This window comes from Melospiza georgiana, chromosome 8, assembly GCF_028018845.1.
Source record: "Melospiza georgiana isolate bMelGeo1 chromosome 8, bMelGeo1.pri, whole genome shotgun sequence".
NCBI lineage: Eukaryota > Metazoa > Chordata > Aves > Passeriformes > Passerellidae > Melospiza > Melospiza georgiana.
The window spans coordinates 62,780-134,868 of NC_080437.1; the positions used below are offsets into that span (position 1 = coordinate 62,780).

Consider the following 72,089-nt stretch of genomic DNA (forward strand, 5'->3'; position numbering starts at 1 on the left):
TCTGATGGATGACATGGCAACACAGAATTAAAAACTCCTCGACAGGATTACATCGACTTCTAGGCAAAGACAAAAGCTTAGGACCCTTCTGAAATCTACTTTTAATCCAAAGCACGGGGATTGTCAGCATGCTGCACCTTCCAGCTTTTCAAAGCAGCTTACCTCTCAAGACCAGGAAACATTGATTTCTACAGAAACAATGGGCAACCCCCAGGCTAATCTCAGCACTACTGTTTAATAGGGGACCTGCCAGCGTGCCAGTCCAGCTTCAAGTGTGCTTTACTTCAGTCTAACATCCCCACACAATTCTTCTCACATCTCCCAACCCTAAAATCTTATTTTCCCCTAAAGCTTCTCTTCATTAGCCATTTCCAAGTAACATGGTATTTTTACAACATTCAAAAATGTCATGCTGGACTGTGCTAGAGAGTAATCTGCAAATATAAGCTTAGCAAAGTTTGAATTGACTTGTCCAGAGAAAAAACCTACAAGTGAACACCTACACCTGCCTACAAAGAGCTAACAAGCCCCCGGCAGCTGCCAGCATCAAAGCACAGCGGATGTTTCTAATACAGCGTAAGGATAACAACATCACCTTCTGTTCTCTCCAGCTTCTTTTCCCTGCAGTCATATTTTCCTTCTTATGATTTTTTTAGTCTCTGTATCTTCTTGGACAGCACCGAGACCGACGACAAGGATACGAGAGTCTTTCCCTGCCATAGGGAGAGAACCAGGAAAACAGTTAAAATAAGAACAGGGCAGTTTGAAATTCATACTTGCAACGAGAAGCAGCGCCTAACTAACAGAACAAAAGTAAACAAAGCACGACACCTCCCTGGGGACAGAAGACTTATAAACACTCCAGGATTTACAATTCTAGCGACCATCCCCTTCAGGACAGCAGCCAAGTGTCCCATGGGGTGGTGCTGCACCAAAGAACCATCTGAGAGTGCCCAAAGAGTGAAATGCACAATATTTTGCAAAGACAAAAAATCTTGCAAAATAACAAACATACAATAGATGTAAACTACAGGGCAAGAGTACAAGTGTTACCTTTGGGAGCTGGAACCATCCAGGTGAGCACCTGATAACTGGATCCTCACCAGAGTTTGAACCCTTCAGGACACAGAAGGGTTTTCCCCAGGAATTTCACAGACGGAGTTTTGATAGAAGCACGCTCGCCGGATCCTCAGAAACGTCGCCCATTCTCCAGGTGTCTGGAGAGAACTGCAAATGGCTCTCACGTAGTTGGAGCTGGTTCTGTAAGGTCTCAGGGTGAATTTCACCAGATGCAACCAAATTGGGCCACTCCCAGTGGGACAGAAGGAACCCAAAGCTTGGGTAAGCAGAGCTGCAGCAAATACTGAGGAAACAAACATAACAGCGTAAAAAATAATAAACCATCCTTTTTTTTTTCTCTTGCTTTTGTTTTTTCTTTTCTTAGTCAGATCAGCATAGCAATTAAAGAGAAGGTGAAAAACTCACCATTACTGAACATTTCATCATCGGTAAGCTGAGCATCCTTAGCACAGAGGACTCCAAAGTTAAAATTCACCGATCCCTGGGAAATAAAACCAAATATTGTATAGTAAACAATCAAACAGCAGACATAAAAATTTGTTTCCTCTCAGGACTTTCAGGTATGTATGTATCTTTGCATTACACATTAGAACATACACTTTATACCATCACCTAATACATAATAATTTACCTTTAAATTTTGATAGTATAGCATGAATTTTTAACTTAAACTGGTGATCTATCATTATTAAGTTGGTGCATAAAGTTATTTCTGCTGTCACGTTCAAAAAAACATTAATTTTTTTTAACTGTAATCAGCAATTGATTTCGAAGTCATCACAAGGTTCACCGGACGGGTCTGTGAGCTAGAAGAAGTTAGGCTTGTACTTCCCTCTTGTTCTTCCAGAACCAATAAATCCTGTCAACAAAACCAGGATCTTTAGCCCGCTGCTGTGAAAGATTCTACAAGGATGATGGTTTGATTTGTGTTTAGAAGTTTTGATTTGAAATGGCCAGTCCAATGGATAAAGACAGTTTAAGTAGTATTACATTACTATTATTATTATTTCTATTATTATTTTTGCTAGTACTACTACTATTATTATCACCTGCTACTGGAAGAAACAAACCAGTAGCACCTATACTTAATTACTTTTATTTCCAGGAAATAATAAAGAAAAAGAACCAAACCAAAAAAAGTCACTTCCTACCTTTTATATCAAGGGATGAAAAATTTCTCTTGGGCTCTTCTCCAATTTATCAAGACTCATAGCACTGAAAGGCAAACAAAACAGTGCTTTATAGAAGGTCAAGTGCACGTTTCAAGGCTGAACCACCAACTGATTGCAGTGACAGCAGTTACAAAATGAATCCTTCCAAGGGCCTCTCTTAAATGGAATGTTCTGTGGAACTGCCGTTTCTTTCCCAAAACACTAACTTCCAACACTTCCTAAACTTATTTTGCATTTTAAAAATAGAAATTAGTAAGACTCTGTGTGGAGGTCAGGTTTATTTCCTTCTAATGCACAGAGCTCTGTTCCATCATCCTTCACTTTGGCTCTACACAGAATCATGGTGAGCTTTTTAGGTGGGCTCAATAATCAATTCTATTTCTCTCTTTTCCTAGTTCTCTCTCTTCTTCAATAATTCAAGGCAAGTCAAATGAAAAATGACAAGTTCAGCATCAGAGTCACACTTTTTCCCTTTGTCTGGTCAAGAACAGGCTCTAAATCCACTTATTGCTGCCTTCAACGATTCAGACTTGCAAAACCATTCTTACATGTTTTACAGGTTTATCATAAAACCCACAGAACGCAAGCTCTGAATTACAGGAAAAGGTACACAGGCAAATATCTAAAGGGATCACTTAATTTTAAATACATACCTTGATAGAGAGCGCACTGAGAACCTTTCCGTGGGACTCTAAGGGACGCATGCTTTCTGAGCACCCTGTAAACAAGAAAAGCTACGATCTATTACAGGACATCCCCACTTTTTCTACATATTCAAATAGGATTTTTAATAAAAACAGTTCAGTTACAAAAGAAGGAAGAAAGCCAAGCTAATTTTACTCAGCTGTATTTACTGCCGATTTAGAGAAAAATGCCGGGCCGCGTCGCCCGTTGCGTCACACGCCGCGCCAGCAGCAGGGCCTGCCGGGAGTTGGAGTCTCGGGCTGGCAGCCACTCATGTGCCGCGTCAGCCGTTGCGTCACACGCCGCGCCGGCAGCACGGCCTGCCGGGAGCTGGAGTCTCGGGCTGACAGCCACGGCTCCGTCCCCCGCCACCGGGAGTTGCAGTCCTTCCCGGGCATCAAATGGATCCTTCGCCCCCGGGCAGGGAAGGACCTGAGGCAGCACCGCTCCTCCCGAATGCCCTCTCTTTTTCCCTCCAACTCTTTTTCTTTTTTTAACTCTGTTTTTCACCCCTTTCCCTTCCCTTCCCTTCTGCTCTCCTGCTTTCTTTCCTTTCCTTTCCTTTTTTTTTCCCCCCCTTTTTTTTCCCTTTCCCTTTCCCTTTCTTTTTCTTGTATTTCTAATCTTGGTTTTCCTTTCTAGCTTTAGAATAAAAAAGCAGCAGTAGTAACTTTCAGGCTACCTGGGAGTAAAAAAAATCCCAAAACTATAATGACTGAAAGAAAACTATTTATTCCCTGGGAGCCTGAAATTTTCTACTGCTGCACATGACACAGAGCTTTTTATTCCTTCTTATATATAGTTGATATTTTATACTCACTTTATACACCGGCCCCTGCCGTCTGCACCGGCGCTGTGCAGGCAGAGCGCTGCGGCGTCGTTCGGTTCTGTTTAAATAAACTCGGCTAAATTAGGCTTGGTTCGGCTTAGGTCTAAAATCGTTTCGGTTCGGCTTTTCGTCTAAATTCGGCTTTTCCGGCTCTTCGGCAGAACTTCGGCCCGGTTGGGCTAAAGTCGGTCATATTCGGCTCTTTGCCTAAATGCGGCCAATGTCGGCTACACTCGGTACCGGTTACACTCGGCTACACTCGGCTCTTCGTCTCAAGTCGGCCGTGTTCGGCTACAGTCGGTTCTTCGTCTCAAGTCGGCTGTGTTCGGCTACACTCGGCTCTTCGTCTCAAGTCGGCTATTTTCGGCTGCACTGGGCTCTTCGGGGAAACTCGGCTGTGTCCGGCCACACTCGGTCTTCGGGGAAACTCGGCTGTGTCCGGCCACGCTCGGCTCTTCGGCTCTTCGGAACAATTCGGCCCGGCTCGGCTCCCTCGGGGCGGGAAGGCGGCCGTGAGAGGACCCCGGCACAGCGAGGCGTTTACCCAGATGCCTCTCACAAACCCGCCGAAACACGCCCGCCTGCGGCGCCGCTGAGACCACAGCATGTGTCGGGTACACATGAAACGCCATAGAAAATACCACCGGGGCCGCGCCGGGGTCGGTATTCCATGCAGGCAGTCCAGTTACACCCACCCCGGTCCTCCACTTCCCCGCCCTTTTCGCCGCCCTGCTGAGAAGGTCAATTAAAAGTCCGCGACATCCGCGACGCGCCACTCCCAAGGTGGCGGCCTCTCGGTGCAGGGCTGCAGTACCGCGCTCTGCCCACGAGATGGCAGCACTGCCGCCCGCCCCAGCCGGGGGCGCAGCGCGCCTCGGGGCTGCGGCAGCGAAGGCGGCAAAAGAGAACAGGGGCGACCCCCGCCGAAAACTGCTCTGAAATAAACGCCCCAAAACAACCGGGAAGAGGAAAAATAAACTTCTGCCTCTAATCTAATAGGATAAAACAAAACAAAACCCCAACCATTTCTTTAAAAAACAAAATTAAATATTTTATAAATTTTTTTTTTCATATTCATATTCACATTTCTATTTAATAATGTATATTGATCTACACTGTCCATTTATACATTTGTTTTTATGAATACATTTCTATTCCATATTGCATATATCCCTAAAACTTAAATTTATTTTTATATTTTTATACATATTTTTACATAGTAAGTATATATTTCTGTTAGGATTTTTACTTCTCTAACACTCACAGTACTCAAAATAAAACCCCTGCCTCTACCCCATACATGGCAAATAAAACCCCCTTTCATTTCAACTGTATTTAAATTTTTTTAAAAAATATTTTTCAAATTTATATTTAAAATGTTTTACTGATGTATGATCGATTTTGCATTTATATTTAGCGATTTATTTATAAATTTATATTCTATGTTACATGTGTTCCTATTACTTATATTTTTATATACTTTTACTCATATCTTTATATATTTATTATATCTTTCTGTGTTAGGATTTTTACATCTGTAACACATTATTTAAAATAAAACCCCTGCCTCTACCCACATTAAATCCAAAAAGAACCTCAGTCTTCCAACTGTATTTAAATATTTTTTAAAATTCTATTTTCCAGGTTCATATTCACTTTTACATTTAAAATGTATACTAATGTATACTCTTATTTGTATTCTCCATTCCATCTCTTCCTATTATTTATATTTACTTATATTTTGTGTTTATATATATATTTATATCTTGATTTTATATCTCAATATTTAGAAATATATAACAATATCTACATTCATATTATTTAAAATAAAAACCCTGCCTCTAACCCAATAATAAAAAAGACCCAAACCCTTTCTTTTAAAAAATATTTAAATAGCTTTTATCCTTATGTCTGATTTTTATATTCCTATTTGTATTTATAATAATGTATGTTAATGTCTATTGCTTACTTATACATTTATCTTTAGCAATGTCAAGTTATGAATAAATTTACATTCTATATTACATCTGATGCGAGTAGTTATTTATATATTTTCATACATATTTTTATACATTGAATAAATATTTCTGCGTCAAGATTTTTACTTCTCTAACACTTATAATATTCAAAATAAAACCCCTGCCTCTACTTAAATAAAAGCCAAAACATTCCCTTTCTTTTAAACTATATTTACATATTTTTATATTTATATTCTCGTATAATGTTATTTATATGCTATACTACAACTCTTCATATTACTTACATATATTTATATATAAATTTATATTCATGCTTTAGCAATTTCTCTTTATATATTTATTATATATTCCTATCTTAAGATCCACATTTCTATATTCCTTATATTATTTAAAATAAAACTCCTGCCTCTAACCAAATAAAAACCAAGGACACCCCTTTATTTGAACCAGATTTAAAATGCAGGAAGTAAATTTATTTTTCAAAATTATAGTGATATTTATATGGATATTTTTATTTATTCTATTCATAGATATATATATATATTAGAGAGAACCTTCTAATATAATAATAGATATATATTTTCTGTATTGTATATTTCTTTTACTCATATTTATTTAAATTAAATATTTATAGAGATTTGTATTTGTATATATATTTGTATATCTGAATTGATATTTTATTTCTGTCATTTATTTAAAAACCCCACCCTATAACCTAATAACACCCCCAATTTATTTTAACTCTATTTAAATATTTTTATATTTACAATCTATATTTATTTATCTTTGTGTGTATATATATAAATATAATAGACTATCATTTATCTATGTGATAATATGTTACAATTATATACCATGTATTATAGTTTTATGTATGTATCTGTTATCTATATTTATGTTTACCGCTCTAATTTTAGATTTATTTTTAAATGTATATTTATTTCTATTTTCATCTCTATATTAAACCATAGAAGTTCATTAACCCGACACACCAGAGCCACAACAATACTGTACCTTTGTCAGCACCGGCACGCAGCACACGCCCATCCCATCGCAGCACAGCAAAACAAAACCTATTTCTGTTACTAATGGAACAAACATCCCACAACGTCATTGAACCCTAATAAAAACTCAAATAAACCTAACTGTAAATAAATTTTAAATCCCACTATAAAGTAGCCCAAAACCTCCGCACATTGTCATCATAAACTTCCTCCTAAACCAATATCTCAAAAAACTCAAAAACAACTCAAAAACAACTCAAAAATGACACAACTGCTAATAAAAACAAACACCCATTAACAATTAAATCAAACCAACTCACTAGACTCAAAACTGCACAGCTGACCCTAAACATTACTAAAAAAAGTCCCCAAAGCTCTACCTTTATGTTAATGCATAAATAATAACCTATCATCTATAAAAGTTATTTGAAAAAATTTAAAAAAATAATTAAAACCATGAAAATAAAAAACCTAAACCATTAAAATACTAAAAAATATCACTACCCAAATTAAAAAACGTATTGCCTATAAAAACCCACCATATAAACGCCCCTGTCCCAAAAAATAAAAAAAACTATCGAACCAGAAAGAAATCAGAACTTAGGAACCCTAAAACCATAGCGTTCAAAAAGTCACACTGCATCCCTTATCATACAGCAACTACAAACAACAGAAAACAATACAAGGAATTCTTAAAAACCACCTTAAAACCACTACATTGAAAAACATTTCAAAAATGAAAAACTGCATTTAACAAAAGCCATCTAATAAATTCACACCCAAAACTCCAGCAGCCCAGCTGGCCCTACCAAAGCTGTATGTTTATACATACAACAAACAAAACCAAAATCCCAGTAATACCCATCAGAAATCTATGAAAGAATCCTACTGAAATTAATCCTGCCTCAAATACAAACCAACCCATCCAGAAAGTCAGCTTCACTCAAAAAACAATTTACACAGAGTTAATAATACCAAGAAATAAAACAACACACCATATACCACCAATGAATATCATAGTGAAGGAAAAAAAAAAACACTACATTTTTTCCTTTTTGTTTTTTAAACTAACTTCTTTTATTAGCTAGAACAAAAGCTTTTGCCAGGACTGTAACAACAACAACAACTTCTTTTTCTTCTTCTCCTTCTAAAATGTCCCTTCTCACTCCAAAATTCCTTTCAACTCCTGAGTTTATATCCAAGCAAAAAGCAAAATTCCTGCACTCGTGCGTTCGCTGCTCCTGTCAGATTCTCTGTTTCCCTCCACATCTTCTTACACTTTCAGTCCTCACGCTGTCCCGCCGTGATGAGTCTGACAGAAGAATTGGCACATGTTAACAGAGCATTTCCCTCCCTCCCTCCCTCCCTCTGCTTTCCTCAGCGCATTTCAATCCATCCCAGGCCTGCAGTGATGCACGCTCACCCCAAAGCTCACAGCAAGCATGCAGCTGCTCAGGCTCACTCGGCTCCAGGGCTCTATGCCTTGGATAGCCGAGGAAACTTCTGATGAGCCTCTGTTCCAATACACTGGAATGCAAACTCACCTCCATCTCAGAGCCTCGGCCAGTGACCTCGGCCAGCCCTTCCCTCACTTCCCTGGGGCACAATGACTTGCAGGCACAAGGATGCAAAGCAGGTTTTTGTCTTTTCTCTTGAGTGCCAACAGGTCAAATATGTAGGCTTTGACATATCTAATTACCCTCTCTTTGAACTCTCCCAAGGACACTTTCAAAGAAAAGACAGAAGACTGCTGGTACATCCATATGGGATCAGGAGCAAAGCAGCAAGGATCCGAGGCCAGCGGCGCGGCCGGGCAGTGTCGCATCCCTGCCACCCTGTGACAAGGCACACGGCTGCAGAGCCCCAGAGCCTGCAGGCCCTGCAGCTGCCACACGGATGGACCTGGTTCCCTCCCCGGGTGCCCAGAGGGAAACCTGAGGGCAGGCGTCCACCCCGAGGGGGCACCCGGAGCCCCGGGCAGGGATGGAGTCGCCGGCTGCTCTCTGGGGACGACACCCTCCCTGCAGGCCACACTGCCTCGTCCTCTCCCTCCCTGGGGGACAGGCACCTCCAGGGTCTGTGACCAGCCCCCTTCCGTCAGCATCCAGGGGCTCTGTCAGAGCCACAGGGCTCAATTCGTGGTGAGTACCGATGGCACACAAATGGCAGCCCGAGGAAATCGTGTTCTGGCCTCTAAGTGCTTGGGACAGGGTCTGATTTTTTGTTTTGTACTTGTATGAAGATTAGTACAACAGGGCTCTGATGGATGACATGGCAACACAGAACTAAAAACTCCTCGATAGGATTACATCGACTTCTAGGCAAAGACAAAAGCTTAGGACCCTTCTGAAATCTACTTTTAATCCAAAGCACGGGGATTGTCAGCATGCTGCACCTTCCAGCTTTTCAAAGCAGCTTACCTCTCAAGACCAGGAAACATTGATTTCTACAGAAACAATGGGCAACCCCCAGGCTAATCTCAGCACTACTGTTTAATAGGGGACCTGCCAGCGTGCCAGTCCAGCTTCAAGTGTGCTTTACTTCAGTCTAACATCCCCACACAATTCTTCTCACATCTTCCAACCCTGAAATCTTATTTTCCCCTAAAGCTTCTCTTCATTAGCCATTTCCAAGTAACATGGTATTTTTACAACATTCAAAAATGTCATGCTGGACTGTGCTAGAGAGTAATCTGCAAATATCAGCTGAGCAAAGTTTGAATTGCCTTGTCCAGAGAAAAAACCTACAAGTGAACACCTACACCTGCCTACAAAGAGCTAACAAGCCCCCGGCAGCTGCCAGCATCAAAGCACAGCGGATGTCTCTAATACAGGGTAAGGATAACAACATCACCTTCTGTTCTCTCCAGCTTCTTTTCCCTGCAGTCATATTTTGCTTCTTATGATTTTTTTAGTCTCTGTATCTTCTTGGACAGCACTGAGCCCGACGACAAGGATACGAGAGTCTTTCCCTGCCGGACGGAGAGAACCAGGAAAACAGTTAAAATAAGAACAGGGCAGTTTGAAATTCATACTTGCAACGAGAAGCAGCGCCTAACCAACAGAACAAAAGTAAACCAAGCATGATACCTCCCTGGGGACAGAAGACTTACAAACTCTCCAGGATTTACAATTCTAGCGACCATCCCCTTCAGGACAGCAGCCAAGTGTCCCACGGGGTGGTGCTGCACCAAAGAACCATCTGAGAGTGCCCAAAGAGTGAAATGCACAATATTTTGCAAAGACAAAAAATCTTGCAAAATAACAAAAATACAATAGATGTACACTACAGGGCAAGAGTACAAGTGTTACCTTTGGGAGCTGGAACCATCCAGGTGAGCACCTGATAACTGGATCCTCACCAGAGTTTGAACCCTTCAGGACACAGAAGGGTTTTCCCCAGAAATTTCACAGACTGAGTTTTGATAGAAGCACGCTCGCCGGATCCTCAGAAACGTCGCCCATTCTCCAGTCGTCTGGAGAGAACTGCAAATGGCTCTCACGCAGTTGGAGCTGGTTCTGTAAGGTCTCAGGGTGAATTTCACCAGATGCAACCAAATTGGGCAACTCCCAGTGGGACAGAAGGAACCCAAAGCTTGGGTAAGCAGAGCTGCAGCAAATACTGAGGAAACAAACATAACAGCGTAAAAAATAATAAACCATCCTTTTTTTTTTCTCTTGCTTTTGTTTTTTCTTTTCTTAGTCAGATCAGCATAGCAATTAAAGAGAAGGTGAAAAACTCACCATTACTGAACATTTCATCATCGGTAAGCTGAGCATCCTTAGCACAGAGGACTCCAAAGTTAAAATTCACCGATCCCTGGGAAATAAAACCAAATATTGTATAGTAAACAATCAAACAGCAGACATAAAAATTTGTTTCCTCTCAGGACTTTCAGGTATGTATGTATCTTTGCATTACACATTAGAACATACACTTTATACCATCACCTAATACATAATAATTTACCTTTAAATTTTGATAGTATAGCATGAATTTTTAACTTAAACTGGTGATCTATCATTATTAAGTTGGTGCATAAAGTTATTTCTGCTGTCACGTTCAAAAAAACATTAATTTTTTTTAACTGTAATCAGCAATTGATTTCGAAGTCATCACAAGCCCACCAAAACACAAAGCTGGGTTCACCGGACGGGTCTGTGAGCTAGAAGAAGTTAGGCTTGTACTTCCCTCTTGTTCTTCCAGAACCAATAAATCCTGTCAACAAAACCAGGATCTTTAGCCCGCTGCTGTGAAAGATTCTACAAGGATGATGGTTTGATTTGTGTTTAGAAGTTTTGATTTGAAATGGCCAGTCCAATGGATAAAGACAGTTTACGCAGTATTACATTGCTATTATTATTATTTCTATTATGATTTTTGCTAGTACTACTACTATTATTATCACCTGCTACTGGAAGAAACAAACCAGTAGCACCTATACTTAATTACTTTTATTTCCAGGAAATAATAAAGAAAAAGAACCAAACCAAAAAAAGTCACTTCCTACCTTTTATATCAAGGGATGAAAAATTTCTCTTGGGCTCTTCTCCAATTTATCAAGACTCATAGCACTGAAAGGCAAACAAAACAGTGCTTTATAGAAGGCCAACTGCACGTTTCAAGGCTGAACCACCAACTGATTGCAGTGACAGCAGTTACAAAATGAATCGTTCCCAGAGCCTCTGTGAAATGGAATGTTCTGTGGAACTGCCGTTTCTTTCCCAAAACACTAACTTCCAACACTTCCTAATCGTATTTTGTATTTTAAAACAAAAGAAGTTAGTGAGACTCTGTGAGGAGGTCAGGTTTAAATTTATCTCCTTCCAAAGCACAGAGCTCTCTTCCATCACCCTTCCCTTTGGCTCTACACTGAATCATGGTGAGCATTTGAGGAGTGCTCAATAATCAATTCTATTTCTCTCTTTTTCTAGTTCTCTCTATTCCTAAATCATTCAAGACAAGTCAAATGAAAAATGACAAGTTCAGCATCAAAGTCACACTTTTTCCCTTTGTCTGGTCAAGAACAGGCTCTAAATCCACTTATTGCTGCCTTCAAGGTTTAAGACTTGCAAAACCATTTTTACATGTTTTACAGGTTTATCATAAAACCCACAGAACGCAAGCTCTGAATTACAGGAAAAGGTACACAGGCAAATATCTAAAGGGATCACTTAATTTTAAATACATACCTTGATAGAGAGCGCACTGAGAACCTTTCCGTGGGACTCTAAGGGACGCATGCTTTCTGAGCACCCTGTAAACAAGAAAAGCTACGATATGCTACAGGACATCCCCACTTTTTCCACATATTCAAATAGGATTTTTAATAAAAACAGTTCAGTTACAAAAGAAGGAAGAAAACCAAGCTAATTTTACTCGGCTGTATTTACCGCCGATTTAGAGAAAAATGCCGGGCCGCGTCGCCCGTTGCGTCACATGCCGCGCCAGCAGCAGGGCCTGGCGGGAGCTGGAGTCTCGGGCTGACAGCCACTCATGTGCCGCGTCAGCCGTTGCGTCACACGCCGCGCCAGCAGCAGGGCCTGCCGGGAGCTGGAGTCTCGGGCTGGCAGCCACTCATGTGCCGCGATAGCCGTTGCGTCACACGCCGCGCCAGCAGCACGGCCTGCCGGGAGTTGGAGTCTCGGGCTGACAGCCACCGCTCCGTCCCCCGGGAGCCACCGGCAGCTGCAGTCCCTCCAGGGCATCAAACGGGTCCTTCGCCCCAGGGCGGGGAAGGACCTGAGGCAGCACCGCTCCTCCCCAATGCCCTCTCTTTTTCCCTCCAACTCTTTTTACTTTTTTCACCCTGTTTTTCACCACTTCCCTTCCCTTTTCCTTTTCCCTTTCCCTTTCCTTTCCTTTCCCTTCCCCTTTCTTGTATTTCTAATCTTGGTTTTCCTTTCTAGCTTTAGAATAAAAAAGCAGCAGTAGAAACTTTCAGGCTACCCGAGAGTAAAAAAAAAATCTGCAAAACGAAAATGATTTAAAGAAAACTATTTATTCCCTGGGAGCCTGAAATTTTCTACTGCTGCACGTGACACAGAGCTTTTATTCCTTCTTATAGATAGTTATATTTTACATATATTTATAGCTTATATTGATGCATTATATTAATAACTATATTTAATATGCACCTTATTCAAAAATATACGGGAATTTTTTTTTTATTATTTACCATATCTACTGCTACAACTTATTTTTCCTTATATTTCTAATTTTTATATAAATCTTTAATGTGTTTATGATATATTTCTATACTTATATTTCTACCTTTATATTATTTGTATTTGTAATTTTTACACTAAAACCCCTGCTTTGGCAAACAAAAAACAAAACCATCCATTATTTTAAACTACCTAAATTTTTTATATTTATATTTATCATAATATACAACAAATGATAGATATGTATAGATAGATAGATATATCACATCCATATTTATATCTATTTTATATCCATTTCCTATAATATTTTTAATAAAATATATACAGTATTACTTATATATTGTACCAATTTATGTTATTTTACATTTACAATTTATTATTAATTTTTTATATAGCTGCATATAGTTGCAATACATTTATATATTTGTATTTTTGTTTGGGTTGTATTTACATTTATATTCTCTATTCATATATCTATAAACATACCAATACTCTATTAAAATTAGAATGCCTTATTGTAACATATAATGACTTATGTTACATGTTAAATTTTAAAAATTGACCGAATATATAAAAATAAAATTGGCTCATTCCCATTGCTACACATCTATTTGTTTTGTTTCAATATAATTAGTCATAATTGTACATTTAAAATCCAATTCCTAAATGAAATGACAGAACAAACAGCATCAAATTCCCACCAATATCTTCCAAAAACATCAAGATACCTCCAACAGCCAAACAAGTGTCAGCGAAAAAACAAAGAACACTCTTTTCAATAACAATTCTCATCACGACAGAAAAATGGAACCAAAATAAAAGAAAATCCTATAGAAACACACACAGCAAATTACAAAAAGTACTAAAAAAAAGTCAAACCAATCTACTAAACTCAAGACAGTGCCACTGACCCTGAACGTTACTAAAAAAGAAAAAACCAACGCAATTCTACCTCTACACTAACTCAAAGAATAAGCAATCCTCTGTAAAAATAACTTTAAAACCTGAACTAATTAACAAAATGGAAAAACATCTCAACCACTAAAAACTAAGAAATTAACTACTCAAATAAATAAATACTTTAAAAACCCACCATATAAATACCCACGTTCCCAAAATAAACCCTGATAAACAATACTCAAATACATTAAAAGACAACAACAACAACCAAAAAAAGAAAATAAAGAAACCAACAACAAGAATAATACCAAAAAAACCAGATAAACCGAAATCTGCAACAAAAAAATTATTCCCAACTGAATAAACCCATAGTGCCTCAAGCTATCAAAATAAAAATACCAACTAGAAACAAACACAAAGACTAAAGACAAACGTAACCATAAACAATGTCCCCCAAATTACCCGTAACCATAAAACATACACTACAATCAAACAAACCAAACAAATAAAAGCCCTGGAAGACGATAAACACACATGCAATTATCGAGATTAAAAACCCGCTGCTATGAACGACAGGACGCTACCTCAAGCCCCCCAAAACAAACACTACACACTCACGCTAATAAAAGCCACCGCAACAGAATTAAAATGCGAACCGCTGCTTCGCGCTAGGACCCGTAAAAACCACTGCGCGCCCTTCTAAACATAATACCCGGAAAAAAAATATATATCCGACTACAAAACCCAATCCGAAACGAACCTTTATCATCCCTACCGGCACCGAGAACCGTGCCGCTCAGGAAGAACACCGTGTCCCTTAGCGGACACCCGCTGCAAACCGAACCCAGCGATGCCATCAACGCCTCCAAAGCGCCTCCGAGCCACGGCACCGCCGAACTTGGAGCGGCCGAACCCCGCGCTCGCTGCCGGCCCCGGACGGAGCGCGGCTCCCGGCAGGAAAGCGGCTCCTGCGGCGGCTGCTCCGGCACGCGGGGCCGGCGCCGTCCCGGGGAGCCCCGCCCGCTGCCCCTGCCCGGCGGGGCCGGCACCGGGCCCGGGGCTACCGGCGGCGCCCGAGCCCCGCGCCCGGAGCGGACGGAGCGGCCGGCACCGCCCGGGCCGGCGCAGCAGCGCCCGCGCCACCTCTGCCGCCCTTGGCCGGCCCGGCCCGGCTCCGCTCGGCTCCGCACGGCTCGCACCGGCGCGGCTCCGCCACTGCCGCTCTCGGCCGGCCCGGCCGCGCCGAATCCCCCGTGCGCCCCGGCAGCTGCCCGGGCCGTGCCAGCAGCGCTCCCGAGCGGGAACGTTCCGCGCCGGGCCGCGGGCACGGGCAGCGCCCTCCAATGCAGCGGCACAGCCCCATTGCAGCCCTGCAAACGCTGCCGGAGCTGCGGCTTCCCGCAAGCCAGCCCCGAAACCGCAGACGGGGCGCACCTCACTTCAACAAGGGCAAAGAAATGTGTTCTCCCCTCCAATTTCACCCCCTAGGAGAGCAGAAAAGAAGGGCCGCTCCCCAAATGAAAGCCTTCGACTGATGGGAAAGGGCGATTTCGACCTCCATTCAAACCCTTGAAAAGGAGGGACACCAGGGCTGCCCCCTCCATTTAAACCCGAGGGTGGTGCAAATGGGGTGGCTGCCTTCAAATCAAACCCATAATACCACAAGAATACTTTTCCCATTCCCCTTAGAATAGAACGCAGGGATTCCCTGTCACCCCCGGGATACCCCTAACAGCCTGGAAAAGGCAGCTTTTCCTGCAATCAACACCCTTAAGACCACAAGTCAAGAGGGATCCCCTCAGGTCAAACGCAGACAATAAAAGAAGAGCAGCTGCTTCCTTCTCCTTAATTCCTTTTGTCCTCACAAGCTCCACTTTTGTTCCTGGGGACCCGGGGAGGGACTGTCAAGATGAAATTGCAAAGGGGAAGGAGAAAATTCCCCGCTCCGAACCCACACGGGCTCACCTGTTCGGCTGCTGCTCCCCGGCACAAAGATTCGTCCCTCGGCACCTCCTTTAAGCGATGCTCCACGTACCCAAGCGCGAATCCAGGTGTTGCCCCCGACCCTGTGGGAAGCTCTTGCAGTCCTTCCATGAGACAGCGCCGGGAGCGGCCCATAAACCCCTCCACTCAGCAGCTCCATGCAAAAGGGAGCTGAGGCAAAGCCTCCCCCTAAAACAGCCTCGCCCCGGCAGGAGCCGGCCCCTCATCATCCTCACACTCACACCTGGGCTGCTCCGAGCCCTCATCATCCTCACACTCACACCTGGGCTGCTCGGAACCCCCTTCATCCTCACAGCTCACACCTGGGCTGCTCCGAGCCCCCCATCACCCTCACACTCACACCTGGGCTGCTCCGAGCCCCCATCACCCTCACACTCACACCTGGGCTGCTCCGAGCCCCCATCATCCTCACACTCACACCTGGGCTGCTCCGAGCCCCCATCATGCTCACACTCACACCTGGGCTGCTCCGAGCCCCCATCATCCTCACACTCACACCTGGGCTGCTCTGAGGCGCCATCATCCTCACACTCACACCTGGGCTGCTCCGAGCCCCCATCATATATTTTTCACAATTATATTCGCATTTATATTTAGAATTTAAATTACTGTATAATAAAAATTGTATTATATATTGCATCTCTTCATGTTACTTACATAGATTTGTATTTCTATTCATAGTTTGGTATTATATCTTTATATCTCTGTATATTTATTATATATTTCTGTCTGTCAATTTACATTTCTAAAGTACTTATATTATTTAAAATAAAACCCCTGCCTCTAACGAAATAAAAAGCAAAGACACCCCTTTATTTAAAACACATTTAAAAGTTTAAAAATAATTTTGTTTGTCATAATTCTATTCACATCTATATTTGTAATTTTCATTTGTTATATTTATAGATATTATATATATTGCAGAGAATACCTTTTTATATAATAATAGATATATTCTTTTGACACAATAGATTTCTTTTACTTATATTTATATGTATTAAATATTTATTGATATCGACATATACATGATATATTTGGATTTCTAGTTTTATATTTTTTATGAAAACTCCAGCCCATACCCCAATAAAAGCCAAACAATCCCCAATTTATTTAAACTATATTTAAACATAAATCCTGTCACAGCTGCATTGCACAGCAGTGCTCCAAACTAATCTGACACTTGTTCATCTCCTGGACCTGAAACTGAACCCGCTCACCTTGATCGCACCTGGCAGAACCATTTTCGTACCTTTTTCTGGCATGTCTTGGGTTTTTTCTTGAATTTTTGGTGGCCTTTATTGCCTCTCTTTCTTGCCTTGTTTCTTGGGTCTTTTACTCCCTTTTTCCTTGATTTTTTTCTGGCACTTCTTGGGGTTTTTTCTTCGTTTCTTCTTGCCCATCTTGGTGTTTTTCCTGGTTTTTCCTTGCCCCCCTTGGGGGTATTTTTTCAGTTTGTTTTTTTTTTTTCTGGGTTTTTCTTTTCTGGATTTTTTCTTCCCCATCTTGGTTTTTTGTTGCGATTTTTTTTCTTGCCCATCTTGGGGTTTTTCTCTGGTCTGTTTTCAGGGATTTTTCTTGCCCATCTTCGTTTTTTTTTTTTTGGTTTTTTTTTTTTTTTTTTTTTTTTTTTTTATTTGTTGTTGTTTTTTTTTTTCTTTTTCTTTTTTTTTTTTTTTCCCCTAGGTTTCTCCTTGCCCTCCTGGTTTTTGGGTTTTTTTGTCTGTCTTCCTTCCTTCGTTCCTCCCTTCCTTCCTGTCCTTCCTTCTTTTTTCCTTTCATTTCCTTTCCTTATTTTTTTTTCTTTTTCTTTCTTTCTTTCCCTGCATTTCTAATCTTGGTTTTCCTTTTTAGCTTTAGAATAAAAAAGCAGCAGTAGTAACTTTCAGGCAACCTGGGAGTAAAAAATACTCCAAACGAAAATGATTTAAAGAAAACTATTTATTCCCTGGGAGCCTGAAATTTTCTACAGCTGCACTTGACAGAGAGTTTTTATTCCTTCTTATAGATAGTTGATATTTTATACTTTATACAGCGCCCCCTGCCGTGTGCACCGGCGCACTGCAGGCACAGCGATCCCTGCCGTGTGCACCGGCGCACTGCATGCAGAGCGCTGCGGCGTCGTTCGGTTCTGTTTAATGAAACTCGGCTGAATTCGGCTTGCTTCGGCTCTTGGTCTAAACTCGTTTCAGTTCGGCTAAACTCGGTCGTATTCGGCACATTGTCTAAATGCGGCTCTAGTCGGCTACACTCGGCTATCGGTTGCAGTCGGCTATCATCGGCTCTTGGTGTAAACTCGGCTGTTTTCGGCCGCACTGGGCTCTTCGGTTAAAGTCGGCTCTTTCCGGCCACACTCGGCTCTTCGGGGAAACTCGGCTCTTTCCGGCCACACTCGACTCTTCGGCTCTTCGGAACTATTCGGTCCGGCTCGGCTCCCTCGGGGAGGGAAAGCGGACGTGAGAGGACCCCGGCACAGCGAGGCGTTTACCCAGATGCCTCTCACAAACCCGCCAAAATACGCCCGCCCGCGGCGCCGCTGAGCCCACAGCATGTCTCGGGTACACATGAAACGCCACAGAAAAATCCCTCGGGGCCGCCATGACGTCGGTATTCCGTGCAGGCAGTGCAGTTAAACACCCACCCGGTCCTCCACTTCCCCGCCCTTTTCGCCGCCATGCTGAGAAGGTCAAACAAAACTCCGCGACATCGCCCACGCGCCACTCCCAAGCTGGCCGCCTCTCGCTGCACGGCTGCAGTACCGCGCTCTGCCCACAAGGCGGCAGCACTGCCGCCCGCCCCAGCCGGGGGCGCAGCGCGCCTCGGGGCTGCGGCAGCGAAGGCGGCAAAAGAGAACAGGGGCGACCCCCGCCGAAAACTGCTCTGAAATAAATGCCCCAAAACAACCGGGAAGAGGCAAAAAAAACTTCTGCCTCTAATCTAATAGGATAAAAGACAAAACAAAACCAAATAAAACACAACACAAAAAAAAAAAATTAAAAAAATATTTAAATATTTTTTAAATATTTTTTCATATTAATATTCACATTTCTATTTACAATGTATATTGATGTACACTGTCCATTTATATATTTCCTTTTATAAATACATTTCTATTCCATATTGCATATATCCCTAAAACTTAAATTTATTTTTATATTTTTATAAATATTTTTACATAGTAAGTATATATTTCTGTTACGATTTTTACTTCTGTAACACTTGGATTATTTAAAATAAAACCTTTGCCTCCATCCACATTAAAGCCAGAAAGAACCCCTGTCTTCAAAACTGTAAGTAAATATTTTTTTTAATTCTATTTTTCAGGTTCATATTCACATTTACATTTAAAATGTATACTTATGTATACTGTTATTTGTATTCTTCATTACATCTCTTCCTATTATTTGTATTTATTTATATTTTGTGTTTATATATATATTTATATCTTGATTGTATATCTCAATATTTAGAAATATATAACAATAATATCTACATTCATACTATTTAAAATAAAAACCCTGCCTCTAACACAACAATAAAAAAACCCCCAACCCTTTGTTTTAAAAAATATTTAAATAGATTTTATCCTAATGTTCAATTTTTATATTCATATTTGTATTTATAATGTATATTAATGTATATTGCTTACTTATACATTTATCTTTACCAATGTCAATTTATAAATAAATTTATATTCTATATTACATCCGATGCGAGTAGGTATTTATATTTTTTATATTTTTTTATTCATATTTTTTATGTTAATTAAATATTTCTGCGTCAAGATTTTTACTTCTGGAACACTTATAATATTCAAAATAAAAACCCTGCCTCTACTTAAATAAAAGCCAAAACATTCCATTTCTTTTAAACGATATTTACATATTTTTATATTTATATTTCCATTTATAATTTATATTGCCATATAATGTTATTTATATTCCATGCCACAACTCTTCATATTACTTACATATATTTATATTTAAATTTATATTAATAGTTTAGCAATTTCTCTTTATATATTTATTATATATTTCTATCTTAAGATCCACATTTCTATATTGCTTATATTATTTAAAATAAAACTCCTGCCTCTAACCAAATAAAAACCAAGGACAACCCTTTATTTGAACCAGATTTAAAATTTAGGAAGTTAATTTATTTTTCAAATTATAATGATATTTATATGGATATTTTTATTTATTTTATTCATAGATATAATATTTATTAGAGAGAATACCTTCTAATATAATCATAGATATATATTTTCTGTATTATATATATTTTCTTACTTATATTTGTTTAAATTAAATATGTATAGATATTTGTATTTCTATATATATTTGTATATCTGAATTTATATTTTATTTCTATCATTTAAAAACCCCAGCCTATAACCTAATAAACCCCCCCAATTTACTTTAACTCTATTTAAATATTTTTATATTTACAATCTATATTTATATATCTTTGTGTATATATATATATAAAATAGACTATCATTTACCTATATGATAATATGTTACAATTATATACCATATATTACAGTTTTATGTATGTATCTGTTATCTATATTTATGTTTACAACTCTAATGTTATATTTATTTTTAAATGTATATTTATTTCTATTTTCATCTCTATATTAAACCATAGAAGTTCATTAACCCGACACACCAGAGCCACAACAATACTGTACCTTTGTCAGCGCCGGCACGCAGCACACGCCCATCCCATCGCAGCACAGCAAAACAAAACCTATTTCTGTTACTAACGGAACAAACATCCCACAACGTCATTGAACCCTAATAAAAACTCAAATAAACCTAACTGTAAATAAATTTTAAATCCCACTATAAAGTAGCCCAAAACCTCCGCACATTGTCATCATAAACTTCCTCCTAAACCAATATCTCAAAAAACTCAAAAACAACTCAAAAACAACTCAAAAATGACACAACTGCTAATAAAAACAAACACCCATTAACAATTAAATCAAACCAACTCACTAGACTCAAAACTGCACAGCTGACCCTAAACATTACTAAAAAAAGTCCCCAAAGCTCTACCTTTATGTTAATGCACAAATAACCTATCATCTATAAAAGTTATTTGAAAAAATTAAAAAAAATAATTAAAACCATGAAAATAAAAAACCTAAACCATTAAAATACTAAAAAATATCACTACCCAAATTAAAAAACGTATTGCCTATAAAAACCCACCATATAAACGCCCCTGTCCCAAAAAATAAAAAAAAACTATCGAACCAGAAAGAAATCAGAACTTAGGAACCCTAAAACCATAGCGTTCAAAAAGTCACACCGCATCCCTTATCATACAGCAACTACAAACAACAGAAAACAATACAAGGAATTCTTAAAAACCACCTTAAAACCACTACATTGAAAAACATTTCAAAAATGAAAAACTGCATTTAACAAAAGCCATCTAATAAATTCACACCCAAAACTCCAGCAGCCCAGCTGGCCCTACCAAAGCTGTATGTTTATACATACAACAAACAAAACCAAAATCCCAGTAATACCCATCAGAAATCTATGAAAGAATCCTACTGAAATTAATCCTGCCTCAAATACAAACCAACCCATCCAGAAAGTCAGCTTCACTCAAAAAACAATTTACACAGAGTTAATAATACCAAGAAATAAAACAACACACCATATACCACCAATGAATATCATAGTGAAGGAAAAAAAAAAACACTACATTTTTTTCTTTTTGTTTTTTAAGCTAACTTCTTTTATTAGCTAGAACAAAAGCTTTTGCCAGGACTGTAACAACAACAACAACTTCTTTTTCTTCTTCTCCTTCTAAAATGTCCCTTCTCACTCCCAAATTCCTCTCAACTCCTGAGTTTACATCCAAGCAAAAAGCAAAATTCGTGCACTCGTGCGTTCGCTGCTCCTGTCAGATTCTCTGTTTCCCTCCACATCTTCTTACACTTTCAGTCCTCACGCTGTCCCGCCGTGATGAGTCTGACAGAAGAATTGGCACATGTTAACAGAGCATTTCCCTCCCTCCCTCCCTCTGCTTTCCTCAGCGCATTTCAATCCATCCCAGGCCTGCAGTGATGCACGCTCACCCCAAAGCTCACAGCAAGCATGCAGCAGCTCAGGCTCACTCGGCTCCAGGGCCCAGAGCCTGCAGGCCCTGCAGCTGCCACACGGATGGACCTGCTTCCCTCCCCGGGTGCCCAGAGGGAAACCTGAGGGCAGGCGTCCACCCCGAGGGGGCACCCGCAGCCCCGGGCAGGCATGGAGTCGCCGGCTGCTCTCTGGGGACGAGACCCTCCCTGCAGGCCACACTGCCTCGTCCTCTCCCTCCCTGGGGGACAGGCACCTCCAGGGTCTGTGACCAGCCCCCTTCCGTCAGCATCCAGGGGCTCTGTCAGAGCCAGAGGGGTCGAGGCTTTCCAGAACCATAGCATCCTTTAGGCTGGAAAAGCCTTCTAAGGCCATCGAGCCCAGCTGCTGCCCCAGCACTGCCAAGCCCCCACCCAAATCAGGTCCCTGAACACCACATCTTGCCATGCTTTAAATGTCTCCAGCAATGGGGACTGCCCTGGGCAGCCCGCTCCTACGCCTGGCCACCCTTTCAGTGAACAAACTGGTCCTCAAAGCCAATCTAAGCCTTCCCTGCTGCAACTTGAGGCCATTTCCTTTTGTCACGTCACCTCTTACCGGGGAGATCTCGGCACTGAAACCTTACCTGCCCCTTCCCTAGGAGCTCTCTGGCTTGCCTGGATGAGAGGAGAAACACTCCCACCACAGGAACGGCAGCTCAGCAGGTCCCACACCGAGGCAGGGGAGCAGCTGTCCTCACCAGAGCTCCCGTGTCAGCTCTCAGAGATCGCCTCTGCTCTCCTCCCAGGCAGATCTCTGCTCAGCGCTTCAGAATTGGCTGTTTGGAGGAGGGGGAAAAAACAGGTTAGCCAAGATTTTTATCCAGACTTATCTGATGTCTTTGCCTGCTTTGCCTCTTCCTGACTTCCTCCTGCTAAGAAAACAGCTGCCTTTGCACTTCTAGGGGGAACTGCCACGTAATGCTTGAAAAGGAACTACAGAGAAGTGCCTCATTTTTAAAGACTCGGCCAAGAAGACAGATAACTGCAGCTTCTCCATCCCCACTGCCTGCAGAGCTGCCAGGCACCAGGCCAGCTCTGCTCCGCTTCTCCCAAAAAAGACCTTTCAGTGCTGTTCTCCCTCCACGGGAAGGGCCTTTCTGTCTCACACACTCGGTGACACGAGGCTGCGCAAAGCTGCAGCAACCTCTGCTCCGGGTGGGAAGGGCTTTCTTCCTCCTCTGGCACCTGGCTGGCACAGGTTGCTCACAGATGCTGGGGCTGCCCCATCCCTGGAAGTGTTCGAGGCCCATTGGTGCTCTGGGATCAGGCTCAGAGCAACCTGGTCCATGGAACCACGTCCCTGCCCACGGCAGCAGGCTTGGAACGAGGTGATCTCTAGAGCCCCTTCCAATCTGAATTATTCCATGATTCTACGAACTCAAAAAACTCGGGGAAGAAATCTCTAAAGGTCACTAAATACATAAAAGCATATCCCCCTCAGCATAATTTTGAATGAAAAGTATATCTACAAACAGGGAGAAATATTCTATGTATTTGCTCTTGCTGCCTTTCAGGCAACAGAAGTTAGTGAGACTCTGTGCGAAGGTCAGCTTTAAATTTATTCCCTTCCAAAGCTCAGAGCTCTGTTCCATCACCCTTCCCTTTGGCTCTACACTGAACCATGGTGAGCATTTGAGGAGTGCTCAATAACCAATTCAATTTCTCCCTTTTTCTAGTTCTCTCTATTCCTAAATCATTCAAGACAAGTCAAATGAAAAATGACAAGTTCAGCATCAGAGTCACACCTTTTCCCTTTGTCTGGTCAAGAACAGGCTCTAAATCCACTTATTGCTGCCTTCAACGATTCAGACTTGCAAAACCATTCTTACATGTTTTACAGGTTTATCATACAACCCACAGAACGCAAGCTCTGAATTACAGGAAAAGGTACACAGGCAAATATCTAAAGGGATCACTTAATTTTAAATACATACCTTGATAGAGAGCGCATTGAGAACCTTTTCGTGGGACTCTAAGGGACGCATGCATTCTGAGCACCCTGTAAACAAGAAAAGCGACGATATATTACAGGACATCCCCACTTTTTCCACATATTCAAATAGGATTTTTAATAAAAACAGTTCAGTTACAAAAGAAGGAAGAAAACCAAGCTAATTTTACTCAGCTGTATTTACTGCCGATTTAGAGAAAAATGCCGGGCCGCGTCGCCCGTTGCGTCACACGCCGCGCCAGCAGCAGGGCCTGCCGGGAGTTGGAGTCTCGGGCTGGCAGCCACTCATGTGCCGCGATAGCCGTTGCGTCACACGCCGCGCCAGCAGCACGGCCTGCCGGGAGTTGGAGTCTCGGGCTGACAGCCACCGCTCCGTCCCCCGGGAGCCACCGGCAGCTGCAGTCCCTCCAGGGCATCAAACGGGTCCTTCGCCCCCGGGCGGGGAAGGACCTGAGGCAGCACCGCTCCTCCCCAATGCCCTCTCTTTTTCCCTCCAACTCTTTTTACTTTTTTCACTCTGTTTTTCACCACTTCCCTTTTCCTTTTCCCTTTCCCTTTCCTTTCCCTTCCCTTCCCCTTTCTTGTATTTCTAATCTTGGTTTACCTTTCCACCTTTAGAATAAAAAAGCAGCAGTAGAAACTTTCAGGCTACCCGAGAGTAAAAAAAAATCTGCAAAACGAAAATGATTTAAAGAAAACTATTTATTCCCTGGGAGCCTGAAATTTTCTACTGCTGCACGTGACACAGAGCTTTTATTCCTTCTTATAGATAGTTATATTTTACATATATTTATAGCTTATATTGATGCATTATATTAATAACTATATTTAATATGCACCTTATTCAAAAATATACGGGAATTTTTTTTTTATTATTTACCATATCTACTGCTACAACTTATTTTTCCTTATATTTCTAATTTTTATATAAATCTTTAATGTGTTTATGATATATTTCTATACTTATATTTCTACCTTTATATTATTTGTATTTGTAATTTTTACACTAAAACCCCTGCTTTGGCAAACAAAAAACAAAACCATCCATTATTTTAAACTACCTAAATTTTTTATATTTATATTTATCATAATATACAACAAATGATAGATATGTATAGATAGATAGATATATCACATCCATATTTATATCTATTTTATATCCATTTCCTATAATATTTTTAATAAAATATATACAGTATTACTTATATATTGTATCAATTTATGTTATTTTACATTTACAATTTATTAATAATTTTTATATAGCTGCATATAGTTGCAATACATTTATATATTTGTATTTTTTTTGGGTTGTATTTACATTTATATTCTCTATTCATATATCTATAAACATACCAATACTCTATTAAAATTAGAATGCCTTGTTGTAACACATAATGACTTATGTTAAGTGTTAAATTTTAAAAATTGACCGAATATATAAAAATACAATTGGCTCATTCCCATTGCTACACATCTATTTGTTTTGTTTCAATATAATTAGTCATAATTGTACATTTAAAATCCAATTCCTAAATGAAATGACAGAACAAACAGCATCAAATTCCCACCAATATCTTCCAAAAACATCAAGATACCTCCAACAGCCAAACAAGAGTCAGCGAAAAAACAAAGAACACTCTTTTCAATAACAATTCTCATCACGACAGAAAAATGGAACCAAAATAAAAGAAAATCCTCTAGAAACACACACAGCAAATTACAAAAAGTACTAAAAAAAAGTCAAACCAATCTACTCAACTCAAGACAGTGCCACTCACCCTGAACGACGTTACTAAAAAAAACCCAACAAAATTCTACCTCTACACTAACTCAAAGAATAAACAATCCTCTGTAAAAATAACTTTAAACCTGAACTAATTAACAAAATGGAAAAACATCTCAACCACTAAAAACTAAGAAATTACCTACCCAAATAAATAAATACTTTAAAAACCCACCATATAAATACCCACGTTCCCAAAATAAACCCTGATAAACAATACTCAAATACATTAAAAGACAACAACAACAACAACCAAAAAAAGAAAATAAAGAACGCAACAACAAGAATAATACCAAAAACCAGATAAACTGAAATCTGCAACAAAAAAATTATTCCCAACTGAATAAACCCATAGTGCCTCAAGCTATCAAAATAAAAATACCACCTAGAAACAAACACAAAGACTAAAGACAAACGTAACCATAAACAATGTCCCCCAAATTACCCGTAACCATAAAACATACACTACAATCAAACAAACCAAACAAATAAAAGCCCTGGAAGACGATAAACACACATGCAATTATCGAGATTAAAAACCCGCTGCTATGAAGGACAGGACGCTTCCCCAAGCCCCCCAAAACAAACACTACACACTCACGCTAATAAAAGCCACCGCAACAGAATTAAAATGCGAACCGCTGCTTCACGCTACGACCCGTAAAAAACATTGCGCGCCCTTCTAAACATAATACCCCGGCAAAAAAATAAAATCCGACTACAAAACCCAATCCAAAACAAACCATTATCATCCCTACCGGCACCGAGAACCGTGCCGCTCAGGAAGAACACCGTGTCCCTTAGCGGACACCCGCTGCAAACCGAACCCAGCGATGCCATCAACGCCTCCAAAGCGCCTCCGAGCCACGGCACCGCCGAACTTGGAGCGGCCGAACCCCGCGCTCGCTGCCGGCCCCGGACGGAGCGCGGCTCCCGGCAGGAAAGCGGCTCCTGCGGCGGCTGCTCCGGCACGCGGGGCCGGCGCCGTCCCGGGGAGCCCCGCCCGCTGCCCCTGCCCGGCGGGGCCGGCACCGGGCCCGGGGCTACCGGCGGCGCCCGAGCCCCGCGCCCGGAGCGGACGGAGCGGCCGGCACCGCCCGGGCCGGCGCAGCAGCGCCCGCGCCGCCTCTGCCGCCCTTGGCCGGCCCGGCCCGGCTCCGCTCGGCTCCGCACGGCTCGCACCGGCGCGGCTCCGCCACTGCCGCCCTCGGCCGGCCCGGCCGCGCCGAATCCCCCGTGCGCCCCGGCAGCTGCCCGGGCCGTGCCAGCAGCGCTCCCGAGCGGGAACGTTCCGCGCCGGGCCGCGGGCACGGGCAGCGCCCTCCAATGCAGCGGCACAGCCCCACTGCAGCCCTGCAAACGCTGCCGGAGCTGCGGCTTCCCGCAAGCCAACCCCGAAACCGCAGACGGGGCGCACCTCACTTCAACAAGGGCAAAGAAATGCGTTCTCCCCTCCAATTTCACCCCCTAGGAGAGCAGAAAAGAAGGGGCGCTCCCCAAATGAAAGCCTTCGACTGATGGGAAAGGGCGATTTCGACCTCCATTCAAACCCTTCAAAAGGAGGGACACCAGGGCTGCCCCCTCCATTTAAACCCGAGGGTGGTGCAAATGGGGTGGCTGCCTTCAAATCAAACCCAGAATACCACAAGAATACTTTTCCCATTCCCCTTAGAATAGAACGCAGGGATTCCCTGTCACCCCCGGGATACCCCTAACAGCCTGGAAAAGGCAGCTTTTCCTGCAATCAACACCCTTAAAACCACAAGTCAAGAGGGATCCCCTCAGTTCAAACACAGACAATAAGAGAAGAGGAGCTGCTTCCTTCTCCTTAATCCCTTTTGTCCTCACAAGCTCCATTTTTGTTCCTGGGGAACCGGGGAGGGACTGGCAAGATGAAATTGCAAAGGGGAAGGAGAAAATTCCCCGCTCCGAACCCACACGGGCTCACCTGTTCGGCCGCTGCTCCCCGGCACAAAGATTCGTCCCTCGGCGCCTCCTTTAAGCGATGCTCCACGTACCCAAGCGCGGATCCAGGTGTCCCCCCGACCCTGTGGGAAGCTCTCGCAGTCCTTCCATGAGACAGCGCCGGGAGCGGCCCATAAACCCCTCCACTCAGCAGCTCCATGCAAAAGGGAGCTGAGGCAAAGCCTCCCCCTAAAACAGCCTCGCCCCGGCAGGAGCCGGCCCCTCATAATCCTCACACTCACACCTGGGCTGCTCCGAGCCCCCATCATCCTCACACTCACACCTGGGCTGCTCCGAGCCCCCATCATCCTCACAGCTCACACCTGGGCTGCTCCGAGCCCCCATCATATATTTTTCATATTTATATTCGCATTTATATTTAGAATTTATATTACTGTATAATAAAAATTATATTATATATTGCATCTCTTCATGTTACTTGCATAGATTTCTATTTCTATTCATAGTTTGGTATTATATCTTTATATCTCTATATATTTATTATATATTTCTGTCTGTCAATTTACATTTCTAAAGTACTTATATTATTTAAAATAAAACCCCTGCCTCTAACGAAATAAAAAGCAAAGACACCCCTTTATTTAAAACACATTTAAAAGTTTAAAAATAATTTTGTTTGTCATAATTCTATTCACATCTATATTTGTAATTTTCATTTGTTATATTTATAGATATTATATATATTGGAGAGAATACCTTTTTATATAATAATATATAGATTCTTTTGACACAATAGATTTCTTTTACTTATATTTATATGTATTAAATATTTATTTCTATCGACATATAGATGATATATTTGGATTTCTAGTTTTATATTTTTTATGAAAACTCCAGCCTATACCCCAATAAAAGCCAAACAATCCCCAATTTATTTAAACTATATTTAAACATAAATCCTGTCACAGCTGCATTGCACAGCAGTGCCCCAAACTAATCTGACACTTGTTCATCTCCTGGGCCTGAAACTGAACCCGCTCACCTTGATCGCACCTGGCAGAACCATTTTCGTACCTTTTTCTGGCATGTCTTGGGTTTTTTCTTGAATTTTTGGTGGCCTTTATTGCCTCTCTTTCTTGCCTTGTTTCTTGGGTCTTTTACTCCCTTTTTCCTTGATTTTTTTCTGGCACTTCTTGGGGTTTTTTCTTCGTTTCTTCTTGCCCAACTTGGTGTTTTTCCTGGTTTTTCCTTGCCCCCCTTGGGGTTTTTTTTCAGTTTTTTTTTTTTTTTTTTTTTCCCTGGGTTTTTCTTTTCTGGATTTTTTCTTCCCCATCTTGGTTTTTTGTTGCGATTTTTTTTCTTGCCCATCTTGGGGTTTTTCTCTGGTCTGTTTTCAGGGATTTTTCTTGCCCATCTTCGTTTTTTTTTGTTGTTGTTGGTTTTTTTTTTTTTCTTTTTCTTTTTTTTTTTTTTCCCTAGGTTTCTCCTTGCCCTCCTGGTTTTTGGGGTTTTTTTGTCTGTCTTCCTTCCTTCCTGTCCTTCTTTCTTTTTTCCTTTCATTTCCTTTCCTTATTTTTTTTTCTTTTTCTTTCTTTCTTTCCCTGCATTTCTAATCTTGGCTTTCCTTTCTAGCTTTAGAATAAAAAAGCAGCAGTAATAACTTTCAGGCTACCTGGGAGTAAAAAAAACTCCAAAACGAAAATGATTTAAAGAAAACGATTTATTCCCTGGGAGCCTGAAATTTTCTACAGCTGCACGTGACAGAGAGCTTTTATCCCTTCTTATCGATAGTTGATATTTTATACTTTATACAGCGCCCCCTGCCGTGTGCACCGGCGCACTGCAGGCACAGCGCCCCCTGCCGTCTGCACAGGCGCACTGCATGCAGAGCGCTGCGGCGTCGTTCGGTTCTGTTGAATGAAACTCGGCTGAATTCGGCTTGCTTCGGCTCTTGGTCTAAACTCGTTTCAGTTCGTCTCTTCGGCTAAACTCGGTCGTATTCGGCACATTGTCTAAATGCGGCTCTAGTCGGCTACACTCGGCTATCGGTTGCAGTCGGCTATCATCGGCTCTTGGTGTAAACTCGACTGTTTTCGGCCGCACTGAGCTCTTCGGTTCAAGTCGGCTGTTTGCGGCCACATTCGGCTCTTCGGCTCTTCGGACCTATTCGGCCCGGCTCGCTCCATCAGGGCGGGAAAGCCGACGTGAGAGGACCCCGGCACAGCGAGGCGTTTACCCAGATGCCTCTCACAAACCCGCCAAAATACGCTCGTCCGCGGCGCCCCTGAGCCTACAGCATGTCTCGAGTACACATGAAACGCCACAGAAAAATCCCTCGGGGCCGCCATGACGTCGGTATTCCGTGCAGGCAGTGCAGTTAAACACCCACCCGGTCCTCCACTTCCCCGCCCTTTTCGCCGCCATGCTGAGAAGGTCAAACAAAAGTCCGCGACATCGCCCACGCGCCACTCCCAAGCTGGCGGCCTCTCGCTGCACGCCTGCAGTACCGCGCTCTGCCCACATGGCGGCAGCACTGCCGCCCGCCCCAGCCGGGGGCGCAGCGCGCCTCGGGGCTGCGGCAGCGAAGGCGGCAAAAAAGAACAGGGGCGACCCCCGCCGAAAACTGCTCTGAAATAAATGCCCCAAAACAACCGGGAAGAGGGAAAAAAAAGTTCTGCCTCTAATCTAATAGGATAAAGACAAAACAAAACCAAACACAACACAAAAAAAAATTATTTTAAAAAATATTTAAATATTTTTAAAAATATTTTTTCATATTAATATTCACATTTCTATTTACAACGTATATTGATGTACACTGTCCATTTATACATTTCTTTTTATAAATACATTTCTATTCCATATTGCATATATCCCTAAAACTTAAATTTATTTGTATATTTTTATAAATATTTTCACATAGTAAGTATACATTTCTGTTACGATTTTTACTTCTGTAACACTTGGATTATTTAAAATAAAACCTTCGCCTCCATCCACATTAAAGCCAAAAAGAACCCCTTTCTTCAAAACTCTACTTAAATATTTTTTTAAATTCTATTTTTCAGGTTCATATTCACATTTACATTTAAAATGTATACTTATGTATACTGTTATTTGTATTCTTAATTACATCACTTCCTATTATTTGTATTTATTAATATTTTGTGTTTATATATATATTTATATCTTGATTGTATATCTCAATATTTAGAAATATATAACAATAATATCTACATTCATACTATTTAAAATAAAAACCCTGCCTCTAACACAACAATAAAAAAAACCCCAACTCTTTGTTTTAAAAAATATTTAAATAGATTTTATCCTAATGTTCAATTTTTATATTCATATTTGTATTTATAATGTATATTAATGTATATTGCTTACTTATACATTTATCTTTACCAATGTCAATTTATAAATAAATTTATATTCTATATTACATCCGGTGCGAGTAGGTATTTATATTTATTATATATTTTTATTCATATTTTTTATATTTATTAAATATTTCTGTGCCAAGATTTTTACTTCTGGAACACTTATAATATTCAAAATAAAAACCCTGCCTCTACTTAAATAAAAGCCAAAACATTCCATTTCTTTTAAACGATATTTACATATTTTTATATTTATATTCCCATTTATAATTTATATTGCCATATAATGTTATTTATATTCCATGCTACAACTCTTCATATTACTTACATATATTTATATTTAAATTTATATTCATAGTTTAGTAATTTCTCTTTATATATTTATTATATATTTCTATCTTAAGATCCACATTTATATATTGCTTATATTATTATAGTAAAATAAAACTCCTGCCTCTAACCAAATAAAAACCAAGGACACCCCTTTATTTGAACCAGATTTAAAATTTACCAAGTAAATTTATTTTTCAAAATTATAATGATATTTATATGGATATTTTTATTTATTTCATGCATAGATTTTATCTATATTAGAGGGAATACCTTCTAATATAATCATAGAAATATATTTTCTGTATTATACATATTTTCTTACTTATATTTGTTTAAATTAAATATGTATAGATATTTGTATTTCTATATATATTTGTATATCTGAATTTATATTTTATTTCTATCTTTTAAAAACCCCAGCCTAAACCCTAATAAAACTCCCCAATTTACTTTAACGCTATTTAAATATTTTTATATTTACAATCTATATTTATATATCTTGGTGTACATATATCTATATATAATAGACTATCATTTATCTATATGATAACATGTTACAATTATATACCATGTATTATAGTTTTATGTATGTATCTGTTATCTATATTTATGTTCACCACTCTAATTTTATATTTATTTTTAAATTTATATTTATTTCTATTTTCATCTCTATATTAACCCATGTCAGTTCATTAACCCGACACACCAGAGCCACAACAATACTGTACCTTTGTCAGCGCCGGCACGCAGCACACGCCCATCCCATCGCAGCACAGCAAAACAAAACCTATTTCTGTTACTAATGGAACAAACATCCCACAACGTCATTGAACCCTAATAAAAACTCAAATAAACCTAACTGTAAATAAATTTCAAATCCCACTATAAAGTAGCCCAAAACCTCCGCACATGCTCATCATAAACTTCCTCCTAAACCAGTATCTCAAAAACCCCAAAAAACTCAAACACACCTTGAAAATGACACAACTGCTAATAAAAACAAACACCCAATAAAAATTAAATCAAACCAACGCACTAGACTCAAAACTGCACAGCTGACCCTAAACATTACTAAAAAAAGTCCCCAAAGCTCTACCTTTATGTTAATGCACAAATAATATGTCATCTATAAAAGTTATTTGAAAAAATTAAAAAAAATAATTAAAACCATGAAAATAAAAAACCTAAACTATTAAAATATTAAAAAATATCACTACCTAAATTAAAAAACATATTGCCTATAAAAACCCACCATATAAATGCCCCTGTCCCAAAAAATAAAAATAAAAAAAAATATTGAACCACAAAGAAATCAGAACTTAGGAACACCAAAACCATAATGTTCAAAAAGTCACACCACATCCCTTATCATACACCAACTACAAACAACAGAAAACAATACAATGAATTCTTAAAAACCACCTTAAAACCACTACACGGAAAAACATTTCAAAAATTAAAAACTGCATCTAACAAAAGCCATCTAATAAATTCACACCCAAAACTCCAGCAGCCCAGCTGGCCCTACCAAAGCTCTATGTTTATACATACAGCAAACAAAACCAAAATCCCAGTAATACCCATCAGAAATCTATGAAAGAATCCTATTGAAATTAATCCTGCCTCAAATACAAACCAACCCATCCAGAAAGTCAGCTTCACTCAAAAAACAATTTACACAGACTTCATACTACCAAGAAATGAAACAACACACCATATACCACCAATGAATATCATAGTGAAGGAAAAAAAAAACCGCTACATTTTTTCCTTTTTGTTTTTTAAACTAACTTCTTTTATTAGCTAGAACAAAAGATTTTGCCAGGACTGTAACAACAACAACAACTTCTTTTGCTTCTTCTCCTTCTGAAATGTCCCTTCTCACTCCCAAATTCCTTTCAACGCCTGAGTTTACATCCAAGCAAAAAAGCAAAATTCCTGCACTCGTGCGTCCGATGCTCCTGTCAGATTCTCTCTTTCCCTCCACATCTTCTTACACTTTCAGTCCTCACGCTGTCCCGCCGTGATGAGTCTGACAGAAGAATTGGCACATGTTAACAGAGCATTTCCCTCCCTCCCTCCCTCCCTCTGCTTCCCTCAGCGCATTTCAATCCATCCCAGGCCTGCAGTGATGCACGCTCACCCCAAAGCTCACAGCAAGCGTGCAGCAGCTCAGGCTCACTCGGCTCCAGGGCCCAGAGCCTGCAGGCCCTGCAGCTGCCACACGGATGGACCTGGTTCCCTCCCCGGGTGCCCAGAGGGAAACCTGAGGGCAGGCGTCCACCCCGAGGGGGCACCCGCAGCCCCGGGCAGGCATGGAGTCGCCGGCTGCTCTCTGGGGACGACACCCTCCCTGCAGGCCACACTGCCTCGTCCTCTCCCTCCCTGTGGGACAGGCACCTCCAGGGTCTGTGACCAGCCCCCTTCCGTCAGCATCCAGGGGCTCTGTCAGAGCCACAGGGCTCAATTCGTGGTGAGTACCGATGGCACGCAAATGGCAGCCCGAGGAAATCGTGTTCTGGGCTCTAAGTGCTTGGGACAGGGTCTGATTTTTTGTTTTGTACTTGTATGATGATTAGTACAACAGGGCTCTGATGGATGACATGGCAACACAGAACTAAAAACTCCTCGACAGGATTACATCGACTTCTAGGAAAAGACAAAAGCTTAGGACCCTTCTGAAATCTACTTTTAATCCAAAGCACAGGGATTGTCAGCATGCTGCACCTTCCAGCTTTTCAAAGCAGCTTCCCTCTGAAGACCAGGAAACATTGATTTCTACAGAAACAATGGGCAACCCCCAGGCTAATCTCAGCACTACTGTTTAATAGGGGACCTGCCAGCGTGCCAGTCCAGCTTCAAGTGTGCTTTACTTCAGTCTAACGTCCCCACAAAACTCTTCTCACATCTTCCAACCCTGAAATCTTATTTTCCCCTAAAGCTTCTCTTCATTAGCAATTTCCAAGTAACATGGTATTTTTACAACATTCAAAAATGTCATGCTGGACTGTGCTAGAGAGCAATCTGCAAATATCTGCTTAGCAAAGTTTGAATTGACTTGTCCAGAGAAAAAACCTACAAGTGAACACCTACACCTGCCTACAAAGAGCTAACAAGCCCCTGGCAGCTGCCAGCATCAAAGCACAGCGGATGTCTCTAATACAGGGTAAGGATAACAATATCACCTTCTGTTCTCTCCAGCTTCTTTTCCCTGCAGTCATATTTGTCTTCTTATGATTTTTGAAGTCTCTGTATCTTCTTGGACAGCACTGAGCCCGACGACAAGGATACGAGAGCCTTTCCCTGCCGTAGGGAGAGAACCAGGAAAACAGTTAAAATAAGAACAGGGCAGTTTGAAATTCATACTTGCAACGAGAAGCAGCGCCTAACCAACAGAACAAAAGTAAACAAAGCATGACACCTCCCTGGGGACAGAAGACTTATAAACTCTCCAGGATTTACAATTCTAGCCACCAACCCCTTCAGGACAGCAGCCAAGTGTCCCCTGGGGTGGTGCTGCACCAAAGAACCATCTGAGAGGTTCCAAAGAGTGAAATGCACAATATTTTGCAAAGACAAAAAATCTTGCAAAATAACAAAAATACAATAGATGTAAACTACAGGGCAAGAGTACAAGTGTTACCTTTGGGAGCTGGAACCATCCAGGTGAGCACCTGATAACTGGATCCTCACCAGAGTTTGAACCCTTCAGGACACAGAAGGGTTTTCCCCAGGAATTTCACAGACTGAGTTTTGATAGAAGCACGCTCGCCGGATCCTCGGAAACGTCGCCCATTCTCCAGGTGTCTGGAGAGAACTGCAAATGGCTCTCACGTAGTTGGAGCTGGTTCTGTAAGGTCTCAGGGTGAATTTCACCAGATGCAACCAAATTGGGCAACTCCCAGTGGGACAGAAGGAACCCAAAGCTTGGGTAAGCAGAGCTGCAGCAAATACTGAGGAAACAAACATAACAGCGTAAAAAATAATAAACCATCCTTTTTTTTCTCTTGCTTTTGTTTTTTTTTTTCTTATTCAGATCAGCATAGCAATTAAAGAGAAGGTGAAAAACTCACCATTACTGAACATTTCATCACCTGTAAGCTGAGCATCCTTAGCATAGGGGACTCCAAAGTTAAAATTCACCGATCCCTGGGAAATGAAACCAAATATCGTATGGTAAACAATCAAACAGCAGACATAAAAATTTGTTTCCTCTAAGGACTTTCAGGTACGTATGTATCTTTGCATTACACATTAGAACATACACTTTATACCATCACCTAACACATAATAATTTACCTTTAAATTTTGATAGTATAGCATGAATTTTTAACTTAAACTGGTGATCTATTATTATTCAGTTGGTGCCTAAAGTTATTTCTGCTGTCACATTCAAAAAAACATGAATTTTTTTTACTGGAATGAGCAATTGATTTCAAAGTCATCACAAGCCCACCAAAACACAAAGCTGGGTTCACTGGACGGCTCTGTGAGCTAGAAGTAGTTAGGCTTGTACTTCCCTCTTGTTCTTCCAGAACCAATAAATCCTGTCAACAAAACCAGGATCTTTAGCCCGCTGCTGTGAAAGATTCTACAAGGATGATGGTTTGATTTGTGTTTAGAAGTTTTGATTTGAAATGGCCAGTTCAATGGATAAAGACAGTTTACGTAGTATTACATTACTATTATTGTTATTTCTATTATTATTTTTACTAGTACTACTGCTATTGTTATCACCTGCTACTGGAAGAAACAAACCAGTAGTACCTATACTTAATTACTTTTATTTCCAGAAAATAATAAAGAAAAAGAACCAAACCTAAAAAAGTCACTTCCTACCTTTTATATCAAGGGATGAAAAATTTCTCTTGGGCTCTTCTCCAATTTATCAAGACTCATAGCACTGAAAGGCAAACAAAACAGTGCTTTATAGAAGGCCAAGTGCACGTTTCAAGGCTGAACCACCAACTGATTGCAGTGACAGCACTTACAACATGAATCGTTCCCAGAGCCTCTGTGAAATGGAATGTTCTGTGGAACTGCCGTTTCTTTCCCAAAACACTAACTTCCAACACTTCCTAATCCTATTTTGTATTTTAAAACAAAAGAAGTTAGTGAGACTCTGTGAGGAGGTCAGGTTTAAATTTATTTCCTTCCAAAGCACAGAGCTCTGTTCCATCACCCTTCCCTTTGGCTCTACACTGAATCATGGTGAGCATTTGAGGAGTGCTCAATAATCAATTCTATTTCTCTCTTTTTCTAGTTCTCTCTATTCCTAAATCATTCAAGACAAGTCAAATGAAAAATGACAAGTTCAGCATCAAAGTCACACTTTTTCTCTTTGTCTGGTCAAGAACAGGCTCTAAATCCACTTATTGCTGCCTTCAAGGTTTAAGACTTGCAAAACCATTTTTACATGTTTTACAGGTTTATCATAAAACCCACAGAACGCAAGCTCTGAATTACAGGAAAAGGTACACAGGCAAATATCTAAAGGGATCACTTATTTGTAAATACATACCTTGATAGAGAGCGCACTGAGAACCTTTCCGTGGGACTCTAAGGGAGACGTATTTTCTCAGTACCCTGTAAACAAGAAAAGCGACGATATATTACAGGACATCCCCACTTTTTCCACATATTCAAATAGGATTTATAATAAAAACAGTTCAGTTACAAAAGAAGGAAGAAAACCAAGCTAATTTTACTCAGCTGTATTTACTGCCGATTTAGAGAAAAATGCCGGGCCGCGTCGCCCGTTGCGTCACATGCCGCGCCAGCAGCAGGGCCTGCCGGGAGTTGGAGTCTCGGGCTGGCAGCCACTCATGTGCCGCGATAGCCGTTGCGTCACACGCCGCGCCAGCAGCACGGCCTGCCGGGAGTTGGAGTCTCGGGCTGACAGCCACCGCTCCGTCCCCCGGGAGCCACCGGCAGCTGCAGTCCCTCCAGGGCATGAAACGGGTCCTTCGCCCCCGGGCGGGGAAGGACCTGAGGCAGCACCGCTCCTCCCCAATGCCCTCTCTTTTTCCCTCCAACTCTTTTTACTTTTTTCACTCTGTTTTTCACCACTTCCCTTCCCTTTTCCTTTTCCTTTTCCCTTTCCCTTTCCTTTTCTTTCCCTTCCCCTTTGTTATATTTCTAATCTTGGTTTACCTTTCCACCTTTAGAATAAAAAAGCAGCAGTAGAAACTTTCAGGCTACCCGAGAGTAAAAAAAAAAAAAACTCCAAAACGAAAATGATTTAAAGAAAACTATTTATTCCCTGGGAGCCTGAAATTTTCTACTGCTGCACGTGACATAGAGCTTTTATTCCTTCTTATAGATAGTTGATATTTTATATATATTTATCGTTTATATTGATGTATTATATTAATAACTATATATAATATGCACCTTATTCAAAAAATATACGGGAAATATTTTTTAAATTATTTACCATATCTACTGCTACAACTTATTTTTCCTTATATTTCTAATTTTTATATAAATCTTTAACGTGTTTATGATATATTTCTATACTCATATTTCTACCTTTATATTATTTGTATTTGTAATTTTTACACGAAAACCCCTGCTTTGGCAAAGAAAAAAACAAAACCATCCATTATTTTAAACTACCTAAATGTTTTTTTATAGTTGTATTTATCATAATATACAACAAATGATAGATATAGATAGATAGATAGATCACATCCGTATTTATATCTATTTTATATCTATTTCCTATAATATTTTTCATAAAATATATGCAGTATTACTTGTATTATATATTGTATCAATTTATGTTATTTTATATTTACAATTTATTATTAATTTTTTATATGTCTGCATATAGTTGCAATACATTTATATATTTGTATTTTTGTTTGGGTTGTATTTACATTTATATTCTCTATTCATATATCTAAAAACATACACAATACTCTATTAAAATTAGAATAACTTATTGTAACATATAATGACTCATGTTACATGTTAAATTTTAAAAATTGACCGAATATATAAAAATAAAATTGGCTCATTCCCATTGCTACACATCTATTTCTTTTGTTTCAATATAGTTAGAGTCATAATTGTATATTTAAAATCCAATCCCTAAATGAAATGACAGAACAAACAGCATCAAATTCCCACCAATATCTTCCAAAAACATCAAGATACCTCCAACAGCCAAACAAGTGTCAGTGAAAAAACAAAGAACACTCTTTTCAACAACAATTCTCATCACGACAGAAAAATGGAACCAAAATAAAAGAAAATCCTCTAGAAACACACACAGCAAATTACAAAAAGTACTAAAAAAAAGTCAAACCAATCTACTAAACTCAAGACAGTGCCACTGACCCTGAACGTTACTAAAAAAGAAAAAACCAACACAATTCTACCTCTACACTAACTCAAAGAATAAACAATCCTCTGTAAAAACAACTTTAAACCTGAACTAATTAACAAAATGGAAAAACATCTCAACCACTAAAAACTAAGAAATTAACTACCCAAATAAATAAATACTTTAAAAACCCACCATATAAATACCCACGTTCCCAAAATAAACCCTGATAAACAATACTCAAATACATTAAAAGACAACAACAACAACAACCAAAAAAAGAAAATAAAGAAACCAACAACAAGAACAATACCAAAAACCAAATAAACTGAAATCTGCAACAAAAAACTTATTCCCAACTGAATAAACCCATAGTGCCTCAAGCTATCAAAATAAAAATACCACCTAGAAACAAACACAAAGACTAAAGACAAACGTAACCATAAACAATGTCCCCCAAATTACCCGTAACCATAAAACATACACTACAATCAAACAAACCAAACAAATAAAAGCCCTGGAAGACGATAAACACACATGCAATTATAAAGATTAAAAACCCGCTGCTATGAACGACAGGACGCTACCTCAAGCCCCCCAAAACAAACACTACACACTCACGCTAATAAAAGCCACCGCAACAGAATTAAAATGCGAACCGCTGCTTCGCGCTATGACCCGTAAAAACCATTGCGCGCCCTTCTAAACATAATACCCGGGAAAAAAAAAAAATAAAATCCGACTACAAAACCCAATCCAAAACAAACCATTATCATCCCTACCGGCACCGAGAACCGTGCCCACTCAGGAAGAACACCGTGTCCCTTAGCGGACACCCGCTGCAAACCGAACCCAGCGATGCCATCAACGCCTCCAAAGCGCCTCCGAGCCACGGCACCGCCGAACTTGGAGCGGCCGAACCCCGCGCTCGCTGCCGGCCCCGGACGGAGCGCGGCTCCCGGCAGGAAAGCGGCTCCTGCGGCGGCTGCTCCGGCACGCGGAGCCGGCGCCGTCCCGGGGAGCCCCGCCCGCTGCCCCTGCCCGGCGGGGCCGGCACCGGGCCCGGGGCTACCGGCGGCGCCCGAGCCCCGCGCCCGGAGCGGACGGAGCGGCCGGCACCGCCCGGGCCGGCGCAGCAGCGCCCGCGCCGCCTCTGCCGCCCTTGGCCGGCCCGGCCCGGCTCCGCTCGGTTCCGCACGGCTCGCACCGGCGCGGCTCCGCCACTGCCGCCCTCGGCCGGCCCGGCCGCGCCGAATCCCCCGTGCGCTCCGGCAGCTGCCCGGGCCGTGCCAGCAGCGCTCCCGAGCGGGAACGTTCCGCGCCGGGCCGCGGGCACGGGCAGCGCCCTCCAATGCAGCGGCACAGCCCCATTGCAGCCCTGCAAACGCTGCCGGAGCTGCGGCTTCCCGCAAGCCAGCCCCGAAACCGCAGACGGGGCGCACCTCACTTCAACAAGGGCAAAGAAATGCGTTCTCCCCTCCAATTTCACCCCCTAGGAGAGCAGAAAAGAAGGGGCGCTCCCCAAATGAAAGCCTTCGACTGATGGGAAAGGGCGATTTCGACCTCCATTCAAACCCTTCAAAAGGAGGGACACCAGGGCTGCCCCCTCCATTTAAACCCGAGGGTGGTGCAAATGGGGTGGCTGCCTTCAAATCAAACCCAGAATACCACAAGAATACTTTTCCCATTCCCCTTAGAATAGAACGCAGGGATTCCCTGTCACCCCCGGGATACCCCTAACAGCCTGGAAAAGGCAGCTTTTCCTGCAATCAACACCCTTAAAACCACAAGTCAAGAGGGATCCCCTCAGGTCAAACGCAGACAATAAAAGAAGAGGAGCTGCTTCCTTCTCCTTAATTCCTTTTGTCTTCATAAGCTCCATTTTTGTTCCTGGGGACCCGGGGAGGGACTGGCAAGATGAAATTGCAAAGGGGAAGGAGAAAATTCCCCGCTCCGAACCCACACGGGCTCACCTGTTCGGCCGCTGCTCCCCGGCACAAAGATTCGTCCCTCGGCGCCTCCTTTAAGCGATGCTCCACGTACCCAAGCGCGGATCCAGGCGTTGCCCCCGACCCTGTGGGAATCTCCCGCAGTCCTTCCATGAGACAGCGCCGGGAGCGGCCCATAAACCCCTCCACTCAGCAGCTCCATGCAAAAGGGAGCTGAGGCAAAGCCTCCCCCTAAAACAGCCTCGCCCCGGCAGGAGCCGGCCCCTCATCATCCTCACACTCACACCTGGGCTGCTCCGAGCCCCCATCATCCTCACACTCACACCTGGGCTGCTCCGAGCCCCCATCATCATTACAGCTCACACCTGGGCTGCTCCGAGCCCCCATCATCCTCACACTCACACCTGGGCTGCTCCGAGCCCTCATCATCCTCACACTCACACCTGGGCTGCTCCGAGCCCCCATCATCCTCACAGCTCACACCCGGGCTGCTCCGAGCCCCCATCATATATTTTTCATATTTATATTCGCATTTATATTTAGAATTTATATTACTGTATAATAAAAATTATATTATATATTGCATCTCTTCATGTTACTTGCATAGATTTCTATTTCTATTCATAGTTTGGTATTATATCTTTATATCTCTATATATTTATTATATATTTCTGTCTGTCAATTTACATTTCTAAAGTACTTATATTATTTAAAATAAAACCCCTGCCTCTAACGAAATAAAAAGCAAAGACACCCCTTTATTTAAAACACATTTAAAAGTTTAAAAATAATTTTGTTTGTCATAATTCTATTCACATCTATATTTGTAATTTTCATTTGTTATATTTATAGATATTATATATATTGGAGAGAATACCTTTTTATATAATAATATATAGATTCTTTTGACACAATAGATTTCTTTTACTTATATTTATATGTATTAAATATTTATTTCTATCGACATATAGATGATATATTTGGATTTCTAGTTTTATATTTTTTATGAAAACTCCAGCCCATACCCCAATAAAAGCCAAACAATCCCCAATTTATTTAAACTATATTTAAACATAAATCCTGTCACAGCTGCATTGCACAGCAGTGCCCCAAACTAATCTGACACTTGTTCATCTCCTGGGCCTGAAACTGAACCCGCTCACCTTGATCGCACCTGGCAGAACCATTTTCGTACCTTTTTCTGGCATGTCTTGGGTTTTTTCTTGAATTTTTGGTGGCCTTTATTGCCTCTCTTTCTTGCCTTGTTTCTTGGGTCTTTTACTCCCTTTTTCCTTGATTTTTTTCGGGCACTTCTTGGGGTTTTTTCTTCGTTTCTTCTTGCCCAACTTGGTGTTTTTCCTGGTTTTCCTTGCCCCCCTTGGGGTTTTTTTTCAGTTGTTTTTGTTTTTTTTTTTTCTGGGTTTTTCTTTTCTGGATTTTTTCTTCCCCATCTTGGTTTTTTGTTGCGATTTTTTTTCTTGCCCATCTTGGGGTTTTTCTCTGGTCTGTTTTCAGGGATTTTTCTTGCCCATCTTCGTGTTTTTTTGTTTTTTTTTTTTTTTTGTTTTTTTTTTGGTTTTTTTTTTTTTTCTTTTTCTTTTTTTTTTTTTCCCTAGGTTTCTCCTTGCCCTCCTGGTTTTTAGGGTTTTTTTGTCTGTCTTCCTTCCTTCCTTCCTGTCCTTCCTTCTTTTTTCCTTTCATTTCCTTTCCTTATTTTTTTTTCTTTTTCTTTCTTTCTTTCTTTCCCTGCATTTCTAATCTTGGTTTTCCTTTCTAGCTTTAGAATAAAAAAGCAGCAGTAATAACTTTCAGGCTACCTGGGAGTAAAAAATACTCCAAAACGAAAATGATTTAAAGAAAACGATTTATTCCCTGGGAGCCTGAAATTTTCTACAGCTGCACGTGACAGAGAGCTTTTATCCCTTCTTATCGATAGTTGATATTTTATACTTTATACAGCGCCCCCTGCCGTGTGCACCGGCGCACTGCAGGCACAGCGCCCCCTGCCGTCTGCACAGGCGCACTGCATGCAGAGCGCTGCGGCGTCGTTCGGTTCTGTTGAATGAAACTCGGCTGAATTCGGCTTGCTTCGGCTCTTGGTCTAAACTCGTTTCAGTTCGTCTCTTCGGCTAAACTCGGTCGTATTCGGCACATTGTCTAAATGCGGCTCTAGTCGGCTACACTCGGCTATCGGTTGCAGTCGGCTATCATCGGCTCTTGGTGTAAACTGGGCTGTTTTCGGCCGCACTGAGCTCTTCGGTTCAAGTCGGCTCTTTCCGGCCACACTCGGCTCTTCGGGGAAACTCGGCTCTTTCCGGCCACACTCGGCTCTTCGGAACTATTCGGCCCGCCTCGGCTCCATCAGGGCGGGAAAGCCGACGTGAGAGGACCCCGGCACAGCGAGGCGTTTACCCAGATGCCTCTCACAAACCCGCCAAAATACGCTCGCCCGCGGCGCCCCTGAGCCTACAGCATGTCTCGAGTACACATGAAACGCCACAGAAAAATCCCTCGGGGCCGCCATGACGTCGGTATTCCGTGCAGGCAGTGCAGTTAAACACCCACCCGGTCCTCCACTTCCCCGCCCTTTTCGCCGCCATGCTGAGAAGGTCAAACAAAAGTCCGCGACATCGCCCACGCGCCACTCCCAAGCTGGCGGCCTCTCGCTGCACGCCTGCAGTACCGCGCTCTGCCCACAAGGCGGCAGCACTGCCGCCCGCCCCAGCCGGGGGCGCAGCGCGCCTCGGGGCTGCGGCAGCGAAGGCGGCAAAAAAGAACAGGGGCGGCCCCCGCCGAAAACTGCTCTGAAATAAATGCCCCAAAACAACCGGGAAGAGGGAAAAAAAAGTTCTGCCTCTAATCTAATAGGATAAAGACAAAACAAAACCAAACACAACACAAAAAAAAAATTATTTTAAAAAATATTTAAATATTTTTAAAAATATTTTTTCATATTAATATTCACATTTCTATTTACAACGTATATTGATGTACACTGTCCATTTATACATTTCTTTTTATAAATACATTTCTATTCCATATTGCATATATCCCTAAAACTTAAATTTATTTGTATATTTTTATAAATATTTTCACATAGTAAGTATACATTTCTGTTACGATTTTTACTTCTGTAACACTTGGATTATTTAAAATAAAACCTTCGCCTCCATCCACATTAAAGCCAAAAAGAACCCCTTTCTTCAAAACTCTACTTAAATATTTTTTTTAATTCTATTTTTCAGGTTCATATTCACATTTACATTTAAAATGTATACTTATGTATACTGTTATTTGTATTCCTAATTACATCACTTCCTATTATTTGTATTTATTAATATTTTGTGTTTATACATACATATTTATAACTTGATTGTATATCTCAATATTTAGAAATATATAACAATAATATCTACATTCATACTATTTAAAATAAAAACCCCGCCTCTAACACAACAATAAAAAAAACCCCAACCCTTTGTTTTAAAAAATATTTAAATAGATTTTATCCTAATGTTAAATTTTTATATTCATATTTGTATTTATAATGTATATTAATGTATATTGCTTACTTATACATTTATCTTTACCAATGTCAATTTATAAATAAATTTATATTCTATATTACATCCGGTGCGAGTAGGTATTTATATTTATTATATATTTTTATTCATATTTTTTATATTTATTAAATATTTCTGTGTCAAGATTTTTACTTCTGGAACACTTACAATATTCAAAATAAAAACCCTGCCTCTACTTAAATAAAAGCCAAAACATTCCATTTCTTTTAAACGATATTTACATATTTTTATATTTATATTCCCATTTATAATTTATATTGCCATATAATGTTATTTATATTCCATGCTACAACGCTTCATATTACTTACATACATTTATATTTAAATTTATATTCATAGTTTAGCAATTTCTCTTTATATATTTATTATATATTTCTATCTTAAGATCCACATTTATATATTGCTTATATTATTTAAAATAAAACTCCTGCCTCTAACCAAATAAAAACCAAGGACACCCCTTTATTTGAACCAGATTTAAAATTTAGGAAGTAAATTTATTTTTCAAAATTATAATGATATTTATATGGATATTTTTATATATTCTATTCATAGATATTATACATTTTAGAGAGAATACCTTCTAATATAATCATAGATATATATTTTCTGTATTATATATATATTTTTACTTATATTTGTTTAAATTAAATATGTATAGATATTTGTATTTCTATATATATTTGTATATCTGAATTTATATTTTATTTCTATCTTTTAAAAACCCCAGCCTATACCCTAATAAAACCCCCCAATTTACTTTAACTCTATTTAAATATTTTTATATTTACAATCTATATTTATATATCTTTGTGTATATATATATAAAATAGACTATCATTTACCTATATGATAACATGTTACAATTATATACCATGTATTATAGTTTTATGTATGTATCTGTTATCTATATTTATGTTCACCACTCTAATTTTATATTTATTTTTAAATTTATATTTATTTCTATTTTCATCTCTATATTAACCCATGTAAGTTCATTAACCCGACACACCAGAGCCACAACAATACTGTACCTTTGTCAGCACCGGCACGCAGCACACGCCCATCCCATCGCAGCACAGCAAAACAAAACCTATTTCTGTTACTAATGGAACAAACATCCCACAACGTCACTGAACCCTAATAAAAACTCAAATAAACCTAACTGTAAATAAATTTTAAATCCCATTATAAAGTAGCCCAAAACCTCCGCACATGCTCATCATAAACTTCCTCCTAAACCAGTATCTCAAAAACCCCAAAAAACTCAAACACACCTTGAAAATGACACAACTGCTAATAAAAACAAACACCCAATAAAAATTAAATCAAACCAACACACTAGACTCAAAACTGCACAACTGACCCTAAACATTACTAAAAAAAGTCCCCAAAGCTCTACCTTTATGTTAATGCACAAATAATAACATGTCATCTATAAAAGTTATTTGAAAAAATTAAAAAAAATAATTAAAACCATGAAAATAAAAAACCTAAACTATTAAAATATTAAAAAATATCACTACCTAAATTAAAAAACATATTGCCTATAAAAACCCACCATATAAATGCCCCTGTCCCAAAAAATAAAAATAAAAAAAAATATTGAACCACAAAGAAATCAGAACTTAGGAACACCAAAACCATAATGTTCAAAAAGTCACACCACATCCCTTATCATACACCAACTACAAACAACAGAAAACAATACAATGAATTCTTAAAAACCACCTTAAAACCACTACATGGAAAAACATTTCAAAAATTAAAAACTGCATCTAACAAAAGCCATCTAATAAATTCACACCCAAAACTCCAGCAGCCCAGCTGGCCCTACCAAAGCTCTAGGTTTATACATACAGCAAACAAAACCAAAATCCCAGTAATACCCATCAGAAATCTATGAAAGAATCCTATTGAAATTAATCCTGCCTCAAATACAAACCAACCCATCCAGAAAGTCAGCTTCACTCAAAAAACAATTTACACAGACTTCATACTACCAAGAAATGAAACAACACACCATATACCACCAATGAATATCATAGTGAAGGAAAAAAAAAACCGCTACATTTTTTCCTTTTTGTTTTTTAAACTAACTTCTTTTATTAGCTAGAACAAAAGATTTTGCCAGGACTGTAACAACAACAACAACTTCTTTTGCTTCTTCTCCTTCTGAAATGTCCCTTCTCACTCCCAAATTCCTTTCAACGCCTGAGTTTACATCCAAGCAAAAAAGCAAAATTCCTGCACTCGTGCGTCCGATGCTCCTGTCAGATTCTCTCTTTCCCTCCACATCTTCTTACACTTTCAGTCCTCACGCTGTCCCGCCGTGATGAGTCTGACAGAAGAATTGGCACATGTTAACAGAGCATTTCCCTCCCTCCCTCCCTCCCTCTGCTTTCCTCAGCGCATTTCAATCCATCCCAGGCCTGCAGTGATGCACGCTCACCCCAAAGCTCACAGCAAGCATGCAGCAGCTCAGGCTCACTCGGCTCCAGGGCCCAGAGCCTGCAGGCCCTGCAGCTGCCACACGGATGGACCTGGTTCCCTCCCCGGGTGCCCAGAGGGAAACCTGAGGGCAGGCGTCCACCCCGAGGGGGCACCCGCAGCCCCGGGCAGGCATGGAGTCGCCGGCTGCTCTCTGGGGACGAGACCCTCCCTGCAGGCCACACTGCCTCGTCCTCTCCCTCCCTGGGGGACAGGCACCTCCAGGGTCTGTGACCAGCCCCCTTCCGTCAGCATCCAGGGGCTCTGTCAGAGCCAGAGGGCTCAATTCGTGGTGAGTACCGATGGCACCCAAATGGCAGCCCGAGGAAATCGTGTTCTGGCCTCTAAGTGCTTGGGACAGGGTCGGATTTTTTGTTTTGTACTTGTATGAAGATTAGTACAACAGGGCTCTGATGGATGACATGGCAACACAGAACTAAAAACTCCTCGACAGGATTACATCGACTTCTAGGAAAAGACAAAAGCCTAGGACCCTTCTGAAATCTACTTTTAATCCAAAGCACGGAGATTGTCAGCATGCTGCACCTTCCAGCTTTTCAAAGCAGCTTACCTCTCAAGACCAGGAAACATTGATTTCTACAGAAACAATGGGCAACCCCCAGGCTAATCTCAGCACTACTGTTTAATAGGGGACCTGCCAGCGTGCCAGTCCAGCTTCAAGAGTGCTTTACTTCAGTCTAACATCCCCACACAATTCTTCTCACATCTTCCAACCCTGAAATCTTATTTTCCCCTAAAGCTTCTCTTCATTAGCAATTTCCAAGTAACATGGTATTTTTACAACATTCAGAAATGTCCTGCTGGACTGTGCTAGAGAGTAATCTGCAAATATCAGCTGAGCAAAGTTTGAATTGCCTTGTCCAGAGAAAAAACCTACAAGTGAACACCTACACCTGCCTACAAAGAGCTAACAAGCCCCTGGCAGCTGCCAGCATCAAAGCACAGCGGATGTCTCTAATACAGGGTAAGGATAACAATATCACCTTCTGTTCTCTCCAGCTTCTCTTCCCTGCAGTCATATTTTGCTTCTTATGATTTTTTTAGTCTCTGTATCTTCTTGGACAGCACTGAGCCCGACGACAAGGATACGAGAGTCTTTCCCTGCCGTAGGGAGAGAACCAGGAAAACAGTTAAAATAAGAACAGGGCAGTTTGAAATTCATACTTGCAACGAGAAGCAGCGCCTAACCAACAGAACAAAAGTAAACAAAGCATGACACCTCCCTGGGGACAGAAGACTTATAAACTCTCCAGGATTTACAATTCTAGCCACCAACCCCTTCAGGACAGCAGCCAAGTGTCCCATGGGGTGGTGCTGCACCAAAGAACCATCTGAGAGGTTCCAAAGAGTGAAATGCACAATATTTTGCAAAGACAAAAAATCTTGAAAATAACAAAAATACAATAGATGTAAACTACAGGGCAAGAGTACAAGTGTTACCTTTGGGAGCTGGAACCATCCAGGTGAGCACCTGATAACTGGATCCTCACCAGAGTTTGAACCCTTCAGGACACAGAAGGGTTTTCCCCAGGAATTTCACAGACTGAGTTTTGATAGAAGCACGCTCGCCGGATCCTCAGAAACGTCGCCCATTCTCCAGGCGTCTGGAGAGAACTGCAAATGGCTCTCACGTAGTTGGAGCTGGTTCTGTAAGGTCTCAGGGTGAATTTCACCAGATGCAACCAAATTGGGCAACTCCCAGTGGGACAGAAGGAACCCAAAGCTTGGGTAAGCAGAGCTGCAGCAAATACTGAGGAAACAAACATAAGAGCGTAAAAAATAATAAACCATCCTTTTTTTTCTCTTGCTTTTGTTTTTTTTTTTCTTATTCAGATCAGCATAGCAATTAAAGAGAAGGTGAAAAACTCACCATTACTGAACATTTCATCACCTGTAAGCTGAGCATCCTTAGCATAGGGGACTCCAAAGTTAAAATTCACCGATCCCTGGGAAATGAAACCAAATATCGTATGGTAAACAATCAAACAGCAGACATAAAAATTTGTTTCCTCTAAGGACTTTCAGGTACGTATGTATCTTTGCATTACACATTAGAGCATACACTTTATACCATCACCTAACACATAATAATTTACCTTTAAATTTTGATAGTATAGCATGAATTTTTAACTTAAACTGGTGATCTATTATTATTCAGTTGGTGCCTAAAGTTATTTCTGCTGTCACGTTCAAAAAAACATGAATTTTTTTTACTGGAATGAGCAATTGATTTCAAAGTCATCACAAGCCCACCAAAACACAAAGCTGGGTTCACTGGACGGCTCTGTGAGCTACAAGTAGTTAGGCTTGTACTTCCCTCTTGTTCTTCCAGAACCAATAAATCCTGTCAACAAAACCAGGATCTTTAGCCCGCTGCTGTGAAAGATTCTACAAGGATGATGGTTTGATTTGTGTTTAGAAGTTTTGATTTGAAATGGCCAGTTCAATGGATAAAGACAGTTTATGTAGTATTACATTACTATTATTATTATTATTTCTATTATTATTTTTACTAGTACTACTGCTATTGTTATCACCTGCTACTGGAAGAAACAAACCAGTAGTACCTATACTTAATTACTTTTATTTCCAGAAAATAATAAAGAAAAAGAACCAAACCTAAAAAAGTCACTTCCTACCTTTTATATCAAGGGATGAAAAATTTCTCTTGGGCTCTTCTCCAATTTATCAAGACTCATAGCACTGAAAGGCAAACAAAACAGTGCTTTATAGAAGGGCAAGTGCACGTTTCAAGGCTGAACCACCAACTGATTGCAGTGACAGCACTTACAACATGAATCGTTCCCAGAGCCTCTGTTCAATGCAATGTTCTGTGGAACTGCCGTTTCTTTCCCAAAACACTAACTTCCAACACTTCCTAATCGTATTTTGTATTTTAAAACAAAAGAAGTTAGTGAGACTCTGTGAGGAGGTCAGGTTTAAATTTATTTCCTTCCAAAGCACAGAGCTCTGTTCCATCACCCTTCCCTTTGGCTCTACACTGAATCATGGTGAGCATTTGAGGAGTGCTCAATAATCAATTCTATTTCTCTCTTTTTCTAGTTCTCTCTATTCCTAAATCATTCAAGACAAGTCAAATGAAAAATGACAAGTTCAGCATCAAAGTCACACTTTTTCTCTTTGTCTGGTCAAGAACAGGCTCTAAATCCACTTATTGCTGCCTTCAAGGTTTAAGACTTGCAAAACCATTTTTACATGTTTTACAGGTTTATCATAAAACCCACAGAACGCAAGCTCTGAATTACAGGAAAAGGTACACAGGCAAATATCTAAAGGGATCACTTATTTGTAAATACATACCTTGATAGAGAGCGCACTGAGAACCTTTCCGTGGGACTCTAAGGGAGACGTATTTTCTCAGTACCCTGTAAACAAGAAAAGCGACGATATATTACAGGACATCCCCACTTTTTCCACATATTCAAATAGGATTTATAATAAAAACAGTTCAGTTACAAAAGAAGGAAGAAAACCAAGCTAATTTTACTCAGCTGTATTTACCGCCGATTTAGAGAAAAATGCCGGGCCGCGTCGCCCGTTGAGTCACATGCCGCGCCAGCAGCAGGGCCTGCCGGGAGTTGGAGTCTCGGGCTGACAGCCACCGCTCCGTCCCCCGGGAGCCACCGGCAGCTGCAGTCCCTCCAGGGCATGAAACGGGTCCTTCGCCCCCGGGCGGGGAAGGACCTGAGGCAGCACCGCTCCTCCCCAATGCCCTCTCTTTTTCCCTCCAACTCTTTTTACTTTTTTCACTCTGTTTTTCACCACTTCCCTTCCCTTTTCCTTTTCCTTTTCCCTTTCCCTTTCCTTTCCCTTCCCCTTTCTTGTATTTCTAATCTTGGTTTACCTTTCCACCTTTAGAATAAAAAAGCAGCAGTAGAAACTTTCAGGCTACCCGAGAGTAAAAAAAAAAAAACTCCAAAACGAAAATGATTTAAAGAAAACTATTTATTCCCTGGGAGCCTGAAATTTTCTACTGCTGCACGTGACATAGAGCTTTTATTCCTTCTTATAGATAGTTGATATTTTATATATATTTATCGTTTATATTGATGTATTATATTAATAACTATATATAATATGCACCTTATTCAAAAAATATACGGGAAATATTTTTTAAATTATTTACCATATCTACTGCTACAACTTATTTTTCCTTATATTTCTAATTTTTATATAAATCTTTAACGTGTTTATGATATATTTCTATACTCATATTTCTACCTTTATATTATTTGTATTTGTAATTTTTACACGAAAACCCCTGCTTTGGCAAAGAAAAAACAAAACCATCCATTATTTTAAACTACCTAAATGTTTTTTTATAGTTGTACTTATCATAATATACAACAAATGATAGATATAGATAGATAGATAGATCACATCCGTATTTATATCTATTTTATATCCATTTCCTATAATATTTTTCATAAAATATATGCAGTATCACTTGTATTATATATTGTATCAATTTATGTTATTTTATATTTACAATTTATTATTAATTTTTTATATATCTGCATATAGTTGCAATACATTTATATATTTGTATTTTTGTTTGGGTTGTATTTACATTTATATTCTCTATTCATATATCTAAAAACATACACAATACTCTATTAAAATTAGAATAACTTATTGTAACATATAATGACTCATGTTACATGTTAAATTTTAAAAATTGACCGAATATATAAAAATAAAATTGGCTCATTCCCATTGCTACACATCTATTTCTTTTGTTTCAATATAGTTAGAGTCATAATTGTATATTTAAAATCCAATTCCTAAATGAAATGACAGAACAAACAGCATCAAATTCCCACCAATATCTTCCAAAAACATCAAGATACCTCCAACAGCCAAACAAGTGTCAGCGAAAAAACAAAGAACACTCTTTTCAATAACAATTCTCATCACGACAGAAAAATGGAACCAAAATAAAAGAAAATCCTCTAGAAACACACACAGCAAATTACAAACAGTACTAAAAAAAAGTCAAACCAATCTACTAAACTCAAGACAGTGCCACTGACCCTGAACGTTACTAAAAAAGAAAAAACCAACACAATTCTACCTCTACACTAACTCAAAGAATAAACAATCCTCTGTAAAAATAACTTTAAACCTGAACTAATTAACAAAATGGAAAAACATCTCAACCACTAAAAACTAAGAAATTAACTACCCAAATAAATAAATACTTTAAAAACCCACCATATAAATACCCACGTTCCCAAAATAAACCCTGATAAACAATACTCAAATACATTAAAAGACAACAACAACCAAAAAAAGAAAATAAAGAAAGCAACAACAAGAATAATACCAAAAACCAAATAAACTGAAATCTGCAACAAAAAACTTATTCCCAACTGAATAAACCCATAGTGCCTCAAGCTATCAAAATAAAAATACCACCTAGAAACAAACACAAAGACTAAAGACAAACGTAACCATAAACAATGTCCCCCAAATTACCCGTAACCATAAAACATACACTACAATCAAACAAACCAAACAAATAAAAGCCCTGGAAGACGATAAACACACATGCAATTATAAAGATTAAAAACCCGCTGCTATGAACGACAGGACGCTACCTCAAGCCCCCCAAAACAAACACTACACACTCACGCTAATAAAAGCCACCGCAACAGAATTAAAATGCGAACCGCTGCTTCGCGCTATGACCCGTAAAAACCATTGCGCGCCCTTCTAAACATAATACCCGGAAAAAAAAAAAAATAAAATCCGACTACAAAACCCAATCCAAAACAAACCTTTATCATCCCTACCGGCACCGAGAACCGTGCCCACTCAGGAAGAACACCGTGTCCCTTAGCGGACACCCGCTGCAAACCGAACCCAGCGATGCCATCAACGCCTCCAAAGCGCCTCCGAGCCACGGCACCGCCGAACTTGGAGCGGCCGAACCCCGCGCTCGCTGCCGGCCCCGGACGGAGCGCGGCTCCCGGCAGGAAAGCGGCTCCTGCGGCGGCTGCTCCAGCACGCGGGGCCGGCGCCGTCCCGGGGAGCCCCGCCCGCTGCCCCTGCCCGGCGGGGCCGGCACCGGGCCCGGGGCTACCGGCGGCGCCCGAGCCCCGCGCCCGGAGCGGACGGAGCGGCCGGCACCGCCCGGGCCGGCGCAGCAGCGCCCGCGCCGCCTCTGCCGCCCTTGGCCGGCCCGGCCCGGCTCCGCTCGGCTCCGCACGGCTCGCACCGGCGCGGCTCCGCCACTGCCGCCCTCGGTCGGCCCGGCCGCGCCGAATCCCCCGTGCGCCCCGGCAGCTGCCCGGGCCGTGCCAGCAGCGCTCCCGAGCGGGAACGTTCCGCGCCGGGCCGCGGGCACGGGCAGCGCCCTCCAATGCCGCGGCACAGCCCCATTGCAGCCCTGCAAACGCTGCCGGAGCTGCGGCTTCCCGCAAGCCAACCCCGAAACCGCAGACGGAGCGCACCTCACTTCAACAAGGGCAAAGAAATGCGTTCTCCCCTCCAATTTCACCCCCTAGGAGAGCAGAAAAGAAGGGGCGCTCCCCAAATGAAAGCCTTCGACTGATGGGAAAGGGCGATTTCGACCTCCATTCAAACCCTTCAAAAGGAGGGACACCAGGGCTGCCCCCTCCATTTAAACCCGAGGGTGGTGCAAATGGGGTGGCTGCCTTCAAATCAAACCCAGAATACCACAAGAATACTTTTCCCATTCCCCTTAGAATAGAACGCAGGGATTCCCTGTCACCCCCGGGATACCCCTAACAGCCTGGAAAAGGCAGCTTTTCCTGCAATCAACACCCTTAAAACCTCAAGTCAAGAGGGATCCCCTCAGTTCAAACACAGACAATAAGAGAAGAGGAGCTGCTTCCTTCTCCTTAATCCCTTTTGTCCTCACAAGCTCCATTTTTGTTCCTGGGGAACCGGGGAGGGACTGGCAAGATGAAATTGCAAAGGGGAAGGAGAAAATTCCCCGCTCCAACCCCACACGGGCTCACCTGTTCGGCCGCTGCTCCCCGGCACAAAGATTCGTCCCTCGGCGCCTCCTTTAAGCGATGCTCCACGTACCCAAGCGCGGATCCAGGCGTTGCCCCCGACCCTGTGGGAAGCTCTCGCAGTCCTTCCATGAGACAGCGCCGGGAGCGGCCCATAAACCCCTCCACTCAGCAGCTCCATGCAAAAGGGAGCTGAGGCAAAGCCTCCCCCTAAAACAGCCTCGCCCCGGCAGGAGCCGGCCCCTCATCATCCTCACACTCACACCTGGGCTGCTCCGAGCCCCCATCATCCTCACACTCACACCTGGGCTGCTCCGAGCCCCCATCATCCTCACAGCTCACACCTGGGCTGCTCCGAGCCCCCATCATATATTTTTCATATTTATATTCGCATTTATATTTAGAATTTATATTACTGTATAATAAAAATTATATTATATATTGCATCTCTTCATGTTACTTGCATAGATTTCTATTTCTATTCATAGTTTGGTATTATATCTTTATATCTCTATATATTTATTATATATTTCTGTCTGTCAATTTACATTTCTAAAGTACTTATATTATTTAAAATAAAACCCCTGCCTCTAACGAAATAAAAAGCAAAGACACCCCTTTATTTAAAACACATTTAAAAGTTTAAAAATAATTTTGTTTGTCATAATTCTATTCACATCTATATTTGTAATTTTCATTTGTTATATTTATAGATATTATATATATTGGAGAGAATACCTTTTTATATAATAATAGATATATTCTTTTGAGACAATAGATTTCTTTTACTTATATTCATATGTATTAAATATTTATTGATATCGACATATATATATGATATATTTGGATTTCTACTTTTATATTTTTTATGAAATCTCCAGCCTATACCCCAATAAAAGCCAAACTATCCCCAATTTATTTAAACTATATTTGAACATAAATCGTGTCACAGCTGCATTGCACAGCAGTGCCCCACACTAATCTGACACTTGTTCATCTCCTGGACCTGAATCTGAACCCGCTCACCTGGATCGCACCTGACAGAACCATTTTCGTACCTTTTTCCGGCATGTCTTGTTTTTGTTTTTTTTTGTCTTGAGTTTTTGTGGCCTTTATTGCCTCTCTTTCTTGCCTTGTTTCTTGGGGATTTTACTCCCTTTTTCCTTGAGTTTTTTCTGGCATTTCTTGGGGTTTTTTCTTCGTTTCTTCTTGCCCATTTTGGTCTTTTTTCTGGTTTTTCCTTGCCCCCCTTGGGGTTTTTTTTTTTCTGGTTTTTTTTTTTTTTTTTTTTTTTTTTTTTTTTTTTTTTTTTCCTGGGATTTTCTTTGCCATTTTGGTTTTTTTTTTTTTTTTTTCTGGATTTTTCTTCCCCATCTTGGTATTTTGTTCTGATTTTATTTCTTGCCCATTTTGGGGTTTTTCTCTGGTCTGTTTTCAGGGATTTTTCTTGCCCATCTTGGGGTTTTTTTTTTGGGGGGGGTGGTTTTCTCGCCCATCTCGAGTTTTTTTTCTGTGGGTTTGTTTTTTGTTGGGTTTTTTCTTTTCATTTTCTTTTTTTTCCCCTAGGTTTCTCCTTGCCCTCCTGGTTTTTGGGGTTTTTTTTTGTTCTGTCTTCCTTCCTTCCTTCTTTCTTCCTTTCAGTTCCTTTCCTTATTTTCTTTTTTTCTTTCTCTCGCTTTCTTTCTTTCTTTCTTTCTTTCTTTCCTTCTTTCTTTCCTTCTTTCCCTGTATATCTAATCTTGGTTTTCCTTTCGAGCTTTAGAATAGAAAAGCAGCTGTAGTAACTTTCAGGCTACCTGGGAGTAAAAAAAATCCCCAAAACTATAATGATTTAAAGAAAATGATTTATTCCCTGGGAGCCTGAAATTTTCTACTGCTGCACGTGACAGAGAGCTTTTATCCCTTCTTATCGATAGTTGATATTTTATACTTTATACAGCGCCCCCTGCCGTCTGCACCGGCGCACTGCAGGCACAGCGCCCCCTGTCGTCTGCACAGGGGCACTGCATGCAGAGCGCTGTGGGATCGTTCGGTTCTGTTTAATGAAACTCGGCTGAATTCGGCTTGCTTCGGCTCTTGGTCTAAACTCGTTTCAGTTCGGCTCTTCAGCTAAACTCGGTCGTACTCGGCACGTTGTCTAAATGCGTCTCAAGCCGGCTACACTCGGCTGTCGGTTCCAGTCGGCTATCATCGGCTCTTGGTGTAAACTCAGCTATTTCCGGCCACACTTGGGTGTTCGGTGAAACTCAGTTGTTTTCAGCCACACTTGGGTCTTCGGCTCTTCAGGACAAATCGCACAGTCGCGCTTTATGGCACCTTTCACGACAGTCGCGCTTTACGGCACCTTTTACGACAGTGCTGCTCTACGGCACCTTTTACGACAGTCGCGCTTTACGACACCTTTTTATGACAATCGCGCTTTACGGCACCTTTTACGACAGTCGCGCTTTACGGCACCTTTTACGACAGTCGCGATTTACGGCCGGTTTTACGGCTGTCGCGCTTTACGACACCTTTTACGACAGTCGCGCTTTACGGCACCTTTTACGGCTGTCGCGCTTTACGACACCTTTTACGACAGTCGCGCTTTACGGCACCTTTTACGACAGTCGCGCTTTACGGCAGTCGCGCTTTACGACACCTTTTACGACAGTCGCGCTTTACGGCAGTCTTTACGACAGTCGCGCTTTACGGCACCTTTTACGACAGTCGCGCTTTACGGCAGTCTTTACGACAGTCGCGCTTTACGGCACCTTTTACGACAGTCGCGCATTACTGCGTTTTTTTTACGACAGTGCTGCTTTACGACACCTTTTACGACAGTCGCGCTTTACGGCTCCTTTTACGACAGTCGCGCTTTACGGCTCCTTTTACGACTGTCGCGCTTTACGGCACCTTTTACGACAGTCGCGCTTTACGGCACCTTTTACGACAGTCGCTCTTTACGGCAGTCTTTATGGCAGCCGCGCTTTACGGCCGGTTTTACGACAGTTTTTTCTTGCCCATCTTGGCGTTTTTTCTGTTTTTTTCTTGCCAGTCTTGGGGGGTTATTTCCAGATTTCTTCTTGCCCATCTTGGGGTTTTTTTCTGTGTTTTTTTCTGGGTTTTTTCTTGCCCATCTTGGGGGATTTTTTCTGAATTTTTTTCTGGATGGTTCTTGCCCATCCTTGGGTTTTTTTCCGTTTTTTTTTTTTTCCCTTGGTTTTTTAAGGTTTTTCTCTGCTCCATCTTGCTTTTTTTTCCTGGTAGTTTTCTCGCCCATCTTGGGGTTTTTTCCTTGGTTTTCTGTGTTTTCTGGGTTTTTTCTTGCCCTTCTTGGGATTTTTTTCCGGTTTTCTTCCCTGTTTTTTTTTTTCCTGGTTTTCCGGGTTTTTTTTCTCGTCCATCTAGCATTTTTTTTTCTGGGATTCTTCTTGCCCATCTTGGTGTTTTTTCTGTGTTTTTTTTTTTTTCCTCTGCCTTTCTTACGTATTTTTCTGTTGTTTTTTATTTTGGGTTTTTTTTTTTTCTGGGCTTTTTCATACCCATCTTGGGGTTTTCTTCTGCATTTTTTTCTTGCCCTTGTTGCTGTTCTTTATTTTGTTTTTTTCCTGTTGTTTTTCTGTGGTATTTCTGGGATTTTTCTTGCCCATCTTGGATTTTTCGGGGGGGGGGGGGGTTTCTCGCCCATCCCGAGGTTTTTTTTCTGTGCGTTTGTTTTTTTTGTTATTTTTTTCTTTTCTTTTTCTTTTTTTTTTTTTTCCCTAGGTTTCTCCTTGCCCTCCTGGTTTTTGGGTTTTTTTGTCTGTCTTCCTTCCTTCCTTCCTTCCTCTCTTCCTTCCTTTCATTTCCTTTCCTTATTTTCTTTTTTTCTTTTTCTTCCTTTCTTTCCCTGCATTTCTAATCTTGGTTTTCCTTTCTAGCTTTAGAATAAAAAAGCAACAGTAGTAACTTTCAGGCTACCTGGGAGTAAAAAAACCACTCCAAAATGAAAATGATTTAAAGAAAACTATTCAGTCCCTGGGAGCCTGAAATTTTCTACTGCTGCACATGACATAGAGCTTTTATCCCTTCTTATCGATAGTTGATTATTTATACTTTATACAGCGCCCCCTGCCGTGTGCACCGGCGCACTGCAGGCACAGCGATCCCTGCCGTCTGCACAGGCGCACTGCTTGCAGAGCGCTGCCGCGTCGTTCGGTTCTGTTTAATGAAACTCGGCTGAATTCGGCTTGCTTCGGCTCTTGGTCTAAACTCGTTTCAGTTCGGCTCTTTGGCTAAACTCGGTCGCATTCGGCACGTTGTCTAAATGTGGCTCAAGTCGGCTACAGTCGGCTATCGGTTCCAGTCGGCTATCATCGGCTCTTGGTGTAAACTCGGCTATTTTTGGCCGCACTGGGCTTTTCAGAACAATTCGGCCCGGCTCAGCTCCCTCAGAGCGGGAAAGTGGATGCGAGAGGACCCCGGCACAGCGAGGCGTTTACCCAGATGCCTCTCACAAACCCGCTGAAATACGCCCGCGGCGCCCCTGAGCCCACAGCATGTCTCGGGTACACATGAAACGCCACAGAAAAATCCCTCGGGGCCGCCATGACGTCGCTATTCCGTGCAGGCAGTCCAGTGACACCCACCCGGTCCTCCACTTCCCCGCCCTTTTCGCCGCCATGCTGAGAAGGTCAACCAAAACTCCGCGACATCGCCCACGCGCCACTCCCAAGGTGGCGGCCTCTCGGTGCAGGGCTGCAGTACCGCGCTCTGCCCACATGGCGGCAGCACTGCCGCCCGCCCCAGCCGGGGGCGCAGCGCGCCTCGGGGCTGCGGCAGCGAAGGCGGCAAAAAAGAACAGGGGCGACCCCCGCCGAAAACTGCTCTGAAATAAATGCCCCAAAACAACCAGGAAGAGGGAAAATAAACTCCTGCCTCTAATCTAATAGAATAAAAGACAAAACAAAACACTACACAAAAAAAAAAAAAAACCAACAAAAAGACATCAACTTATTTTAAAAATATTTAAATATTTTCTTAAGTATTTTTTCATATTAATATTCACATTTCTATTAACAATGTATATTGATGTACACTGTCCACTTGTATTTATAAAAAGAAATGTATATTTCTATCCCATATTGCATATATCCCAAAAAAACTTAAATTTATTTGTGTATTTTTATACATATTTTTACATAGTAAGTATATATTTCTGTTATGATTTTTACTTCTGTAACACTTAGATTATTTAAAATAAAACCTTTACCTCCATCCACATTAAAGCCAAACAGAATCCCTTTTTTCTAAAGAGTATTTAAATATTTTTTTAAACTCTATTTTTCAGGTTCATATTCACATGTACATTTAAAATGTATACTTATGTATACTGTTCTTTGTATTCTTCATTACATCTCTTCCTATTATTTGTGTTTCTTTGTATTTTGTGCTTATATATATATTTATATCTTGATTGTATATCTCAATATTTAGAAATATATAACAATAATATCCACATTCATATTATTTAAAATAAAAACCCTGCCTCTAACACAATAAGAATAAAAAAACCCCAACCCTTTATTTTAAACCAAATTTAAATAGGTTTTATCCTAATGTTCAATTTTTATATTCATATTTGTATTTATAATGTATATTATTGTATTTTGCTTACGCACACATTTATCTTCACCAATGTCAATTTAAAACTAAATTTATATTCTATATTACAACTGATGCGAGTAGTTTTTCATATTTTTTATATCTTTTTATTCATATTTTTTTATACTTGATGAAGTATTTCTGCGTGAAGACTTTTACTTCAGGAATTTTTACTACTGCAGCAGGCCATGCGGCAGGGCAGAACAGCTCCGGCACAAATGTGTGCACACACCCGTGACACAGAACGTGACAAACAGGGGGGACATGAAACACGACACATCATGCTTGTGGTGAGGGCCTCGAGGGGGGAAGGCAAAAGGGATCCCAAAGACACACCAGGGAACACGGCACACACCGGAGCTGTTCTGCACTGCCCGCCTGAAAGCTGCCATCAAAAGTAGAGCCTCTCCCTTTAGCTCTCCTAAGAGGCCCTTGCAGAAGAATGCTTTTCCCACTGCCAATTTTTAAATCTGTCCCAGGGATTCCCAACCTGCTACTCTCTCATCTGCAGGCCGTGGCCCCCGACTTATCTTTTGGATGATCGGCGATGTGGATCCACGCTGCACCTGAAATGAGTCTGCCTCGGATGGCCTCGTGATGGCCTGTGAGCCTCTCGGTCAGCTGCAATGAAGAAAACCAAAACCAAAGTGTGAGTCCAGAGTTATGTGGGCCAAATCCCAGCAAGGCAGCTACTTGCCCTTTCCTGAGCGTGCCTGGCTCCCTCAGGCTCCAGCTTCACCCTGATTCCAAGGCTGTGGCCTTCATTAGGGGTGGTACCTGGGTAAGAGAAAGGCAAAGGTAAATGGCATTGCTGTGAGTGCAGTGGAGGACCTTGTGTGCTGCAAGACATGGGAATGCCTCTGCTAGGCTTCTGAACAGCCTTGTGGGGGGGGAGCCCTCAAATAAACAAATAAACACCCTTTCTCACCCTGCTGCCTGCAAACCCCCTCCCAATAACTCCTAACTGGATACCTGATCACCCTCCCTCTCCCAGTCACCATCCTCAATCACCTGAAGCCTCAATCTCAAACATCATCCTTGACACTGGGCAGATCTCTCTTGCGACACGGTGAATCTGCTGAAAAATTGTTGTTCTTGAGAGCTGAGCAATAAGAACCACTTCTCTCCGCTGCCCACCTTGGCTGCTGGTATCCAGATTTATTTCCTAAAAACAAAGACAAAGAACAGAGCTGTAACACAGTCACCACATACACTTCTGCTGCAGAGACAAATGGGGCCTCACCTGCTCAGGGCAATCCCCTCACCCGGGACGGTGCCCTCTGGCACAGATTTAATCCATCTCAATCTGAGAAAAAAGGTAGGACAAGAGTCAAACTGTTGCAGGATAACTGAGGAGCTCCAGATATCCTGTGTCCACCTACAAATCCCATCTAGAGTCCAACTACATCCAACACTACCAATTCCAGGTCCCCAGGCCCTCTCCTATCGCACCAGGCTATGCGGCAGGGCAGAGCAGCCCCAGCACAAATGTGTGGTGACACCCGTGACACAGGACAGGCAGGACAGGACAGGACAGACAACGAGGACACAACAGGAACAGAAATCTCTTGGCAAGGAAAATGGCTGCAAGGACTGAGAGAATGCAAAAGGAGATGACCGAGCTGAGACCGATGGTGAGCTGATGAGGCTCATTGAACCCTGAAGGAAGAAGATGCTAACTGAATGATTTATTCCAAGAACAGAAAAGATGGTACCCAGGAATCCTACAGTCAAGATCCTCTACCTAACCTCACATTCTTTCAAGTCCTGAACTGCCATAACGGATCATTGTGGGGCATAGCTTTCCGTACAGCTCAGAACAAGACCTGAAAAGACACCTGACTGGATGCTTCCAAAGACAGAGCTTTTGACTGGGGAGCTCAGACAGGTATCAGAATCGCATCTATGGCCTGGGTGCCAGGCCAAGGAATGCAGAGATCACAGATGCTAACAAGGATGCCAAGGTTTCTGACAGGCCCCCCTAAGGTAAAAGACATGGCATACACCAACAACACATAATGCAAAACAGACAAAGGACACGAGACACACCGGGACTGCTCTGCCCTGCACACCTCAGCACTGGGATCAAAAGTGAGAAGTGGCTTTTATGGGGCCTAAGGGGCCACTTCATGAACACCCCCCACCTCCAAATCGGACTCAAAAACCCCTCCCAGTAATTCCCAAACACGCACCATGCCTTCATCCCCTCTGTGGGTCACAGCCCTCTACTTATCTCTCAGACATCTGGGAATGCCAGTCCGTCTCAGGTGCATAGAAAGGCCACCTCGTCAGCTGGGAACGTCCTGCTGGCACCGGGCCGGTGTCTCTCAGACAGCTAGATTAAAGAGAACCAAACATCAGTGCCTGACCTTGGCACCGCATCGGCCACAACCCCACCACTCTGCTACTCACCGCGCTCCTAAGAAGGCCCGGCACCTCCTAACCCTGACCCTCTGCCACACGTGGAATGCATCTGCACCTGAAAGAAAGTTAGAACATATGTCAAACACCACCAGGGTAACTCACAAGCTGCAAACACCTTATGTCAATCTAGGAATAGCATCCAGAGCCCAAGTACAGCCCACATGACAAATTCCAACTCCCCATGGTTTCTCCTACTACAGCAGGCCATGCTGCAGGGCAGAACAGCTCCGGCATAAACGTGTGCACACACCCGTGACACAGAACGTGACAAACAGGGGGACACCAAACACGACACATCATGCTTGTGGTGAGGGCCTCGAGGGAAGAGGGCAAAAGGGACCCTAAAGACACACTAGGGAACACGGCACACACCGGAGCTGTTCTGCACTGCCCACCTGAAAGCTGCCATCAAACGTAGAGCCTCTCCCTTTAGCTGTCCTAAGAGGCCCTTGGAGAAGATTGCTTTTCCCTTTGCTAATTTCTAAATCTGCCCCAAGAACTCCCAAACTGCTACTCCCCCATCTCCAGGCCGTAGCCCCCAACTTATCTTTTGGATGATCGGTGATGGGAATCCACGCTGCACCTGAAATGAGTCTGCCTCGGAGGGCCCCGTGATGGCCTGTGAGCCTCTCAGTCAGCTGCAATGAAGAAAACCAAAACCAAAGTATGAGTCCTGAGTTATGTGGGCCAAATCCCAGCAAGGCAGCTACTTGCCCTTTCCTGAGTGTGCCTGGCTCCATCAGGCTCCAGCTTCACCCTGATTCCAAGGCTGTGTCCTTCATTAGGGGTGGTACCTGGGTAAGAGAAAGGCAAAGTTAAATGGCATTGCTGTGAGTGCAGTGGAGGACCTTGTGTGCTGCAAGACATGGGAATGCCTCTGCTAGGCTTCTGAACAGCCTTCTGTCGGGGGGCCCTCAAATAAACAAATAAACACCCTTTCTCACCCTGCTGCCTTCAAACCCCCTCCCAAGAACTCCTAACTGGATACCCAATCACCCTCCCTGTCCCAGTCACAATCCTCAATCACCTGAAGCCTCAATCTCAAACATCATCCTTGACACTGGGCAGATCCCTCTTGCGACACGATGAATCTGCTGAAAAATTGTTGTGCTTGAGAGCTGAGCAATAACAACCACTTCTCTGCACTGCCCACCTTGGCTGACTTCCTAAAAAGAAAGACAAAGAACAGAGCTGTAACACAGTCACCATACACACTTCTGCTGCAGAGACAAATGGGGCCTCACCTGCTCGGGGCAATCCCATCACCTGGGATGGGGCCCTCTGGCACAGATTCAATCCATCTCAATCTGAAAAAAAAGGTAGGACAAGAGTCAAACTGTTGCAGGATAACTGAGGAGCTCCAGATATCCTGGGCCCATCTACAAATCCCATCTAGAGTCCAACTACACCCCACATTACAAATTCCAAGTCCCCGGGCCCTCTCCTATCGCACCAGGCTGTGCGGCAGGGCAGAGCAGCTCCGGCACAAATGTGTGCTGACACCCGTGACACAGGACAGACAGGACAGGACAGGACAAACACTGGGGACACAACAGGAACAGAAATCTCTTGGCAAGGAAAATGGCTGCAAGGACTGAGAGAAGGCAAAAGAAGAGTTGAAGCTAATGGTGAGCTGATGAGGCTCAGAGAACCCTGGAGGAAGAAGATGCAAACTGAATGATTTATTCCAAAAACTGCAAAGATGGAGGCTCGGGAATCCTACAGTCAGAATCCTCTCCCTAACCTCACATCCTTACAAGTCCTAGCCTGCTATAATGGATCATTGCACAGCATGGCTGTCCGTACAGCTGAGAACAAGACATGACAAGACATCTGACTGGACGCTTCTGAAGTGAGATGCATTTCTGATGCCTGTGTGAGCTCCCCAGTCAAAAGATCTATGGCATGGGTGCCAGGGCGAGGAACGCTGAGATCACAGATGCTAGGAAAGGGTTCTGAGAGGCCCCTCACAGGGCTAAGATAAGAGACATGAGATATCCAGGCAACACACAATACACAAAAGACAAGTGACACGAGACACACCGGGACTGCTCTGCCCTGCTGCGCACCTCAGCACTGGGATCAAAAGGGAGACTTTGCTTTTATGGGGCCTAAGGGGCAACATCTTGGCTAACCTCATTGCCAGAGCCAACTCAGACCCCCACCTCAGGGAGTCCTGACCCAGCACCCCACGTTCATCCCCTCTGTGGGTCACAGCCCTCTACTTATCTCTCAGACATCAGGGGATGCTGGTCCCTGTCAGATGCAAAGAAAGGCCACCTCGTCAGCTGGGAAGGTCCTGCTGGCACCGGGCTGGTGTCTCTCAGACAGCTAGATTAAAGAGAACAAAACATCAGGGCCTGATCTTGGCACCGCATCGGCCACAACCCCACCACTCTGCTACTCACCGCGCTCCTAAGAAGGCCCGGCACCTCCTAACCCTGACCCTCTGCCACACGTGGAATGCATCTGCACCTGAAAGAAAGTTAGAACATATGTCAAACACCACCAGGGTAACTCACAAGCTGCAAACACCTTATGTCAATCTAGGAAGAGCATCTAGAGCCCAAGTACAGCCCACATCACAAATTCCAACTCCCCATGGTTTGTCCTACTACAGCAGGCCATGGGCAGGGCAGAACACCTCCGGCACAAATGTGAGCACACACCCGTGAAACAGAACGTGACAAACAGGGAGGACATGAAACACGACACATCATGCTTGTGGTGAGGGGTTTGAGGGGGGAAGGCAAAAGGGATCCCAAAGACACACCAGGGAACACGGCACAGACCGGAGCTGTTCTGCACTGCCTGCCTGAAAGCTGCCATCAAAAGTAGAGCCTCTCCCTCGGAGAAGACTGCTTTTCCCTCTGCTCATTTTTGAATCTGTCCCAGGGATTCCCAACCTGATACTCTCCCATCTCCAGGCCGTAGCCCCCAACTTATCTTTTGGATGATCAGTGATGGGAATCCACGCTGCACCTGAAATGAGTTTGCCTTGGAGGGCCTCGTGATGGCCTGTTAGCCTCTCAGTCAGCTGCAAAAAAGAAAACCAAAACCAAAGTGTGAGACCAGAGTTACGTGGGCCAAATCCCTGCAAGTCAGCTACTTGCCCTTTCCTGAGCGTGCCTGGCTCCCTCAGGCTCCAGCTTCATCCTGATTCCAAGGCTGTGGCCTTCCTTAGGAGTGGCACCTGGGTTAGAGAAAGGCAAAGTTAAATGGCGTTCCTGTGAGTGCAGTGGATGACCTTGTGTGCTTCAAGGCATGGCAATGCCTCTGCTAGCCTTCTGAACAGCCTTGTGGGGGGGGGGCCCTCAAATCAACACCCTTTCTCACCCTGCTGCCTGCAAACCCCCTCCCAAGAACTCCTAACTGGATACCTGAACACCCTCCCTCTCCCAGTCACAATCCCCAACTCACCTGAAGCCTCAATCTCAAACATCATCCTTGACACTGGGCAGATCTCTCTTGCGACACGGTGAATCTGCTGAAAAATTGTTGTGCTTGAGAGCTGAGCAATAACAACCACTTCTCTCCGCTGCTCACCTTGGCTGCTGGTATCCAGATTGACTTCCTAAAAAGAAAGACAAAGAACAGTGCTGTAACACAGTCACCATACACACTTCTGCTGCAGAGACAAATGGGGCCTCACCTGCTCGGGGCAATCCCCTCACCTGGGACGGGGCCCACTGGCACAGATTTAATCCATCTCAATCTGAGAAAAAAGGTAGGACAAGAGTCAAACTGTTGCAGGATAACTGAGGAGCTCCAGATATCCTGTGTCCACCTACAAATCCCATCTAGAGTCCAACTACATCCAACACTACCAATTCCAGGTCCCCGGGCCCTCTCCTATTGCACCAGGCTGTGCGGCAGGGCAGAGCAGCCCCGGCACAAATGTGTGGTGACACCTGTGACACAGGACAGGCAGGACAGGACAGGACAGACAACGGGGACACAACAGGAACAGAAATCTCTTGGCAAGGAAAATGGCTGCAAGGACTGAGAGAATGCAAAAGGAGATGACCGAGCTGAGACCGATGGTGAGCTGATGAGGCTCATTGAACCCTGAAGGAAGAAGATGCTAACTGAATGATTTATTCCAAGAACAGAAAAGATGGTACCCAGGAATCCTACAGTCAAGATCCTCTACCTAACATCACATTCTTTCAAGTCCTGAACTGCCATAACGGATCATTGTGGGGCACAGCTTTCCGTACAGCTCAGAACAAGACCTGAAAAGACACCTGACTGGATGCTTCCAAAGACAGAGCTTTTGACTGGGGAGCTCAGACAGGTATCAGAATCGCATCTATGGCCTGGGTGCCAGGCCAAGGAATGCAGAGATCACAGATGCTAACAAGGATGCCAAGGTTTCTGACAGGCCCCCCTAAGGTAAAAGACATGGCATACACCAACAACACATAATGCACAACAGACAAAGGACACGAGACACACCGGGACTGCTCTGCCCTGCACACCGCAGCACTGGGATCAAAAGTGAGAAGTGGCTTTTATGGGGCCTAAGGGGCCACTTCATGAACACCCCCCACCTCCAAATCAGACTCAAAAACCCCTCCCAGTAATTCCCAAACACGCACCATGCCTTCATCCCCTCTGTGGGTCACAGCCCTCTACTTATCTCTCGGACATCTGGGGATGCCAGTCCGTCTCAGGTGCATAGAAAGGCCACCTTGTCACCTGGGAAGGTCCTGCTGGCACCGGGCTGGGGTCTCTCAGACAGCTAGATTAAAGAGAACCAAACATCAGTGCCTGACCTTGGCACCGCATCGGCCAAAACCCCACCACTCTGCTACTCACCGCGCTCCAAAAGAGGCCCGGCACCTCCTATCCCTGACCCTCTGCCACACATGGAATGCATCTGCACCTGAAAGAAAGTTAGAACATATGTCAAACACCACCAGGGTAACTCACAAGCTGCAAACACCTTATGTCAATCTAGGAACAGCATCTAGAGCCCAAGTACAGCCCACATGACAAATTCCAACTCCCCATGGTTTGTCCTATTGCAGCAGGCCATGCTGCAGGGCAGAACAGCTCCGGCACAAATACCCGCAGACACCCGTGACACAGAACGTGACAAATGGGGACACCAAACACGACACATCATGCTTGTGGTGAGGGGTTTGAGGGGGGAAGGCAAAAGGGACCCCAAAGACACACTAGGGAACACAGCACACCGGACAACGCGACACAGACCGGAGCTGTTCTGCACTTTCCGCCTGTGAGCTGCCATCAAAAGTAGAGCCTCTCCCTTTAGCTGTCCTAAGAGGCCCTTGGAGAAGATTGCTTTTCCCTTTGCTAATTTCTAAATCTGCCCCAAGAACTCCCAAACTGCTACTCCCCCATCTCCAGGCCGTGGCCCCCGACTTATCTTTTGGATGATCGGTGATGGGAATCCACGCTGCACCTGAAATGAGTCTGCCTCGGAGGGCCCCGTGATGGCCTGTGAGCCTCTCAGTCAGCTGCAATGAAGAAAACCAAAACCAAAGTGTGAGTCCAGAGTTATGTGGGCCAAATCCCAGCAAGGCAGCTACTTGCCCTTTCCTGAGTGTGCCTGGCTCCCTCAGGCTCCAGCTTCATCCTGATTCCAAGGCTGTGGCCTTCCTTAGGAGTGGCACCTGGGTTAGAGAAAGGCAAAGTTAAATGGCATTCCTGTGAGTGCAGTGGAGGACCTTGTGTGCTGCAAGACATGGGAATGCCTCTGCTAGGCTTCTGAACAGCCTTGTGTGGGGGGGGGCCCTCAAATAAACACCCTTTCTCACCCTGCTGCCTGCAAACCCCCTCCCAAGAACTCCTAACTGGATACCTGATCACCCTCCCTCTCCCAGTCACAATCCTCAATCACCTGAAGCCTCAATCTCAAACATCATCCTTGACACTGGGCAGATCCCTCTTGCGACACGATGAATCTGCTGAAAAATTGTTGTGCTTGAGAGCTGAGCAATAACAACCACTTCTCTGCACTGCCCACCTTGGCTGACTTCCTAAAAAGAAAGACAAAGAACAGAGCTGTAACACAGTCACCATACACACTTCTGCTGCAGAGACACACGGGGCCTCACCTGCTCGGGGCAATCCCATCACCTGGGATGGGGCCCTCTGGCACAGATTCAATCCATCTCAATCTGAAAAAAAGGTAGGACAAGAGTCAAACTGTTGCAGGATAACTGAGGAGCTCCAGATATCCTGGGCCCATCTACAAATCCCATCTAGAGTCCAACTACACCCCACATTACACATTCCAAGTCCCCGGGCCCTCTCCTATCGCACCAGGCTGTGCGGCAGGGCAGAGCAGCTCCGGCAGAAATGTGTGATGACACCCGTGACACAGGACAGGCAGGACAGGACAGGACAAACACTGGGGACACAACAGGAACAGAAATCTCTTGGCAAGGAAAATGGCTGCAAGGACTGAGAGAAGGCAAAAGAAGAAGAGTTGAAGCTGATGGTGAGCTGATGAGGCTCAGAGAACCCTGGAGGAAGAAGATGCAAACTGAATGATTTATTCCAAAAACTGCAAAGATGGAGGCTCGGGAATCCTACAGTCAGAATCCTCTCCCTAACCTCACATCCTTACAAGTCCTAGTCTGCTATAATGGATCATTGCACAGCATGGCTGTCCGTACAGCTCAGAACAAGACATGACAAGACATCTGACTGGATGCTTCTAAAGCGAGATGCATTTCTGATGCCTGTGTGAGCTCCCCAGTCAAAAGATCTATGGCATGGGTGCCAGGGCGAGGAACGCTGAGATCACAGATGCTAGGAAAGGTTTCTGAGAGGCCCCTCACAGGGCTAAGATAAGAGACATGAGATATCCAGGCAACACACAATACACAAAAGACAAGTGACACGAGACACACCGGGACTGCTCTGCCCTGCTGCGCACCTCAGCACTGGGATCAAAAGGGAGACTTTGCTTTTATGGGGCCTAAGGGGCAACATCTTGGCTAACCTCATTGCCAGAGCCAACTCAGACCCCCACCTCAGGGAGTCCTGACCCAGCACCCCACGTTCATCCCCTCTGTGGGTCACAGCCCTCTACTTATCTCTCAGACATCTGGGGATGCCGGTCCCTGTCAGGTGCAAAGAAAGGCCACCTCGTCACCTGGGAAGGTCCTGCTGGCACCGGGCTGGTGTCTCTCAGACAGCTGTATTAAAGAGAACCAAACATCAGTGCCTGATCTTGGCACCGCATCAGCCAAAACCCCACCGCTCTGCTACTCACCGCGCTCCTAAGAAGGCCCTGCACCTCCTATCCCTGACCCTCTGCCACACATGGAATGCATCTGCACCTGAAAGAAAGTTAGAACATATGTCAAACAACACCAGGATAACTCACAAGCGGCAAACACCTTATGCCAATCTAGGAATAGCATCTAGAGCCCAAGTACAGCCCACATTACAAATTCCAACTCCCCATGGTTTCTCCTACTGCAGCACGCCATGCAGCAGGGCAGAACAGCTCCGGCATAAACGTGTGCACACACCCGTGAAACAGAACGTGACAAACAGGGGGGACAAGAAACACGACACATCATGCTTGTGGTGAGGGCCTCGAGGGAAGAGAGCAAAAGGGATCCCAAGGACACACCAGGGAACACGGCACACACCGGAGCTGTTCTGCACTGCCCGCCTGAAAGCTGCCATCAAAAGTAGAGCCTCTCCCTTTAGCTGTCCTAAGAGGCCCTTGGAGAAGATTGCTTTTCCTGCTGCCAATTTTCAAATCTGCCCCAAGAACTCCCAACCCACTATTCTCTCATCTCCAGGCCGTGGCCCCCGACTTATCTTTTGGATGATCGGCGATGTGGATCCACGTTGCACCTGAAATGAGTCTGCCTCGGAGGGCCCCGTGATGGCCTGTGAGCCTCACAGTCAGCTGCAATAAAGAAAACCAAAACCAAAGTATGAGTCCTGAGTTATGTGGGCCAAATCCCACCAAGGCAGCTACTTGCCCTTTCCTGAGCGTGCCTGGCTCCCTCAGGCTCCAGCTTCATCCTGATTCCAAGGCGGTGGCCTTCATTAGGGGTGGCACCTGGGTAAGAGAAAGGCAAAGTTAAATGGCATTGCTGTGAGTGCAGTGGAGGACCTTGTGTGCTGCAAGACATGGGAATGCCTCTGCTAGGCTTCTGAACAGCCTTGTGTGGGGGAGGCCTCAAATAAAATAAAGACCCTTTCTCACCCTGCTGCCTGCAAACCCCCTCCCAAGAACTCCTAACTGGATACCTGATCACCCTCCCTCTCCCAGTCACAATCCTCAACTCACCTGAAGCCTCAATCTCAAACATCATCCTTGACACTGGGCAGATCCCTCTTGTGACATGATCAATCTGCTGAAAAAAATGTTGTGCTTGATACAGCTTGGAATTTCAGGGAGTTGCACTCCTCGATTAAAAAAAAAAAACAAAAAATAAACCAAAAAAAAAAAACCAAAATCCAAAACCAATCCCAAAAACAAACAAATAATAATAAAAAAAAAGAAACAAACAAAAACCCACAAAAACACTAAAACCCAAAACACCTAACTCCCCACAGAAACAAAAAAAACACAGAAAACATCAAAACATCCACAAACCCCACGAAAACCAACTAAACACCCCAAAATGAAAAGCAAAAAAACCAAAAATTCCACCAAAAGAAATCCAACCAAAAAAACAACCAGAGCAAAATTAAAAGTTACAAAAGCACCTTACCACTCCTAAACACAAAACCCAAAATCACAAACCTAAATACTCCCTGTATTCCATGCTGTTTTCTTCACAGAATCTTCCAAGCCTCTGTGCTTTAGATGCCCAGAAACACCTGCTGAAAATAAGCTGAGACGAGCTGAAAGAGCCTCTTCCCTGAAATGAGAGGAGAGCTCTTACCCCAGCACATCCCAGAGAGGGAATGAAGCCCCTCAGCCACGGCTGGGGTTAATATACCCCTGATGGTGCCCGCCTCTCGTTCCCATGGCACCCAGGAAAAGGGAGGGGGCGAATCCCACCAAGCCCTCAGAGCAGCTGCAGCTGTTTAGCTCTGACTCACATTCAAGGGGAGTAAAGGGCTTGTTATAGAAGCAAGTTCTTCAGAAAAATAGCAGTACTTTCTTTTTCGCAACAACTACTTGGAGCAGAAGAACAGAAAACTGGCAAGATATAAAACTTTGTGGTAAGGTTACATAGCTGGATAAATTGGGTAATTGAGTAATTTGCTGTTACCTTATATAATTATTCTGTATTTAACAAAAGCCATCTAATAAATTCACACTCAAAACTCCAGCAGCCCAGCTGGCCCTACCAAAGCTCTAGGTTTTATACATACAGTAAACAAAACCAAAATCCCAGTAATACCTATCAGAAGTCTATGAAAGAAACCTATTGAAATTAATCCTACCTCAAATAGAAACCAACCCATCCAGAGAGTTAGCTTCACTCAAAAAACAATTTACACAGAGTTAATAATACCAAGAAATAAAACACACCATATACCACCAATGAATATAATAGTGAAGAAAAAAAAACCCACTTTTTTTTTTTTTTTTTTTTTTAAATTTAAACTAACTTCTTTTATAAGCTAGAACAAAAGATTTTGCCAGGACTGTAACAACAACTTCTACTTCTGAAATGTCCTTTCTCATTCCCAAATTCCTTACAACTTCTGAGTTTACATCCAAGCAAAAAGCAAAATTCGTTCGTTTGATGCTCCTGTCAGATTCTGTTTCCCTCCACATCTTCTTACACTTTCAGTCCTCACGCTGTCGTGCCGTGATGAGTTTGACGGAAGAATTGGTAAACGTTAAGAGAGGATTTCCCTGCCTCCCTCCCCAGAGCTGGTTTCCTTAGCGCATTTCACTCAATCCCAAGCCGGCAATGATGCACGCTCACCTCAAGGCTCACAGCTGCTCGGCCAAACTCGGCTGTAATCGGCTGCATTCGGCTGTACTCGCCTCTTTAGCACGGCTCGCCTCGCTTCGGCAGAACTCGGAGCCGCTCAGTGCGCTTGGCTCGGCTCGCCTCGCTTCGGCCGAACTCGGAGCCGCTCTGTACGTTCGGCGCGGCTCGGCTCGCCTCGCTTCGGCCGAACTCGGAGCCGCTCTGTACGTTCGGCGCGGCTCGGCTCGCCTCGCTTCGGCCCAACTCGGAGCCGCTCACTGCGCTCGACGCGACTCCGCTCGGCTCCCTGAGGGCGGGCAAGCGGCGGCGCCTCACGTTAAACTCGCCCGGCTCGGGGCTCTCCTGCTGCCGCGTCCCGCGGGCGGCCCGGCCATCGCACGGACACGATCGGGAGCGCGGGGTGGCACAGGAGCTCATTGGGCT

At 42.7% G+C, this 72,089-nt stretch overlaps 4 long non-coding RNA genes across 4 annotated transcripts; all 4 read right to left on the reverse strand.

The window, feature by feature from the left end:
- Nucleotides 1-1,039: 1,039 nt before the first annotated feature.
- Nucleotides 1,040-3,174, reverse strand: LOC131086069 (uncharacterized). The gene is made up of 4 exons (XR_009114708.1): nucleotides 2,906-3,174; nucleotides 2,232-2,295; nucleotides 1,486-1,561; nucleotides 1,040-1,363 (listed from the first exon to the last, which is right to left on the reverse strand). It is a non-coding gene; the product is annotated as an uncharacterized LOC131086069 (long non-coding RNA).
- Nucleotides 3,175-7,714: 4,540 nt separating this feature from the next.
- LOC131086070 (uncharacterized) lies at nucleotides 7,715-12,095 on the reverse strand. Its single transcript, XR_009114709.1, has 6 exons — nucleotides 11,941-12,095; nucleotides 11,259-11,322; nucleotides 10,492-10,567; nucleotides 10,060-10,369; nucleotides 9,602-9,719; nucleotides 7,715-8,060 (listed from the first exon to the last, which is right to left on the reverse strand). It is a non-coding gene; the product is annotated as an uncharacterized LOC131086070 (long non-coding RNA).
- A 21,018-nt stretch (nucleotides 12,096-33,113) lies between these two features.
- Nucleotides 33,114-39,650, reverse strand: LOC131086068 (uncharacterized). Its single transcript, XR_009114707.1, has 6 exons — nucleotides 39,453-39,650; nucleotides 36,862-36,926; nucleotides 36,180-36,243; nucleotides 35,414-35,489; nucleotides 34,526-35,293; nucleotides 33,114-33,372 (listed from the first exon to the last, which is right to left on the reverse strand). It is a non-coding gene; the product is annotated as an uncharacterized LOC131086068 (long non-coding RNA).
- A 6,635-nt stretch (nucleotides 39,651-46,285) lies between these two features.
- On the reverse strand, nucleotides 46,286-52,727 carry LOC131086067 (uncharacterized). The gene is made up of 7 exons (XR_009114706.1): nucleotides 52,531-52,727; nucleotides 50,036-50,100; nucleotides 49,354-49,417; nucleotides 48,585-48,660; nucleotides 48,155-48,464; nucleotides 47,698-47,815; nucleotides 46,286-46,544 (listed from the first exon to the last, which is right to left on the reverse strand). It is a non-coding gene; the product is annotated as an uncharacterized LOC131086067 (long non-coding RNA).
- Between the last annotated feature and the right edge of the window lie 19,362 nt (nucleotides 52,728-72,089).